Consider the following 72,089-nt stretch of genomic DNA (forward strand, 5'->3'; position numbering starts at 1 on the left):
CTTTTGAGTGGTGGTAGCCGGAGAAAGGGCCGACGGCGGCTAGGGTTTAATGGAGAAGAGAGGGGGACGAGAGAATATGGAAGAGAGAGAGAAAATGAAAGAAAGATAGGGAAAGTAGTGTTGTGTTGGATGGAAAAGTGAAAGCAAGTACAAATTTGCATAAGCTAACGAATGAGCAAACAACACATGGTTGTAGAAAATATTCAATTTGTTAATTACTGAAGTAACCTTTTGTAAGGGTAAAGTTATTTTGTTAGAAGGTTAAATTAGGGAGTTTGGTCAATTTTATAATATTGGGTAGATAGTAGATAACAAGAAGATACATCATCCACCAAACAAATCATTCATATAATTTTATTAATTAATTCATAACAGTTATTTCAATTAATTCATAACAATTAATCCAATTAATTCATATCGATTAATTCAGATATTTATATAAATTAATTCATATCAATTTCTTAATATAATTCTATCAATTAATTTATATAGGCAAATTATAACAATCAAACATTAATTTTCTTTTACGATAAAACTTTACTTTTTTAAAAGGAAAAAGACCTTATTATTGCATTAGATTTATACAACATAACTTCACATATCTACTAAAAAAACTTTTGAAGTTACAAATATACTGGTTACACTTGACTACTGCATTACAAAATATGCATGTTTATAGAAATAACAATATGTAAATGATGCAGTGCAAATACATTAAACACATGGTATTAAACTAATGAAATAACACATGTTATAACCATACTTAAAATTAAATATTGTCATATAAGAATAACACAGAATTAAGTTAATCAAAATAAAATAAAGACATATACAACCAAACAATAAAACATTGAAATAACACAGACATGCTAAAATTATAATTTTCACAATCCATTGAATATAATAAAGTTAACTAAGTCAAATATAACAAAATAATAAAACTCACTTAAAACAATTCTTACATGATCACTCTAAATGATGATATTCAGATCAATTGTTACTTAAAACAATACACACAAATTCTTTCTTCAATTCAGGAGTATCCATAGAGAATAAACAATCACAATGGTTGTTGTCTTTAGTAATAAACATAACAGCCCTCACCACATCTGCAATGGCCAATCCTTCTATTTCTTTTAATATGGAGACAATGAGATTTCTTCTTTCTGCTCTGTATTTGTCATGCAAAAAACAAAAAGATGATTTGTTGTATATTCTCAACATTGCTAGCATAAAATTCACCTAACTTTTTCAACGAAGTTAATGTTAACAAGCCACAAGTTGTTAAAATAATATCCACAAAAATACCATTGTGACACTAACAACTCAATTATTTGTAGTTAAAAGCACAAATTAAGTAAGAAAAGAAATACATTGACTTTTATTACTTTTGTGCAGGTTGAGAAAAGAAAGGAACAAAAAGAGTTAAAATCTAGAAGGCTCTGATAAACACCAGCAAAAGATAGTTCGCTACGCGAAGCCTCGATTCGCTGTAGCGAATCCACCCAGAAACAAAGAAAAGAAGAAAAAGAATATTCGCTATAGCGAACATCAGCGAAGCAGGGCAATCAAGCAGAGTTCGCTACAGCGAAGCCCCGATTCGCTGCAGCGAAAGAACACAAGACACAAACAGATACAAACTCTCATAGTTCGCTTGCAGCAAAGGAAAGTGAAGAGGATATTCGCTACAGCGAAACCCCGATTCGCTGTAGCGAATGGAAACAGAAGCAACCTCTCCCAGTTCGCTCGTAGCGAGGAGCAGCGAAGACAGTTCGCTCTAGCGAAATAACAGCTCGCTATAGCGAATTGTGGCGGTTAACTGAAGGCGGTCAGATTTGAATTCTTAAACCTTAAGCAACCATTCGCTGTAGCGAACGAACTTTCGCGTAGCGAAATCAGGCGGCTGGAACTGGTATAAAAAGAACAGAAGCATGAAGCAGAGGTGGAGCTGAGATTTTTTGCTCTAAGGATAGTTTTGATAAGTTATAAGATTACTTAGGAAGAAGAGAATTGGAGAATCGAGCTGGATTCACATCAACGATTGAGGAATCATCATTGATGTTCATCCATCCCAAATTCTTCCCTTTTGTACAATTTATCATGTCAATGGATAACTAACTCTCTATCTTGTTAGGGATTGGATTACTCTACTGAAAAAGTATGTATATCTTTTGATTATCAGTTTAATACAAGCATGCTATTATAATTATCAATTATATCTTGATCTTAATTTCCATATTTTATGAATTGGATTGATTAATGACAATTGCTTCCAATTCTTTGAACAAAAGATATTTAATTACTCAACTATTAATTGCTAGACATAGAATTATATTTGAGATCCATAGTGAATACTCGTACTTAAATCACCGCCAGTGTATTCAATTCGAGTGAGAGATCATCAATTGAATCAACTGAAGGAACAAGAAAACTTCGTGTAGACATACACGTCGCTTTTGAAAAGTATATGGAGATAAGAATGATAGGATGAGTATAAAAGATATATCAGTTAAAAATATATACTAACAATAGAGGAAACCAATCCCTGCAAGCTTTATAAAGATTCTACAATTTCTGTTACAAAATTTGCATCTTAATTATAGTCTATTCTATTACAAAGAAAATTCTTACTAAATTAAACCAAGCTTTTGCAATCTTAAACTTCTAATGGATTTTCAATACTCGGATTAATAGTAATATCACTCCAGTCTCTGTGGATACGATAAAAATACTTTCTTTTGAGTTACACAACATCAAAATGGCGCCGTTGCCGGGGACTGACGTTTAGATATTACGAACCAAACACGATTATTGTTCTCTTTTAGAAGCATGTATATTTGTTCAAAATACTGCATATATAATTGTACATATACTTAACTTATCCTAACATCTCTTGTTAGAATTGCAAGGCTTTTGTATGCGAGGTACAAACTCAAAGGAAATAGTACCTTTCGATCCCGAGATCGAGAGAACTGTGCGAAAGAACAAAAGACGTGCAAGGAAACTGAAACAAGCTAACAAAAATAGAAAAAAAGAAACCACATCAGCTGCACCAGTCACAAAAATGGCAGAAGAACATCAGAGGGAACCTCCCTGCGAAAGCAGCCCAAGACGGTTCGCCCGTCTCACCAACAATCCAGCTGCACGACGCGCTGAAATGAAAACAGGACTGCTGCAAATCATTTATGCTAACCCTTTTGCAGGTCTTGACCATGAGGATCCATACACACACCTCACAAAGTTTTATGAGATCGCTGGTACGTTAGGAGCTCCTGAGGCGGAAGAGGAAGCCGTGTTTATGAGACTCTTTCCATATTCATTGATCGGAAAAGCGAAAGACTGGTATCTTGACCAATCAACAGAGACAATGACCAACTGGAATGTCTTGGAAAAGCACTTTCTCAACAGGTTCTTCTCTCACAATCGATTTATGGACGCAAAGACAGTAATAGCAACATTCACTCAAGCGACAAATGAAACCTTGTGCGAGGCTTGGGAGCGTTATAAATCCATGTTACGAAAGTGTCCAAATCACAGCTTCGATAGCCTGTCACAAGTCCATATTTTCCGTAATGGACTACTACCTCAACCGAAACTTCTACTCGATGCAACAGCCGGCGGTTCTTTACTCGCAAAAAGTGCAGAGGAAGCAGTCGCAATTATTGATAGGATGGCCCTCACAGACCATCAAGTTCAACATAATCGAGGTGTTGTCCAAAGGAAACCAGGAGTACTGGAATTAGGAACGAACGATGCAATTTTAGCACAAAACAAACTCCTCACTCAAACCGTTGAGGAACTAACAAAACAGCTGTCCAAACTTCCTCAACAACTCAAAGAAATGCATGCTCCGGCAAGCTCTTCACATCAAGTGGCTTATTGCGAATTATGCACTGGAGATCATCAGACTGGTTTTTGCCCTCCACCCAATGAGGAAGTTAATTACATGGGAAATCAGCAAAGGACAACACCGTATCAAAACAGTCAGAATTTCCAACGAGGAAACAACGCCAATTATGGTCAGGGGTGGAGACAAGACACCGGAACTGCAAACAGACCACATCAATACCAAAGTTATCAACAACCACAGAATCCAAATCAACCCGACAGAACTGCCAAACTTGAAGATACACTGCAATAATTCATGCAACTCTCAATTGCGAATCAGAAAAATACCGATGCTTCCATCAAAAATCTCGAAACCCAAGTTGGACAAATTGCAAAACAATTGGCAGACCAACAAAAAGGTACTTTCACAGCTACATCACAAACGAATCCAAAGGAACATTGTAAGTCTATTACAACACGAAGTGGTCGAGTGCTTGGATCGGGAAGTAATGAGATAAACGAAGAGAAAATTTTGGAAGAAAAAGAGAGAGAGCAAGTTAACGAGGGAGAAGAAAAATTACATGAAAGTCATGATGAGATTATTGAAGACAGACAGAAAGAAGAAAATATAATGGAACCAAACAGTGCAAGGAAGAATCAACGAACAAGAGAAGAAAAAGGAAAGCTGATCGGTCCACCGGTGCAAAATCTACCATATCCACATGCTCCAACAAAAAAGGATAAAGAACGGCAATATGCTCGGTTTTTAGACATCTTCAAGCGCTTACAAATCAACATTCCATTCGCCGAAGCACTCGAACAAATGCCAACATATGCTAAATTCATGAAAGAAATCCTCACAAAGAAGAGGCGTATTACTGATGAAGAAACAATCCATCTTGACGCAAGCTGCAGTGCAATCATACAAAGGACCCTTCCCCAAAAAGAAAAAGATCCTGGACGAGTTACCTTACCAGTAACCATCGGAAACATAAATGTTGGAAAGGCATTGATCGATCTTGGATCAAGCATCAACCTTATTCCACTATCCGTGATAAAAAGAATAGGTGATCTGGATATGAAGCATACAATAATGACGTTGCAGCTGGCAGACAAATCAGTCACAAGACCATCTGGCATAGCTGAAGATGTTTTGGTCAAGGTAGATAAATTCCTCTTTCCAATCGATTTTGTTGTTATGGACATCGAAGAGGATGATGATGTACCACTGATCTTGGGGCGTCCTTTCATGAAAACCGCTCGTATGATGATTGATATTGATGATGGATTGATGAAAGTACGGGTTCAAGACGAAGAGGTCAGTTTTAACCTCTTTGACGCAATGAAATATCCAAAAGAAAAGGGAGCCTGTTTCAAGGTAGACGCCATTGAAAAGGAAATTACCAAGGTACAAGAACACGCACATTTAACAACTCCCTTAGAAAGAGCCCTCATGAATGCTTGTGAAGTTCTTAGTATGGACGAAGAAAAGGACATCCAACAATACTTAACCAATTTGGATTCAGCCAAAGAAATACCGCCAAAAGAAACAAGGATTGAAAAGTTAGACAACGAGATCGCGAGAAAAGATACCAAGTTGGAACTAAAAGCGCTGCCAGAACATTTAAAGTATGTATTTCTCGACAAGGAAGGGTCCAAACCAGTCATTATCAGCAAGTTTCTAACCAATTCTGAAGAAACGAAACTGATTCAAGTGTTAAAAGAAAATCAGAACGCAATTGGCTGGGTGTTGTCCGACTTAAAAGGAATTAGTCCTTCGTATTGCATGCATAGCATTATGATGGAAGAAAACTTCAAACCAATCGCCCAACCCCAAAGGCGTTTGAATCCAACAATGAAGGAAGTAGTACGAAAGGAGGTTGTAAAACTTCTCGAGGCAGGTATGATTTATCCTATTTCTGATAGTGCTTGGGTAAGTCCTGTACAAGTCGTACCAAAGAAGGGCGGTATAACAGTGATCACAAATGAGAAAAATGAATTGATTCCAACAAGGACAGTGACGGGATGGCGGATGTGCATTGATTACCGAAGGCTCAATCAAGCAACAAGAAAAGATCATTTTCCGCTTCCCTTCATGGATCAAATGTTAGAGAGATTGTCCGGACAGCAATTCTACTGTTTTCTTGATGGATATTCCGGATATAATCAAATCACCGTCAATCCTGAAGACCATGAGAAAACAGCCTTCACTTGTCCATTTGGTGTCTTTGCATACCGAAGAATGCCTTTCGGATTGTGCAATGCGCCCGCAACATTTCAACAATGTATGCAAGCAATTTTCTCCGACTTAATTGAGAAAAGCATCGAGGTATTCATGGATGACTTCTCGGTCTTTGGAGAATCATTTGATTTGTGCCTGGAAAATTTGGACACCGTGCTGAAACGGTGTGTGGAAACGAATCTAGTACTAAATTGGGAAAAGTGCCATTTCATGGTGACCGAAGGAATAGTGCTTGGCCATAAAATCTCAGCAAAAGGAATTGAAGTAGATAAAGCCAAAATTGATGTTATCAAGAAGCTACCACCACCAACAAACGTTAAAGGGATTCGAAGCTTCCTTGGTCATGCCGGTTTCTACCGAAGATTCATCAAAGACTTCTCGAAAATAGCAAAGTCGTTAAGCAATCTCCTAAACAAAGACAGGTTATTTAAATTTGATAATGATTGCCTTACTGCTTTTGAAAGTTTGAAAGAAAAACTAGTCACGACACCCGTAATCACTGCACCCGACTGGAAAATAAATTTTGAACTCATGTGTGATGCAAGTGATTACGCGGTTGGAGCTGTGTTGGGACAGCGAAAAACAAAAAATTTTCATGCCATACACTATGCGAGTAAAGTGCTAAATGATGCACAAGTTAACTATGCAACCACGGAAAAAGAATTACTCGCAATAGTTTATGCGTTGGAAAATTTTCGGTCATATCTCATAGGATCCAAAATAGTATGCTACACTGACCATGCAGCCATCAAGTATCTAATCAATAAGGCGGATTCCAAACCAAGGATCATCCGTTGGATGCTCCTCTTGCAAGAATTCGATTTAGAAATCCGTGATAAAAAGGGCACCGAAAACCTGGTTGCGGATCACCTGTCCCGTTTGGTAAATCCAGAAATTACAAAGGAAGAGAGATAAGTTCTTGAAGAATTTCCTGACGAAAAGCTACTCATGATTGAGGAGAGGCCATGGTTTGCTGATCTAGCAAATTTTAAGGCATCCGGACTTGTCCCCGAAGATCTTACTTGGCAACAAAAGAAGAAATTTCTACGTGATGCCACTCATTTCGTATGGGATGATCCGTATTTATTCAAAATAGGGGCAGACGGTCTGTTAAGAAGATGTGTAACCAAGGAAGAAGCAAGGAGCATTACGTGGCATTGCCATAATTCACCATATGCCGGTCACTACAGTGGAGAACGAACAGCTGCCAAGGTATTACAATCAGGATTCTATTGGCCCACTTTATTTAAAGATACTCATGAACATGCCAAGAACTGTGACAACTGTCAAAGATCCGGAGGAATCTCGAAAAGGAATGAAATACCGTTACAAAGCATGCTGGAAGTAGAAGTCTTCGACTGTTGGGGAATCGATTTTGTAGGACCCTTTCCATCTTCCTTTAGCAATGAATATATTTTGGTGGCAGTCGACTACGTATCAAAGTGGGTGGAGGCAATAGCTTCCCCAAAAGCTGACGGCAAAACAGTTGTTAAATTCTTAAAGAAGAATATCTTCACAAGGTTTGGAACTCCAAGGATTTTGATAAGTGATGGGGGCTCTCATTTTTGTAACGCACAACTCACAAAGGCTCTCGAACACTATGGTGTCAAGCACAAAGTAGCTTCACCCTACCATCCACAAACAAATGGACAAGCAGAGGTTTCTAATCGCGAAGTGAAGAGAATCTTAGAAAAGACCGTGTCCTCATCATGCAAGGATTGGTCCATCAAACTCGATGAAGCTCTTTGGGCATATCGTACCGCATACAAAGCACCAATTGGCCTTACTCCATTTCAAATGGTATACAGAAAGTCTTGCCACTTGCCGGTTGAGTTAGAACACAAGGCCTTTTGGGCATTGAAAGCTCTTAATTTTGATACGGAACAAGCCGGTGAAAGGAGAAAGTTACAGTTGCATGAACTTGATGAGTTAAGATTACAAGCATATGAATCATCCAAGCTGTACAAAGAAAAGGTAAAAAAGTACCATGACAGCAAGATATTGCCTAAAGATTTCAAGGCGGGCCAAATGGTGTTACTATTCAATTCAAGACTAAGGTTGTTTCCCGAGAAGCTCAAATCAAAGTGGTCCGGACCGTTCCGAATTAAAGAAGTCAAGCCGTATGGAGCCATTGAGTTAGAAGATCCTAACACTAATGCAACATGGATAGTTAACGGTCAAAGGCTAAAAAAGTACTTAGGTGGTGAAATCGATCGCATCACTACCACAATTCCGTTAAACGAACCATAACCATGACGAAGTGTCAAGCTAATGACGATAAACAAGCGCTTTTCAGGAGGCAACCTGACTGTAAGTATTTACTAAGTTTTGAGTGGGGAGAAGTATCACAAAACAGCAGAAAGTTGGAGAATTTCATATTTCGCTGCAGCGAATAAAACCTTCGCTGTAGCGAACGTGCCCAGAAACTTCGCTGTAGCGAACGTGCGGTGGTCAAACAAAACTTTATGACCACAAACCTAACCTCTGCCACACTTTATTGCACTTCCCTTTTATCTAATATATTTTATTATTTTAAATTTTTGTTTATTATTCTCAAACCCTAAAGAAGAAAAAAACCCTCTCTCTTCACTCTTCACACTTCACAACTTCACCTCCACTCTCCCCTCACATCTTCACACTACACACTTCTTCTCTGAAAACTTCCAGATCTGCATCCATCAGGTATGTGTTACTGTTTAAATTTTTCCTTTCTTCTCTTTTCCTTCCCTAAGATTTTTAAAAGTAACTACTTGGTGTTTTCATTGAGAGAAAGAAAAACATGGAAAAATTAGGGCTAGGGTGATTGTAGCAAGAAGTAGAACCTTTATTCAGATTTATTAGCATCAAGAACCTTAGGGTTAGGTTGACAAACATTATGTCTGCAGAAGAAATTTTTTTTAGAAAAAACGCAGAGTTTGCTGCAGCGAACAAAACATTCGCTGTAGCGAAAGTTCCCAGAAATTTCGCTGTAGCGAGCTCAGGTTTCGCATAGCGAACTGAACCCTAAATCAGAAAATTTTCTTGTTTATTAATTGCATGATCTGGTTTACTTGCTGCAGGCATGGCATCAAAACGCACTGTGGCATCCAAGAAACAGAAAACTACTGCTGGAACCTCAAGAACCCAACAATCCTATGATCAAACAAGGTTTCTTGGTCAAGAGAATGAGGAAAGGTATCACGAACTTGCTGACAGAACCATTTGGTACGAGAGGATTTTTGACCTCAACCCTCAAGGAGATTGTGGTGCTTTGACTGAAGTATGGACCGACCGTAAATGGGAAAAACTTTTGGATCCACACCGAAAGATCAACACTGAAGCCCTACGTGAATTCTATGCAAATGCCCTTCCGATAGAGGGGGAGAGATATTCATTCAAAACCAAAGTCGGAGGACGAAGTATTGACTTCAGTCATGACGCAATCAGTGAATTCCTTGGACATCCTCTTGTACTAAGGGAAGGCCAAAGATGCAGATTTCAGGAATCCATCAATGCAATACCGGATGATGAAAAGATTTCTGCTACAATTCTCAAACCAGGTCCAGAAGTTGTAAGAAATCCTAGTGGAGTAGCATTAAGATACAACCGAGAAGATTGTCTTCCGGAAGCTCAGATTCTGTTGCTATTTATCTTGCATAACGTTCGTCCAAGAAGCCATACATCCACCTTCACCATGGATACCGCACAGCTGCTTTACTTAATGATCGAAGGGAAACGAATTGATATCGCACGCATCATTTCAAACGAAATGAGAGCAGTGGCTGAAAGTGGAAAAGAGTATGGTGAAAGAGTCCGAGTTGCACATCCACTTGTCTTCCCGGGGCTGATCATGGGACTGCTTATAGCAGCACGCATACGAATTCCAAGTACTGTGCACTATGAAATCAAGACCAAAGTGGATGATACTTATTTCCGTAGGTACTGCCAGGAGAAGAAGAACAAGAAAAAGAAAGAAGAACAAGAAGGCCAATCCTCACACTCTACAAACTTTTCCGATTGGGATCCACGTCTTCAGCAAGATTTTTCTTATACTTGGGATCAAAATGATTCTAACCATAGAGCTGTGGTGGCCTTACATGACTCTTTTTACAGGATGCATATTGCAGGAATTGCTGGGCAGCCAACTGCAGGACAGCAGTACATGACACCCGAAGAATTCTCCGCACACATCGCGTGGCCTGGGGACAGGCCATTCCAAATGGGGGGAGCTGCCACTGCTGGAGAGGACAACGCAGAAGACAACACAGCTGAAGAAGCGAATCCTGGCGACGATGTGGATGAAGACATAGGAGGAGAGTGAGAATGGAAGAAGAACAAAAGCTGAATGCTGCAAAGCTCACACTAAAACTGAGTGAAACTTTAAAAGCTTTCAGCATAGTTTAATTTCAGCATAGTTTAATTTTCTGTTCAGTACTTTAATTCGAATATTGCAATTTCTGTCTTCATGTTTAAAAAACTCAAGTCTTGTTAACCTTTTGACGGTCTGAATGCCGTAGAACTCGTACGTTATGTTTTCAAAATTCTGTACTTTATATGAAAAAGTGTAGCAAAGTCTTGTTACCTCATCAAGATCAAAGGGGTTTCAAAAATTTCTTCTCATCAAGAGCTTGAGAATTGGAAGGTAATGATAAAAGTTTGGGCAAAATGCACAAAGCAAAGGTACATGTTTTTAAAGCTTTGTAGAATGATAGCATGATCTTGAAATTTGTGATTTTCTCTATTGAAATCAATTTCATGCTTCAAATTTACAAACACATGTTATCTTATCCTGAATCATATAGCCAATACACTAGAAAAGTGAGAAGCCTTCCATTGTGCACAAAGAGAAAAAGTTACAAAAACAACTTTGATTGAAACTCGATCGATTCATGTGAAATCTTACAAATCCTGCGAATACTTTCTGACACGCAAGAAAAGGCTAGGTTACCAAACCAAAACCAGAAGAGTTGTTGTGACCAAAAGGTTGTTTTATCAGAACAAAACCGAACCATTTCGTGATGACATAAGAAATATGAAAAAAAAAGAGAGAGAGAGAGAAACAAAAAGAAGAAGAAAAGAAAGAAACAAGTTGGGGAGAGAATTGTGTCAATCAAAAAGAAGAAAAAGACACATAGTCCTTCCAAAAGGTTATAAAACCAAAAAAGGGAAAGGCTCATCACAATGAAGAAAAAAGAGTCTTAGAATGTAAACCACACTCAAAACCATTAAACTTGCGTGATCACAAAGGAATTCGTGGAAGGTTTGTTAAGATGGAAATATGAATCAATCAAGACGTTGACAAAGTTGTTTTGAGAGTAAAATTTACCATTACAAAATTCTTGAAAAATCTTCATCAATATTATGAAGAAGAGTGATAGGATGATTCAAACGAAAAAGAAACATGATTTTGTCAAATATTGAAGCTTAGAAATTGATTCTTGAAAGACAATCACATGGTGACATAATCATGCTTGAGTTCTATTGAGGCGGCAAAAACAAGAAGACCAAATTGCATGGGGCATAAGTTCATTTGAACCTTGATAACTCAAGCAAATGATGGCATACAAAAAGAGACCTATGTGATCTTGTTTGAGGACAAACAAGAAATCAAGTTGGGGAGAATTTGTTAACAAGCCACAAGTTGTTAAAATAATATCCACAAAAATACCATTGTGACACTAACAACTCAATTATTTGTAGTTAAAAGCACAAATTAAGTAAGAAAAGAAATACATTGACTTTTATTACTTTTGTGCAGGTTGAGAAAAGAAAGGAACAAAAAGAGTCAAAATCTAGAAGGCTCTGATAAACACCATCAAAAGATAGTTCGCTACGCGAAGCCTCGATTCGCTGTAGCGAATCCACCCAGAAACAAAGAAAAGAAGAAAAAGAATATTCGCTATAGCGAACATCAGCGAAGCAGGGCAATCAAGCAGAGTTCGCTACAGCGAAGCCCCGATTCGCTGCAGCGAAAGAACACAAGACACAAACAGATACAAACTCTCATAGTTCGCTTGCAGCAAAGGAAAGCGAAGAGGATATTCGCTACAGCGAAACCCCGATTCGCTGTAGCGAATGGAAACAGAAGCAACCTCTCCCAGTTTGCTCGTAGCGAGGAGCAGTGAAGACAGTTCGCTCTAGCGAAATAACAGCTCGCTATAGCGAATTGTGGCGGTTAACTGAAGGCGGTCAGATTTGAATTCTTAAACCTTAAGCAACCATTCGCTGTAGCGAACGAACTTTCGCGTAGCGAAATCAGGCGGCTGGAACTAGTATAAAAAGAACAGAAGCATGAAGCAGAGGTGGAGCTGAGATTTTTTGCTCTAAGGATAGTTTTGATAAGTTATAAGATTACTTAGGAAGAAGAGAATTGGAGAATCGAGCTGGATTCACATCAACGATTGAGGAATCATCATTGATGTTCATCCATCCCAAATTCTTCCCTTTTGTACAAGTTATCATGTCAATGGATAACTAACTCTCTATCTTGTTAGGGATTGGATTACTCTACTGAAAAAGTATGTATATCTTTTGATTATCAGTTTAATACAAGCATGCTATTATGATTATCAATTATATCTTGATCTTAATTTCCATATTTTATGAATTGGATTGATTAATGACAATTGCTTCCAATTCTTTGAACAAAAGATATTTAATTACTCAACTATTAATTGCTAGACATAGAATTATATTTGAGATCCATAGTGAATACTCGTACTTAAATCACCGTCAGTGTATTCAATTCGAGTGAGAGATCATCAATTGAATCAACTGAAGGAACAAGAAAACTTCGTGTAGACATACACGTCGCTTTTGAAAAGTATATGGAGATAAGAATGATAACATGAGTATAAAAGATATATCAGTTAGAAATATATACTAACAGTAGAGGAAACCAATCCCTGCAAGCTTTATAAAGATTCTACAATTTCTGTTACAAAATTTGCATCTTAATTATAGTCTATTCTATTACAAAGAAAATTCTTACTAAATTAAACCAAGCTTTTGCAATCTTAAACTTCTAATGGATTTTCAATACTCGGATTAATAGTAATATCACTCCAGTCTCTGTGGATACGATAAAAATACTTTCTTTTGAGTTACACAACATCAGTTAACAAGCTATCTGATGCAGCATCATCAGTATACTTCATCCATTTTCCCCACGCTTTCTAGTCCTATAATTAGTAGTTTCTCGTTGTGATTGGATTATTGGAAACGATATCTTCTGCCATATTATCAGATGTTTTATCTTTTTCCATACAAGCAAATTGCAGTAGGGTGAGACTCTGTTGAAGTATAAAAGTGTTTAGAAATATAAATTTAATTCAAAATATATATACTACAAATTGATAAAAGTAAAAAATGTTTAGAATTATAAATTTAATTCAAAATAGTATGACATGTATTACCTTGCACCGTTGACTATAAATCTCCTTCTCTACTACAATCATCTTTCGAGTATCATCCCACCCGAAACCACTTGCACTTGGATCCAACATGTCTTTAATTGCCCAATATTGTGTTTTAAGACGTTTCACTCTTGATTCAATAAGAAATTAGCTTTTAATGTGCAACTTGGAAACTTGTCATGAATATATTTCTCTAGTACTTTAGTATATCCGGGTTTGGATGAGCCTGCATCAGCCTTCCAACCTTCGCCTACCAATTTCAACAATCCTTGCACTAATAATGAATCTTCTTCAGGAGTCCATTGTCATTTCGTGCTTTTGACATTTTGATTTTCAAAGGACCCTCAATAAGTGTGCATGTCAAAATTGATGTAATGATCTAAATAAATTAAATCACATAGATTATACATCTACATAGTTAGAATTTCAAGCAGGGAAGTAGGTTTAGCTTTGTATGCAATAAAAAACAATAATGCAAGTAAAAATACTTACTATGGATACAATTTAAAATAGGATTAGAAACTGCAAGATACAATCTACTAAGACAGAAGGCATTAATCTAGTATTTCTTCTATAATACTTTTCAAATCATTTTAGAACATATAAATGTAGAGTAAAAAAAAATTTGAAAGTAAATATGCGCAAGTTACAAAATTATATAACTTGAATATCAACCACATTATTTTGCAAGAGAAACATACCATTTGTTATTGAGTTAACAAAACAATAAATAGAAAATATGAATTGTATTAAACTGAAACAAGAGAGAACTAAAATACAAATTACAAATAACAAACATTAATTTTTTCATTGATTTCCACCTCTCTACCTAATAAACATTTCAAGTGAAAAATTATCTCTCTATTAACTCTATTGAGTACTTGGCTCCACTGTTGTTAACATGTCACCAACCATGAATTCATCTGAGAACTCATCATATCCGAAATTCCTTTCTAAAGGATCTAAAACCATTTCTTTACGAATATGATTATGTAGAAGACAACAAACAATTATTATTCTTCCTTGAGTTTTTAAAGGATATAATGATTTCTCTCTCAATATAGCCCAACGTCCTTTCAAGAGTTCAAAATATCTTTCTATTACATTTTTAGCTGAAGAATGTTTCATGTTGAAAAATGCTTTAGCAGTAGATAGTTGTAACTCATTCCTCCATTCGCTAAGATGATACCTTTGGCCTCTGTAAGGAGTAAGAAATCCTTCCCCATTCATATAACCAGCATCACATAAATAATAAAACCTTGTCGAAAATAAAATAAATTTAATACTTAAACTACACAAAATATGTTTTTTTATACAAATCTATAGTTTTATACCTTGAGGAACCTTTAAACCATTTGGTCGAGAAATAGCATCTCTAAGGACTCTTGAGTCAGCAGCCGACCCCTCCCAATCGGGAAAAACATATATAAATTGTAAGTCAGGTGAACATACACCTAACACATTTGTAGCTATCCCACACTTCCTTTTTCTGTATCTACTTTTGTCTGCTTCAGGTACATTGACCTTAATGTAAGTTCCATCAAGAGATCCTAAACAATTCTTAAAGTATTTTCATCTTTCATCTGTGTTGCTCTCAAAAATTGACTGAGGTTGTTTTAACAATTCTTTGTGACAGACACCTCAAAATCGCCAATAATACATTTATAAAGTGTCTACTTATCGTTTCACCAAACCTCACAAATTGTCTTCTAATCATTCTATTCTTAACGTGATGTGCCAAAATGTGTAAAAACATGGCCACCAACTCCTCAAGACACATATGTCGAGTAGGAAGTAGCCCATCGGTAGTTGTTAACATGTCACATAATTTATGAAAAGCAACCCTATTCATCCATGTATTCTCAATACAAGCTCAATCACTCATGTAAATTATTCTACGAAAATGAACTTCTCTAATTAGACTTCTTTCGTAACACTTCCATGATCTTTTTTGATTTTTGAGTGTTTACTTAAAGTGAGATAACATAACACAATTGTCATCAATATAAAGTAGTTCAACATCTCCATATAAATGACAAACATGTTATGATCTTTTTTTTCTTTCACGCAATTCCATCAATTATGTCATGATAAAAAAAGAGATTATATTTGGAAATAAAATTAAATTAATTAACCTACTCATAAAAATTATTACATATATAAAATTATTATATGCATATTGTTTGTTTTTACTAATAATAAACAGAGTAACAACAAAGATTTATGGAGTAATGGTATCACAATGTGCAATATAAATCTAACTACTTTGACTATTTCAATTGGATATTTGGTGAAGCTTTTATCAAAAAATTTACAATTTAACTCATGTATTAAGGCTATCACAGTGCAGAAAAAAGTCTAACTACTCTGGCTATTTCAAATTGATTTTTTTCTTCTGAAATTCTTATTAAGTTATAAAATTCTAGTCATACCCTTCTCTTGCCCCATGTGTAGAAACAAAAATAGTGAAATCTGAAATAATATCAGTCAAATAAGATTTGCACACCATCTTATACAGTGCACTAACATCCTTTGTTCTCAAATAGCAGTGTCATAACATGGAGGAATTTTAACAAAACAACTTCAAGGCAATTAAGTACGAAGCATACTGAAAAGCATCCAAGCACAAAAAACTTGATTGGTTGTGAAATATGAAATAAAAATAAAAGATTAAAAAGGATTGAGACAATACCTTGAACAAGATTCAGACATCTAAAGCTCACATGAAGAAAGAAAGCAATTAGTCATGAGCAAAACAACAATTTGTAGAACACTGATAATGATTTAGAGGGGAGATTAGGTGGGTAAATCAAAGGGTGGAAAGGGGTTTTCAAAAGATATAGTGGGTTTTATGGTTCCTGTGAATAAAACTTCCCCACCTCTATCTCACGGGAATAAAAAAGCCGGAATCGTGAAGAGAACGTAAATATTTTTCTTTCTTGGGTATTATTTATTCCTTGGTTTATTTTCCTATTCCCATGTACCAAATATAGGAATAATTCATTCCAGCATTTAATTCAAAGGATTCCTGTTTATATCACCGAAACCAACGCACCCTAAGAGAAGTAACACATTATTACGTTATCTAGCCAACCACCACCCCTTATTCCACCACTCCACACTTTAATTTAAGTTATACCTCAAATCACATAACACAACACTATTTCACTCCAACAATCTTACCTTTTCCTCCATTTTCAACATAGTCTTAACAACAATTTTGCATCTTATCAAACTTAAAAAATTGAGTCTTAAATTTTTTATGGAACAAATCCATTATAGTGGGTATTTCGGTCTAAATAATTTTTTAGTTTTAATAATATTCCATTAGAAAATTGTTTATCTATGGATTTTTTTTATATGAAAGAAGATGCTCTAGATTAATACGAATAAATATTTCAAAAATAATTATTAATTAGTTGGGATGCTCTCGTTTGAACCTATGAATTATGACTTGGCCCCTCAATCTATGAAACTCATCAAGTTCAATTATTTAAATTCTTGAAGTTTTATTTCTGACTACTCAACTAGTTTTGAAAAGTTAGGCAATCAAGTCTTCAGATTATTAAACTAATGCAACTCTTAATTTCTTTGTGGAATGTTATATCTTTTCTTAACCACTTCGTCCTTACAAGGGCCATGCTTCAAGGGACTGTGGGTTGTTATATTATGACCTAAGCCAACATAGTATCAACAACCTTAGCCCATTGCCCTTTCACCTTGTGATATGTACATAGAGGACAATAAATAGGTATGTCGAGGTTAAATACATGTCAAATTCGGTGGTAAACTCGCCACATTCCACTGAATCTTAGGGGATGAGCCATCAATCACACTCCCTAGTCCAACGAGACTCTCCTCATCATAACTGAGAATGTAACCCCAAATCTCATTGAGTTAGCTAACCATGTCATTTGTACTGTAGGATAAGATCCACAAGTTACGCTCCCTAGTGGATCGGGGTCACAAAGCATGTAACATGTATCGTAGGCAGAAAACTCGACACACTTTGTGAAGTGACAAAGGCTATATATTTATCTAAAAGGTTATGTCATCTATCATTTTTCACATATTAGAATCCTAAAGACCCTTTGTTTGGATTATCATAGAGACTAGGCTTCCATTATTATTTTCACCTCAAGTATAGTTAACACCGACTGTGGGATCTAATAAAACTAGTTTGAATCATACCCTTTTTAATAGGTTTCTCTTAACCTAGACTTTGTTTGGAAGTGATGGCGATGAGAGTTATATTCAATAATGGCGACCAAGAGGCCTTACTAGAGACATGTGCTGCTATGAAGGAATTACATCGCCAATATTAAACCCTCCAAATAAAAGTTTGAAACATCTAGAAACAACAATGACATGACGACGAACAATAGAAGAATAGAGGTGTTGGATCCCCAACTCCTCTCTGCCAAGATTTGGAACTCATCAACCCCGGAAAATGTTAAGACACATTTACTAGTAACGTTTGATGGAAAGAACGGTATTCAAGAGCATGTCATTGCCATCAATACATAAATGACTATCTTAGGCACAAAAAGTTCTCTCAAATGAAAACTTATCTCTAAAACCTTGAAGGAGACATCCTTGTGTTTGTATTTGAACCTCCCTAAGTTTTGTGTAACCAACTATCACGATCTTTCTAGAAAACTAATCCACCAATTTTCAACAAGCAAGTACCATAACGTGTCCACCGCAAGCTTGATCAATGTGGGTCAGGTACATTTTGAGTCTTTACGCCAATACCTAGTGTTCTTCAATGAAGCCACCATCAAGATGATAAATCCTAACCAAGAGATGTTCGTGGGAGCCTTTCAGAATAGACTCAAAGTTGAACATTTTAACAAATCCCACACCCAAAACACCTGCAAATTCAATGGAAGAAATAATGGCTAAGGAAAAGTGTTATGTAAAGGGTGAGGAAATAAATACATAAAAGAGAGCCAAAGACGCAAAGGAAAGCAACCATGGAGGATTTGTGTCCTCGATTCATTACAAAAACAACTTCCATTAACCAGTCAAGAACATGGGGGCCTTCAAACCTCCTAGAAGGCATGTGGAGAACTATACGCCATTGAACATCAAGTGGGAACAAATATGGAAATAAGTTTTTCATACCAAAACCATCATAGAATCCTTAAGCCCTAAGTGGGAAATTATGGGGAACGATTCCAACAAGTGGTGCAAATACCAGAAGGCTAAAGGAGTTATAATGCCTCATTCAAGTGGATCATCTTAAGATATACGTTAAGAGTGCATCATATAGGTCTATAATTAGGATGAGAACTTTTAGGAGAGATAGTCTTAGAAACCCCTAGCCAATGAGAGAAAGGGAACTAGAAGAAAAAAGTGAAGAAGAGCTCACTTGCCACACGCTTAATACTATCACTAAAGACTTTTCCAGAGGGGGTGAGTCAATATTTTCACATCAAAAGATGTAACCGTTAGGCCATGCATGTCGTAGATTCACCCTTAAAGCCTCAGTAAACTTATGCATTTAAGGTTAACTTCTGGAATATAGACATTGTTGGAATCCTTCCCCGTGAATATGTCTCTAGGCTCATCAATGTATAAATATTCAAATGGATTTTAAGCGAGTACTCGTAGACCCTGACATCTTACCTGACATCCTCTACAAAGATGCCTTTGAAAGATTTCAGCGACACTAAATCACTAGCAACCCTAAAGGCTATTTGGCGGGTTTCTCAAGAGAACATGTACAATTCTGAAGTTATATTTCCATTATAACTACTTTTAGAGTAAGCGAAAACACAAAGACCATAAAATTAAAATACCTTGTTGTAAGAGCTCCTTCATCTTACAACATAATCATTAGTTTCCATGTGTTCATCTTATCAATGGGGCATGTATATTCTAGAACCATTTCCTCTAGCACCAATATTAAAATTCTTACTTGTAGGCGTGGATTACTTCACCTGGTGGATTAAAGTTAAAGTTGAAGTAGTGTCAAGGATCACGTGGATTACTAAAAATGAATAATTTTTATATTTGTATTGCCAAAGTTCATCATCTCAATCAAAACTCAATTTGCCAGCTCCAATGGATTCTAGGAAGAACACACTCATTTTGCCAACTTCATCATCCCGAATAACAATAATTAGTTCGCTAGCTCAATTAGAGAATTTAGCTATCATTTAGGGATTCAAACCAAGTTTGTCTCAATGGAACACCTATAAGCCAATGTCCAAGCCCAATCTGTCAACAAGTTTATCCTTTACATAATCAAGAAAAAGCTTGATGAGGAAAAAGGATTGTGGCCTAAACATCTATAAAAAGTATTCTATTTTAAGTCCATTAGTAATTTTACTATATTTCAATCAATTCCTTAACAACTTGCTTCTATTTGTTGAACTTTATTTAAAGACATTGCCACTGAGAACTATAGGTATTATGGTCATATCACACGACACCTCATTCCTCTATGAAGGAGACACCACTTGGTGACATGAGCATTTTGTTGAAGAATGTATATTTTCTAACTCCCCTAACCTGCTACTAATATTTATGACTATTGTAACTTATTATATTTGTTGAATTTTTGTGAGTTAATTAAAGAAAACGAGATAAGCCTCAAATGCGCCATATCTAAGAGTTCACATCAAAACAAAGACCTCCCATGAGATACAACTGTGGATTTGTTCCAAGAAAAATGAAGAAGGAGACCTAGTGCTCAAACATGTGGTAGCACCTACTAGGATGGGAAAAATATTTCCAATATTGGAAGAACCTTATAGGGTACGCAAAAAAGCTATAAGGAGACACTTATAAGCTGAAATAATTGAGCAACATTGTTGTCCTCAAGTCTTGGAACTCGGTGAAACTAAGAAATTACTACATTTAATATTTACTTTCAAATCTAATAAGGTGAAGTAATAAACCTCCATCGACTATTTTCTTGTACTTATGATTCAAAACATCAATAAAATGTAGGGTGACATTATTTCCCTCTACAAGGGCATGAAGTTTAATGAGGAATCCTAATTACTAAAATTCGCCTTTTTTGCAACTTAACTAAGGATCACACAAAATATTATAACGCCATACATGGTATCATTGCCCACTACGGGGTATTATTGTGCCCTTTGCGAGATCATTGCACCCTCTAGAGTATCATCACACCCTTTAAAGTATCATTGTATCCTTTGGGAATCATTATGCCTTATGAGGGTACTATTTCATTCCCACATACGAGGTTATGCTTGGAAAATGTCAAACACAAGTTCACATAAAATAATAAAACGAATAAAACTATCAAGAAAATAATCAATGAAGAAGATTAAATACAAAGAGCTTTAAACTAGTAACTTAATAAGAACAAAAGAAGTTTCATTCAATATTACACCCCTACAAGGGAAGAGTTACAAAAGACAAGGACATAGATTACGAAAAAAATAGAAATAAAAATAAAATAACTTCTAATTATCCTGAATGGGTGTGTTTCTTCTAATTATCCTAAATGAGCATGGTTTCTTCCTCTTTGTTCATTTTCTCGTCTTCAACTACCTTATCCACCATATCCAAATCTTTAATCACCTTGAACCAACCAATCACGCATGGAGCTAGATCAACGTATAAAAACAAGACTTGATATTTCGCCTTACCAAAACCCATATCAAAAGCAATGGAAACATCCATTCAATTTTCCTAAGTTGGCTTCCAACAAACTCATAACAACATTGTCAAATATGTCAACCTTCTTCAAAGTCTTCATTTCTTCTTTGAACCACGTCATTTCATCACTCATATTCTTGAAAGCCTCTTCCTTATCCTTCTTTTTTAATCCAGCTTCTCCATGAAATATTGGGACTCTTCATAATTCTATTTCATGGAAGAACGAATTTCGTTCACCAAAGCCACAAAAAATTATGTCAAAACTCACATTCATCTCATTGAGCTAAGACCTCAGTTTCCCTTCACTCTTTTTCACAAAAATCAAATTCCTCGACCATAACCCTCTAAAAAAGGGCGTTTCGAAGTATATAGGTTCTCATCATTTAAAATAGTTGTTTCGAATCCATCTGCATCGCCTTTTAAACATCGATTGACGTGTCAAGGTGACCGTAGATGAATTCAATACTATCAAAACTTTCGTCCTAAAATGAAAACACCTCTTGGCCTCAAGAGGTCGTCATGTGAAGGATACCCTAAGAGGAATCTGCTACACCCTCATCAAAAGTGCCCCTTTTTCAAAGTCTATTAGGCACTTTTCTCCGAGTTCACCTTGTATTTTTTGACAGATAACTTCCATAAGTTCACCTTGTATTTTTTCACAAATAACTTCTATGAAAGTGAGATCTATTAGACTCTTGATCTAATAGGTCTCACTTATAAATTAGGGCTTGACTAGTTAGTTTTAAGGGTCTTGCTAACCAGTGCTCCAAGGACAATGGTTAAATATTCTAAAAAAAGATAGTAATATTTTATAGGAAATTTAATATTTCAATTTTCGAAATATTAAATACGCAGATTACCGAGATAAATTTATTATTTTTAAAGTCTTAACCATTGCCATGAGGGCTCTGATTAGCATTTCCCTAGTTTTAAATATCATATTTACATACTATTTATATATTAATTAATTTCAAATGTGGTGGAATGAAGTGAGTAGTAAAAATGTGGACTCTAGAGAAGCGTGACAACTTATGGCTCTTAACTCTCACCGGCGACGACCAAAACCGCCTCAATCCAACCCTAATTGACTCCCTTCTCTCAACCCTAACAAATCTCGCTTCTCAATCCACTCCTGGTTCCGTCCTCATCACCACCGCCAAAGGCAAATTCTTCTCCAACGGCTTCGACTTACAATATGCTCGCGCCGCCGGCTCCAAATCCGCCGCAATGAACCGCCTTAGTTCCATGGTCCAATCCTTTAAACCCGTGGCCGCGGCGCTGATTTCTCTTCCTATGCCAACCATCGCCGCCGTCAACGGCCACGCCTCCGGCGTCGGATTCCTGCTTGCGATCTGCCATGATTATGTCTTGATGAGGAGTGACCAAGGCGTGTTGTACATGCCGGAGGTGAATCTCGCGCTGCCGATGCCGGATTACTTTGCTGCCGTGATTAGAGATAAGATCAAGAAGCCGGCGGTGCTGCGTGATGTGTTGTTGGCCGGTGTGAAGGTTAAGGGGAAAGAGGCGGTTGAGATGGGGATTGTTGATTCGGCGCATGATAGTGCGGAGAGTACGGTAGAGGCTGCTGTGCGCCTGGGGGAGCAATTGGCACAGAGGAAATGGGTTGGTGAAGTGTATGCTGAGATAAGGAAGAGTTTGTATCCCGATGCGTGTAAGGTTTTGGGTTTGACTCCGAAATCACTCATATCTAAGATTTGAATTGAATTTCAGATTTCAATTTTATGCCATTTTATTAAGGAATTTAATTGAAATCTTTAAGATTATGTTATAATGCATGATGTGAGTTTGAAGATTGTGTTAATGCAATCATTGGATTCAGAATAAGTTTGACCAAATAAATAGAGGTCCTATTTATTTAGGTTTAACGGTGACAAATATTTTATGAGACTTGGTTTAACCGTGATAAGTTCTGGGTCATGTGTGGTAGTCTGCCTCTGCATCCTTGATTTAGGGAAATTCAAAGATGCAATTAGTGGTTGGTTGAAAGAAACTATAGAATAACTATTTATGCAAATTATACCATGTGCAAGTGATAAGGTGAATCATATAAATAATTGTGCATTGAAGTTTCTGAGGATTGCATTCTTGATTTTTACTCAAACTCCATTGCCAACATGCTATGGTTTACAAAGGATTGACTTCTGTTTTCTATTAATGAACATGTAAATTGAAATCAAGGTAATATATTTATTATATACCTTTATCTATAAGATATGCATCACTTTCACTTACAAGTAGTATTATATTTGGGGAACGTTTTCAACAATTTGAACAGATACTCACTCAACTAGGCGTCTCTCTAGAGGAAGAAGAATGCAAGAACTCGATGCAATCTGCTACAGCTTTTGCACGGTGTGAATCAGCGAGGTGATCTGATAATGAATGAGACCTTACCAAAGTGGATGAAGAAACCTTCATAGTGGATCTCCTTCTCAAAGAAACAGTTTTTAGAGAATTTGTTACCTTTGCTCCGAGCCTTATTAGGAATCTGACAGGTAACATAACAGGGTCTCTGCTGTGAAATCTGAAACTCCAAGTTCCAATTATTCTCTTCCTGTTTCTTAGTATTCTGCTGCTGCTTCTATGCTTTTGAATCATGGTTGGTTTCTCGTGAACACCGGGACTAAAACATGCCCTTTTGTTTTTTCTAAACATTTGAATAGCAAAACAAGGCTTCCCAACTGTAAAAGAAGCCAATAGTTTCTGCTTTTATATATAGTGAGAAGGATAGCATAGCAGTAGGAGGGGACCGTTGGAAAGGTCGGAAAATGAATATATATAGTGAATATAGATATATTGATTTTAAGGGAATGCTAGCTATAGGTAGTGAAATGGAAGAAAGGTATAGTAGGTTTAAAGGTAAATCATTAAGAGTGTGATGTTTCAAGAACATTTAAGAATTTAGGTGTATGAGAAGTACAAAAGAGAGCAACTAGATCAGAGAACAAGTAAGCTTCATATACGTGGAAGAGACATGTACACATGAGCTTGTTGTGGAATCATGTTTTGCCATTTATGAGGGAGAGCCCTACCATGATCAAGCCAATTTAGAGGCAAAATATGAAGTAAAACAAATTGTGAAGGATCAAAAAGAGAGAAAAGGGGTTTTTGGTTTGGTCAAAAAGCAAAAAGGGTGGATCCTAAGATCAAAGAACGAGACAATAATGAAAATGTTAATGTTAGTATAAAGATGCAATAGATATTATATACTCTTCTAATCAGCTTTTCTTTTGAGATGGTATTGGAGGGCCTACACATGTTTTTTGGTTCCTCTTTTATATTTGGTTCTGTTTATGAAATCTGTATTTAGAGAGTCTCAAGTTTCTAGAGGCCCTGTGAAATTTAACCGCAGTTTAATCATGACAATAAAAATAGAGGTCTTAGCTCATTATGACAAGTATTTTATGATATCCTATTTAATTATAGTTTAACTGATAAATTTTAAGTCATGTGCGGTAGCTTGTCCTCAATGACGGCCTTGTCTATGATGTGCATTGTTTAGAGAAAGAAAGAGAGGGGGTGGAGGAGATAAATTTGAATATGGAGAATAGGGTTGGGGTGAAAATTAGAGAATCACTTAATCATATTTTTGTAGTTCCTTTTTCTATGTAGGAGAGAAAAATGAACCTCCATTATGGCATCTCTGCAAATTTATTTCTCAAGCCATGACTTTTGACCTGTGTTTGATTGGATGCACTCATTTTTTGTCAGTGTCACATGTTTATTTGGTTGTGTTGTCTTTACAAGCATGTCTTACAAATGAAACAAAATGAATGGTGAGAAGTTGTATAGAATTGTCTGATTACTAAATATTGTAATGTTGATCAGAATGTTTTATGTTATACTACTGATTTGATCATTCTCCTAATCAATACTGAAATCAAATTTTTTTTTGTGGTGTTAAACAACTAAGAGCTACTTTTGCATTCTTAAATAGCTTAGGTGTTTAGAAGGGATTGAATGTATGCATTTTGTTTTTGCTTGTTGATAAAACATTTATAATTGAACTAGTTCTGATGTTGGATAGTTTTTGCATTTTAGTGCAATAATCTATATCCTTTTTATAAATCTCTTTAAAAAACATACAAGTCCCCTACCAATATCAAGAGTTATAGTTTTAATCTTTTGTAAAAATGATTGAGTTGGTCTTTGAAAATATATCATTTTTTGAAATTTAATCATATTTAAATTTGTATTTACAATATGAAAGAACATTTGATTTTAATCCTTTAAAATAATGAGTAAATACATCATTTGTTGAATGAGTTTGAATGAGTAAAAGAAGTCAAATTTATTTATAAGTATCTGCTGGAAGTTTAACAAGCATACAATATGGAGATTAAAAAGTTGAAGTGGAAACAACACAGTTTTTTTTTTTTTTTTTGGTAAGCAAGGAATGTATTATAGAGAGCATTAGGAGTACTAAAAAAACCATTACAAAATCGAGATGAATTCCGAAGCAAAAACCGTCAACCATGATATTTTTTATGTAACTTATTTTTATTATAAATTTACCTTCAACTCAAGGCAATAATTAAAATAAAAATTAAGAACTGAACCATTTTTCTATTTTTCCATTAATTAAGTAGTTATACTTTTTCAAGAGACATGAATAAATAGAGTGAGCACGATCATTGCAAATTGTGAACGATAACGATTTGTTTGAATACAAGTTACAATTCAACTCAACAATATAATTTTTTAGGCGTGAACCATTTTTTTTTTTAAGCAAGATTATATTAATTAAAAAAATAAGGCTATGTTTGGAAGTTTGGAGGAGAGTGGAGGGGAGGACTTTGGAAAATAAGAAGAATTTGGTGAAAATAAGAAAAAGATTTTGGGTAGGAGGGTTTTGGAGGGTTTGGTTTTATTCATAACACCAAAAACCCCCATAAAATAGGGTAACTCAAAATTTGTATTGAATGAGGGTTTTGGAGGGCTTACATAAATTATTCAAATATCTTTTAGGTTGTTATACTATTTTGAAAATTAAGAATTTTGTAATGATAATGACTCTTTTATCATTCTAAACAAAATCATTTTTTCAAAAAATTTCAAATATTTTTCTATATTTTTTTAAAAATTCGTTTTCGAAAGCCTTCTCCTCCCCTCCAAACTATCAAACATAGTCTAAGGGTTCTCAAAACCTGTTTTCACACAAATCGGGGAAAATCTGCCTACAAAAAAAGGAACGAAATTACAAGCCAATTCTCTTACGTAAGAAATAACAAGGGATCCTTGTTGAATTTGTAAAACTACAAATTGGATGTGTAATTTCTCCTATGAAAGATCACTTCTAAATTAAATCTTTAATGTTCCAAACCGTATTATTCACGTTCCAAGCCTTGTTTTAGAAACAAACACAATTCCTAGTTAACCATATAATCCACACTATTGCTAGCCGCACCAATCCTACTTTTTCTTCTTTCACTTTTTTCTTTTTACAAAAAGAGAACCGATCCATACAGCTCAATAAACATTCCTCTTCCAAGTTTCCAAACGATTCTCCCACCCACCTAGAAACCTCCCTCCAAACCAACTCCGCCCTTTTGCACAAGAAAAACGAATGATTCCGACTTTTTGAATGTAACCCACAAATCACACATAAAGTATTTTCCAAAGACAAAGCTATATTCCTAATTGAAAGTAAATTTTTTGTCGGAAGTCTATTCATAAAAAGTCTCTATTCAAAAGCTTTAATTTTGAAAGGAATATCCAACTTCCAAATCAAAGATAACACACCGTCGTTATTATTAAAAGGACCAAACGGGATGCATTTTCTGGTATAATGCCCATAATAAGACACAACGGAGAATACCCCATCCCCCAAAATATTCCGGCGTGAACGATTTGTTTGAATACAAGTTCCAATCCAACTCCATAATATAGTTTTTAGGATTAATTAGTCATGTGATCTCTTCACTTAATTTAAGATTTTACTTTTGGTTCCTTAGTTGATAAAAATTATTTTTTAATTCTTCAAAAATAATTACTCCCTCCGACCTTATTTATAAACAAAGATTCCTTTTTTAGGTTCATTGAGTAATGAATGTATCTAGTCTATTATGTAAACCAGATACATTCATTATTCAATGAACTTAAAAAAGGAATCTTTGCTTATAAATAAGGCCGGAGTAGTATGTTAGTCAACTTATCCTTTCTTACAAATTTTGACTAAAAATATTACATTGTGCTTATGTGACAATTTAGTTGGCAAAATTGCATATAGTGAGTCAAAGCTAAAACATTGTGATAATGGCAGTTACCGTCATACTTAACATCTACAATTCGTTCAATGTGTTTATTCATAAAAATCGACATCTCTTCAATGTGTTTGATATTTGATAAAGGTGGATTTCTGTCGCACCCCAATTTTTGACCTATGCATTTTATTCATTTGAGTGTGTCACATTCATATTTCATGTGCGTTCGTCATTCTTTTCTTATTAACATGGAAAATTCTAAAAAAAATAGTTAGTGTATGTCATTTTATTTATCTTTGCACTTTTATTCGAAAAATGCAAATAAAAATAAACATGACATGAATAAATATTTTTTGGCATTTTCGATTAATAAGCTAAAGGACACAAACAAAACACTAACACTCAAACACGAAACTAACTAAATGGGTCCCATCGAGTACGATGAAGGTGAGGGGTGCTAATACCTTCCCCTTGCTTAACCGACTCCCGAACCCTAATTTGGTTACGAACGACCATCTTATCCTTCTTCTTTTCATTCGTGGGTTTTATCGATATTTTCTCATTCCTTCTTGGAATAAATAAAGTTCGGTGGCAACTCTGTTGTACTTCGAGCGCACGATAAACGCTCGAGTCACATTTTTACCGCTATAGAAAATGGCGACTCTGCTGGGGATATCCTAAGAGGGTCAACCCTAGTTTAGTTTGTTTTATTCTTGAGTGTTTATTTTTGTTCTTATATTCTTTATGCTTATTCTTATGCTCTTTATGTTTACTCTTGTGTTACATTTCTTTACTCTTGCTTTACTGCTTTTATTTATTTCTGTATATACTCATTTGTGGGTATGAGAATGATATTTGAGTGAAGCTCTCAACCCGAGTTTTGAAAAACAAGAGAAAAACATAAGTTAGGAGGTAGTTGTGTAGTGCTAGTCCCCAAGGTGAACACCTTGAATGGCTAATACGAGAACCCCACTTGGAGGAGACTTAGTCATGAAATTTGTCATAAGATGGTTCGCCCATCGCATGGCAGAGATCTGATTTCGTCGCTAACTCCAAGAACCTTTAGAACCCGTTCCATCTAAAGAAGTTATGTATCGATCCCCAGGTGCACTCCTTGTCTGATTGGTACAATAACTTCGCCTAGAGGTTGCATATTCATGAAATTCGTTATAAGATGGTTCACCTGTCGCATGATGGAATTCTGATCATGCTCGGATGCCTCTAGGAACCGTTATATCCAAAAACTCTAGAGCTAACCTTGTGAGGGGATTTTTGGGTAAAGAACTTAGAACTATCCTTACTTAAGGAGCCTCCCGATAAGTTGTTCTGTTACCTTGCTTTGCATCCAACATTGCATGATATATCATTTGCATCATGCATACATCCATGTTGTCTTTGTACCTCATTCCAACTGTCTCTTTCATTCAGTCACCATCAATCGTCAAGCTGATTCCTCGACACATTGACTAGAAGCATGTATCCGAAGATTGTGGAAGAGCTTCAACAAGAACAAAAGTTGTTGAGAGTGGAAATTAGCCAGTTGAGGGAGCAGATGAATCATATCATGGGAATTCTAGAAGCCTTACTGAAAGGAGGAAAAATCTCTCTACCGATCATTGCACTAGAAATACATGCTCTTATAGCCCAAAGGCAGTATCATCCAGTGGTTGCTCAAGTGGAAGCCTATGGCCCGTCTCCCATGGATCTTCATCAACCCTCCTTCTCAAAACTTCCTGATCAACAACCTTTGTTTATCCCTCAACAAAGCCAAGGAAATCAGGGGCAAGGCATGAACCTAAACAAAACATTGAGGAAACAACAAAAGAGGCCTCTCCGCTTTGATCCAACTCCAATGATGCATGTTGAAGCTCCTCAATCTCAAGCTGCCAATCAAAATCTAAATCGCGATAGGACTCGCTTTGATCCTATTCCGATATCGTACACTGAATTGTATCTCGTGTTGGTCCAGAAAGGCTTGATTACAACTAGGGCTCCACCTCCTCTTCGAGATCCTCCTCCAAAAGGATTCCGATCCGACCTTCGCTGTGAATTTCATCAAGGTGTTGTAGGCCATGACTTGGAGGGTTGCTATGCGCTAAAGACTATAGTGAAAGGGTTGATCAATGCAAAAATTCTCTCTTTCGAAGAGACTGATCCCAATGTTGTCAACAATCCTTTGCCCGAGCATGACAAGAGTGGCTGAAGACTGAGAATAACAAGCTACTTCCCTAAAGCCAAGTGTTTCAGACAGGATAGCTCCTCCTCGTCACTGATTAGTCACCAAGCCTTGTTTCGTTCTGTTTGCGATTTCCTTGTTTTATCTTGTGTACCGCATTTGAATATTGTTTGTTCTTGAATGTTAATTTTAATGAAATGAGCATTACATATTTGAGTCAATTCATTTACACCCATTGTGTTTATCTTTACGCTTTATCTTTCAAAAAAAAACAAAAAATGTATCTCTTGTTCATTTTCTTTATCAAACTTGTGTTTTATGCAAAGATTAGAGGGAGGATGATGACAACGAAATACCCAAATTGTTGAATTGTATGCTTTTAAATAAAACTTTGCTGATGATGTACATGCATTGTTTCAATCCCCAAACACTAGAGAAATAAGGAAGTTAATCCCTTGTCAACCCCTCTGAGCCTTCGAAGTTTGAGTTTCTTTTTAAACGAAAAAACCCGCAATTTTAACCTGGGGCGGGGTAGTTCTCATTTAATTTGGTTATGCATTCAATTTCAAGAAAATCATTAAGTACACCTTTCAATAAGGGTTTCAGTCAAAAGTGAACGAGATGACTATCATTAACCATTGTCAAGGCAGTCACTATCTTTCCAATACAAAAAGAATATTCAAAGAAAATGCCCGCTAGGTCAAAACCTACGAAGGAGACTTAGGCAAAATTGGGGCATCCCGCTGACTGTGATCTCAAATGAAACAGTTCAGGCAAAAGTTAGGGATATAAAGCGAAAAAGAGAAGTCAATAAACTCCTTGAACAACCATCAAACGTTGTGACTATCAAATGGAAGGAGTGACTGTCATTCCCTTGGTCTTTAAACCGTCATCATATGAATAGGTGCAATTCCAAATGCCTCTTGGAGCCTGAATGCAAAATTTGAATTAACTGAGCGTAGGATTGGAGATCATCACGAAGAATGGGGTGGGTACAAATATACTTTGAGCCTATATCCTTTGTTTCTAAAAACCGTGAACCAAGCCACGTTACAATCCTCAAAAGACCTAATTGAAGCAAGGTTTATTTTGAAAGCATGCTACAACAAGGTTGCGTTAACCTGACTCCTAAAGATCTTTGTAAATCGTTTGTTTTACCATACCTTTTTCTTTATCCATCAATTTGAATGTCTAGACAACTGCGTTTAGACCTTTGATTCATTTTCTTTACATCAATAGCATCATTCGAATAATGAATTTGATTTCAAAATATGCTTTGAGCATTGCATTAAAATTATCACTTTTGAATGAACATTTTATTTGCAAGCAAGTACTCATCTTTCAAGGAAGTTCAAACAGTCAAGAGACTTGATTAGTGATCCTATCAGGGGCACGTTACTTCAAGATCCTGTTGTTCAAGATTTATGCTAGGGCAAGTATTCCCGACATTCATTTCAAAGACTGAAGCAACGATCAGATAACAATCAGTCAATCAGGGGCAGTTTTCTTCAGCGGTCCCCAAGCGGTTTATTAGTCCTTCCCAAAAGGATCATCAGTGTGACATAACCCGAGTTGGCAATGTGCTTGTGTTGAGGAATCAAAGTTTCGATCTACCCTCACAAAAAGTCTATCTTAGTTGTCATAACCAATTGCATCTCACTAATCATTCATGTAGCATGCACAAAAGATTCATATACCATGCATATTCATGTGTATCTTCCTGAGTCTTGCTGTTTTTTAAAAATCTTACCTTATGGTCTAAATCCAACTTACTTGGCATTTGTCAAACTTATCTTCATTCATGTTTTACCTTGAGTGTCCCTGATACTTTCTTCTCGAAGTTCAACCATGTTTTATCTCGATTACCTTCGTTGGTTCGATCATGTTTTATCTTGATTCCCCTTCAACACTTGAGTCAGTCATGTTTTATCTTGGTTGTCTTCCTTCATGTTTTATCTTGATGTTCTTCAGTCATGTTTTACCTTGATGTTATTCAGTCATGTTTTATCTTGGTTGTCTTCATTCATGTTTTATCTTGATGTTATTCAGTCATGTTTTATCTTGGTTGTTTTCATTCATGTTTTATCTTGATGTTCTTCAGTCATGTTTTATATTGGTTGTCTTCGATCATGTTTTATCTTGGTTGCTACCTAACACTCGAGTCAGTCATGTTTTATCTTGGTTGTCTTCGATCATGTTTTATCTTGATTCCCATATAATACCTGAGTCGATCATGTTTTACCTTGGTTGTCTTTGATCATGTTTTATGTTGATATTCTTCAGTCATGTTTTATCTTGGTTTTCTTCGATCATGTTTTATCTTGATGTTCTTCAATCATGTTTTATCTTGATATTCTTCGATCATGTTTTATCTTGATGATCTTCAGTCATGTTTTATTTTGGTTGTCTTTGGTCATGTTTTATCTTGATGTTCTTTAATCATGTTTTATCTTGATATTTTACCTTGATTGTCCTTCGATGATGTCTCTTCTATGATTTATCTTGGTTGTCTTCAATCATGTTTTATCTTGAATCCCATTCGATGTCGTTCAATCACGTTTTACCTTGATTGTCCTTTGATATTCTTCAATCATGTTTTATCTTAATTCTCTTTGATGTACTTCAATCATGTTTTACCTTGATTCTCTTTGATGCTCTTCAATCATGTTTTAACTTGATTCTCTTTGATGTTATTCAATCATGTTTTACCTTGATTGTCCTTTGATGTTGTCCAATTATGTTTTACCTTGATTGTCACTTAATACAGCCTTGTTCATGTTTTATCCTGGGCATCTCATGTATCATTTTCCCGAAGTTCAAACAGGCTTTACCCTGATTACCTTTGTTGTTTATCCTTCCATCATTAATCTATCTCTCGTGGCGCCGAATTCCCACAGAGAATCGAGTCTATCTCATATCATATTGCATTAAAAATATATAAAAAAAGTGTCAATTGCATTCATGACATAAGAAAACCTACAACGATCTTAGGACAAAAATTATGTACTTTGTATTTAAGTCTCTTCACATCTTCGATGGAAGAAACCTAAATAGGGGCATCTATCGCACCCCAATTTTTGACCTATGCATTTTATTCATTTGAGTGTGTCACATTCATATTTCATGTGCGTTCGTCATTCTTTTCTTATTAACATGGAAAATTCTAAAAAAAATAGTTAGTGTATGTCATTTTATTTATCTTTGCACTTTTATTCGAAAAAAACGGAGAGATGAAGTTTGAGTTTGAGAAAATGGAGCGCATTGGACGAGTTTGGTGAGGAAAATGGCGTCTTGGAATGAATAGAGAGAGGATGTGATGATGATGGATTGAATCTGCTTCCATTGCTTCAAGTTCTGGTGTTTGTTTGATGAAAGTCCTGAAAAGGATGTTGTTGCTTGGACTGCATTGATTAATGGGTATGTAAAAAATGGTCTTCCTGGTGAGGCGTTAAAGTGTTTTGTGGAGATGAGATCAAGTGGTGATATGATTGATGGTGTCACCGTTGCTAGCATTTTGCGTGCTGCTGCGATGGTCTGTGATGATTATTTTGGAAAGTGTGTTCATGGGTTTTATGTGGCAACAAGAAGAGTGAGTTTAGATGGTTCGGTTTATTGTGCGCTTGTGGATATGTACTTCAAGTGCGGTCACTGTGAAGATGCGTGCAAAGTGTTTGATGAGATGCCTTACAGGGATGTGGTTGCTTGGACAGTGCTGGTGGCTGGTTTTGTGCAATGTAACAAGTATCAAGATGCACTCTGTGTCTTCCAGAGTATGTTGTTAGATAATGTTGTACCGAATGAATTTATATTGACTAGTGTTCTTAGTGCTTGTGCTCATGTAGGGGCATTAGACCAAGGACGGTCAGTGCATCGATACATAGAGTGTAAGAAGGTGAAGCTGAATGTAGTTCTAGGGACGGCATTGATAAATATGTATGCAAAATGTGGGTGCATCGATGAAGCTTTAAGGGTATTTAAAAACTTGCAAGTCAAGAATGTGCACACTTGGACGACAATGATTAATGGGTTAGCTGTGCATGGGGACGCCTTAGGAGCATTGAATGTCTTTTCACGCATGTTGTAAGGTGGTATTCAACCTAATGAAGTTACCTTCCTTGGTGTTCTTGGTGCGTGTTCTCATGGAGGCTTTGTAGAGGAGGGCAAACAGTTATTTGAATCGATGAGGCATACTTATCTTTTGAAGCCAAACATGGAGCACTATGGATGCATGGTTGATCTCCTTGGTCGAGCGGGATACTTGGAAGAAGCAAAACAAATTATTGATAACATGCCTATGAAGCCTAGTCCTGGGGTCTTGATAGCTTTATTAGGTGCCTGCGTGAGCCACAAAGATTTCCTAATGGGTAAACATATAGGGAACATTTTGGTTAATCTACAGCTGAACCACAGCTCTGGATATGCACTCCTGACAAATTTGTATTCAATGTGTCAAAACTGGGAAGCAGCGGCGCAGGTCAGGAAGCTCATGAAAGGAATGCAGGTGGAAAAGACTCCAGGATATAGTTGGATAGAAGTGGCGACTCTGTTGTACTTCGAGCGCGCAAATACGCTCGAGTCACATTTTTTCCGCTACAATTTCCTTACGCGAACACCTTTCAAAAATACTTTTTTTTTGAGATTTTGAAGTTGGAGAATCTGGGAAATGTGTGTTGACATGTTCGAAATATGAAGGAGAACGCTTTGTTGCATTGTCACTCTGTGTTGGTTTTACCTTATTATGAGCATTTTTTCAAACCAAGCTTTGAAAACCCCATTTTACTTTCAATAACAAGTGAATCTCTTTGTTAAGATAAAACAATTCATGTGCATACAAACTTAGATTTTTATTACTTTGATATGTTTAATACACTTGTAAATTGTCATCAATAATATTCATCATCCAAAAGCTTCAACAATTGTTATATTTAAGTTCTTTGACCTTTTATCCCCTTGTTGTTTCAAGCACAAACATTGTTGGCTTATATTTAAGACATTATGAGGTATTTTCCGTTTCAAAGTTGCAAGTATATTTTGGGTTGCACCATGTTCAATGTCATGTTAGAAAGAAGATCATTATTTTCACAATTAAAGCGACATACAATGGAATGACCGACTAACTTATAACAAAAACTATGCTCATGTATACCACAAACCACATTAAATGTCCATTTAATATTTTTCCTTTAGATACCTGTATAATTTAAAAGGACACTCACAAGTTCTCAAACTGGTGTCATCCCATTTCAACTTTCAAATAGGTTATATGTACTTGCCAGTTCTTTCACATCTTATTGTCACAAATGTTGATCTTCTATCGGGACCAATATTTGACCTCTTGATTACAGTGATAAATCACAATTTTGTAGCCTCCATGTAGATCAATTGGAGCATATGTTCACGAAAACAAATTCCTATTTATCTGTAAATTGTTTACCAGTATCTTACTCGACATCAACCAATTTAACATGCATAGACACAATAACTTTGGGTACATCTTCAGACTCAACATTAACAGATTTAAAATCTATAGACACAATAACTTTGAGTATAACATCAGGGTAAACTATTGCTGCAACCAATCCTAACTTAAACAAATTTAAATTCAACCTAAAAGATAGTCCAGAATTCAACTTTCGAAAAAACATGCAACATAATACGAAAGTTAACTTTGGGATGCAACGTTCACTTTTAAACAACTTAACTAGATTCTTACAAGTAATGAGGAAGGAAATACATGTACATTACCTTAAATACCAACTTCTTTTGCTCATTTTAATGTAAAAAAAATATAACAATATGGTTTTGATGTATAAAAATTGATTGACAATGAAATAAGATTTTTGTAGGATTTTGGAAGTCTTGGTGAAGTATTGTGGTATGATCATGACATGAAGAGTACATGTAATATGGTGTTTTATTCATTTTCCTGCTTGTTAATTATGGAAGTTAACTTCCATATTATCCATTGATAATGAGGAAATAAACACAAAAACGTGAACTCTATATGGAGGTTAACTTCCGTACTATCTTTTGGTAAAATGGGAGTGTCTCTTATGAAATATTTTGGTGTGTAAGAAGGGATGTCCGAAATTAATTTATGTATTATTTCAAGAAAATTTACGAGTTTACTAAGGGTGGCTCTTCACTTCTTCTAAGGGTGGGAAGAGCAACCCCCTAATAAGCTACCCCTAGAGTAATTCAAACAAGCCCAAATAAGAAGCCAAGATTGGACCGAGAAGCCCACACATATAGAACTTTCAAAAAAAGAGAATTTCTTAGAGCACCCTTATGCCTTCTTAGAGGCCCTTGACAAAAACTCCAAAATACCTCAAGAATTCAGATATGCATTTTCAAACTCACCACATTACATATTTTTATAGGGGTTTTCAGGTATGAGTCTCTAAAACAACTTTTTTTCAAAATCAGGGGGGTTTACATATGCATCTCTGAATCAACCTCATTATTTAAGTTCAGGAGTTTTCAGAGATGCATATTCGAACATATTTTAAGTATATATTTGGCGCAGACAAAACCCCTCATACTTCATGTTCTTTAAACTCTTTCTATTACATTCACAAAATCTCTGAATCCTTCATTTTGAGCAAGTTACTGAAGTAAGTTTTTTCGATACTTTGACGGAGTAAGTCTTACCGGAGCAAGTGTTTCTTTTACTCATTTTAACAAGTTTCCAAAAGCTCATATTTTGAGTAAGTTTCTTTGAATCATTTGTTGTACACTGCATGTATATAATATGTAAATTATTATCATTTAAAATCATTAGATAGAAGTTTAATTTAGAAAATTTGGTTGTTTAGGTCATTATTTGAAGTATATTGGGGCATTTAGGGAAATAACACACACATGTTCATCCATGGCTGTTCGTATGGGTGTTCAAATGTGCATTTCTGAAATATCCTCTGAGGAATTTTTGGATATGCCAATCCAAAATGTTGTCTTAGTTCTTCATATTTGTTTCATTGTTTCATTGCCTTAGTTTTTTTCATATTTGTTTCATTGTTTCATTGCCTGAGTTTTTTTCGTATTTGTTTTATTGTTTCATTGCCTAAGTATTTTTTTCATATTTGTTTCATTGTTTCATTGCCTGAGTGTTTTTTAATTAATGTTATGTTTTTCAAAATTATGGCTGAAAACCCTTGATTGAGACTTGCCAGGGCAAGCCAGACAACATATGCTCAGCGTGAGAGAGCTGAGCAATCTTGAAGGGTGCCGAGGAATCGTCTGGCTGATGCGTCCTTGTGTCAGGATCATGTGGATAATGAGCAGGAAACCAAAGAGGAACATGTTCCGACACATGTTGCTCTTGATACACAGGCTGCACAGCTACGTGCAGAAATGAGGCAAGTTGCCAAGAGGTGTGTCCAAGAGTACCCAGGAGGGCCCTATGACACCTTCCTTTTGATATATTACGACACTCATGCCGCTACACATGTTTGGGCAAGAAAGATATTTTTGTTTACAATTTTTCATCCAACACAAATATGTTAACGACTAACATTGATATTAATTTTTATTTTTACAGGAAAGGCTAGCCTTAAATTTTGTGAACCACGAACAGAAAATACTTGATCTTGTTTAGCCCCGGGAGGATTTGTTCAGGGAGGACATTCTTGGCTCTGGACTTGCCGGACTGTGTTGTTCTGGTTATGGGACTATCAGCTACGACATGCAGGGGAATTTTTGCGAGAGATTGCATAAGGAAATCTCATCTTTCCACTTTTCTGTTGAGGAGATGATGAACAAATTAGATGACGTCGCGTGCTTGCTTCAATTTCCTATTAGAAGGAGGTTACGTAACCACTCTCGGATATAACAATGTGATTGAATGGATGGTCGAATATCTAGGAGCTCAACCAGAACACGCTTTTAACTAGTGTGCCTTAACTAATGGAGCTCATGCAGAGTTCTCCTTCCTGGAGGCATTATATGAAGAACACCTGAATGCGGCATAAGCATCTGCGAGCGAGGGAAATGTTTTTTTTTTGTTCAGTACCTCTGTGTTTATGTTTTGCGATGTTACTTCATGTTCTTGGTTCACACATGTATTTTTGCGAACAAAAGTACAACCTACATGGATGTTGCATATCTCTAATACTTTTTTTTGATTTGAATACAGTTAGCGAGTGGAACTGGGGGCAACTAATTGGAGGATAAAGCACTTGACGGGTTCTTGCACACTGTTGATGGTACTTTTCTTTCCAACTATTAATTTTAATTTGGTTTTAATATTTTTTTCTTACATAGCTCTTATTCATTTTTCAGGGATGAATCATTTCTCACTTTCACCGTATTCATGGTTTCTACTTTGATGAGGAGTAACTTGTAGAGTTACCACAGGCTTCCATGTACCTCTTACAAATATGGAAAAATGTTATGCCTCTGTTCTGGGTGTATCTTGATCGGACCGTTCACGATGACATCAACTAGATGTCTTACAAGGATCACAGGGAGATGGTCCCTTTTGACCCCATCTGATTATACTTAGGGTGGTTGGCATGTGAGAGTAACATGATGATCATGCATCTTCCTGAGCGATGCATGCGATAGGTTTAACTATATGCAGACCATTCCCAGATCTCCCTCTCAAGATGCTCCTGACACCATTGTCCTATGGAATCTCGATGGCATCTTTCAAGATTGGCAGCATCATATGGTGCCAGAGGAGTATCGGATGATGTCAACATCGAGCAGTTGGCCTTTATGTGGAGGGAAACGTGACATGGTTCTATAGAGTGCACACCCTATCATAACACCGAATGCTCCTGGTCGTCCACCTTGATCAGCTCATGAGAAGATCTTGGAGAACAAGCAGGCCCAAGATGACCATGCCACTGATGTCTTGCCGTTTTGTCAGCATGTACAATTTCTTGGGCAAGAAGCTTTGGACTTAGGCGTGATTGAAAGAGGCGGTCCTGAAGCGACGACCATCGTAGAAAGGATGATTAAGGAGGCATCGAGTGCTGTGAGATACAGGAGGCAGAGGAGGGGGTCAGGGGGTTATGATAAGGCATATGCAATGCAATACGTTATGCCATTTTTTTGTCGATGTATTAATTTTACATTACGTATTTTCTAAACAACATTTGTATTATTTTTTGCTATATCAAAATAATATTATCTACCTAAATATTATTTGTTTTATTGTTTTCCATTTAGGTGTTTATTAATGATTTAACTACATTATGGATCAAACCTACATTGATTCTTTTCATAAAAAAATTCAAAAATAATTATGTTTCTGCCAACCATTCAACCATTCTATTCAGCAATATTTTTGAATATGCATAACAAAAACATCTTAATATTTTTGAAGATAAATATCCGAATCAATTTTTCTAAAATTCATTGTGGTTCAGTTTAAGGTTTTCGGAAGTGTAGTTCACCCCACACGGGTGTATTAAGAAATTCTCCCCAAAAAAAATTTCGGCCCGAGACTGAGGCATCACCGAGATTCAATTTCATCCCCATCTTCCACCATTTCTGCAACTTCTTACCACCCAACAGAAACATAAACCCTACCAACCGTAACCATAACCATGAACTGGAAGCTCCTTCGCACCATTGCAATGAACATCAGAACCAGAAACAGATCATACTACACCAGCAGGAGCAAGAAACCAAGCCTCTACTCCAAAATCAGCCCACTCGGAAACCCAACCACAAGCGTCATCCCTCAGCTCGACGATTGGGTCTTCAATGGAAAGAAAATCACTGTCGGCGAGCTTCAGCGCATCGTTCGTGACCTCCGCAAACGCAGCAGGTTCACTCAAGCTCTCCAGGTTTTCAAATTCCCCCTTCTAAATAATGAAACCCTAAAAATGCTTTTTTTTATGGTTTTGATTCTCATTCTTAACTATGTTTGCTTAATGGGTATGCAGGTATCTGAGTGGATGAATAAGAATGGTGTGTGCATATTTTCCCCAGTTGAACATGCTGTGCATTTGGATCTTATTGGGAAGGTTCATGGGTTTGTTTGTGCTGAAACATATTTTAATAGCTTGAAGGAACAAGACAGGAATGAGAAGACATATGGTGCTCTTTTGAATTGCTATGTACGTCAGCGCGACGTCGATAAGTCTCTATCTCATTTGAAGAAAATGAAGGAGTTGGGGTTCGCTACGTCGTCTTTAACATACAATAATATTATGTGTTTATACACGAATATCGGACAGCATGAGAATATTGCTGGTGTGCTGTCTGAGATGAAGGAAAATCGTGTTTTACCAGATAATTTTAGTTATAGGATTTGTATAAATTCTTATGGGGTGAGGTCTGATATTGAGGGGATGAAGATGATATTGAAAGAGATGGAGAATCAAGTGCACATTGTGATGGATTGGAACACGTATTCTGTTGTGGCGAATTTCTATATAAAAGCTGACCTTTCAGGTGAGGCGATTGATGCGTTAAGGAAATGTGAGGCGAGGTTAGAGGATAAAGATGGAGAGGGTTACAACCATCTTATCTCTCTTTATGCTCGTCTAGGTAAAAAGAATGAGGTTTTAAGGTTATGGGAGATGGAGAAAAATGCTTGCAAGAGGTGTATAAACAGGGATTTTATAACCATGTTAGAATCTCTGGTAAAGCTCGAGGAGTTTGATGAAGCTGAGAAGATACTCAAGGAATGGGAATCCTCTGGTAACTGTTATGATTTGGGAGTTCCTAATGTAGTAATCGTCGGGTACTCTGAAAAAGATTTTCCTGAGAGAGCAGAAGCCATACTTGAAGGTTTACATGACAAGGGAAAGGCCACTAACCCAAACTCTTGGACTCTAGTCGCAAGTCGATACTTGCATAAGGGTGAGATGGAGAAAGCATTTGGGTGCTTGAAAATTGCAATCTCTTTGTATTTGGATAATAAGAAATGGAAGCCTAACCCTAGGGTGATTGCGGATCTATATAGTTGGATTGGTGATAATGCTTGTGTTGAAGATGCAGAAGCTTTGGTGAGCTTATTGCAAAATGTCCAAAAGAATACACACTTGTATCATGCCCTGATGAAGGCTTATGTACGAGCTGATAAAGAAGTGGATGGGGTCTTGGACCGCATGAAAAAAGATAACATTAAGGAAACCAAAAAGACTAGAGAAATTATCAACATGAGGAAGGCTGGAAATTTGTAAACATACTTTCACTTGATATTCTTGGGCAGTTTCTAGTGTTCAAGACTCGTTCATGTCTCGCATGGTGCATGGCTAATTTTAGTCCTCAGATTTATGGTTTTCCATGATATTAGGTGCACCTTCTACACCTGATAACTCATTTCTCAACCAAACCCAAGTTCAGTACTGCAACTTCTCTCATTGTGAAACCCATATTTGTTAATAGTACTGCAATCTGCAGCAAATCTTACAAACCCAAAAAACTAAAGCGAAAACATATCCCAAGAATAGAAAATCAAAGTTAAAAAAGAAGCAAGGAAAAGGCAGAGAAAGGGGTCGAGCCCCATTGCTTCCACAGGGGCGACTCACTCGTCAGCATCACAGCGTCATTGTAGCCAACACCTATAGCAGCTCCCAGCACTACTGCTCCCGACCTAAGCTGACCTAGAGAATAGGGAGTATTTGTGCAGAGAAGAATTAGGTATTGGACAAGCACAAGTTGTGATAGTTTCTCTTGAAGTTGTGATAGTTTATATAATTCTTAGATTATATAAAATCATATCCCATACTCAATCTACAAACAAATCTTCACAGGTTTAGGTTACAGAGCATTGTGCGCATTAGGGTGGGTTACACATCTTAGCCATATTCTTGTGAGACTGAATCTTCATGTATAGTAGTGATTTGAGCTTTTGAGTATGTAGATCAACTATGCTAATGCATTGCATGGAATTATAGGTCTTCTTGATTCGGATTCATATTGTAAACGTATAATTTAAACACAAGATTTGGAACACCTTATACTATTTCCTCTATTTATTTATGTTTTTTTGCAACTTAAATATCATATACTACAAGTTTTGAAAGGAATACAAATTCCGAAACACAATGGCCATCAAACTATCCATATAGAGCCATTCTACTAGGTCAGTCCATTCAGAATCCTATTAGGTTAGTCCATACAAAGTTCTGCTTTGCCTTTATATGGGAGGCCTGCTAGCGGGGTAGGAGACCCCACTAGTGAACGGTGAGATTAATCATGAGTGTCCCCGAAGCCAATCAATTAAAACTTTCTATTTGTTTTGGGGGGCGGTTCAAATATCAGTATACTCCATAAGGAATCTTCAATTTTCCTCACATTAAACAAAACATCATTTCGGTATCATAGACTTTGATAGTAATAAAAAACCAAAGCAATAAGATTTTTAAATGTAAATTTTTATAGATCATGATTCCCATATCCACACCAGAAACTGAAAACAAGTTTTCTTTCTAATAACTAGAAAGTTAAAATAAAACCAAACATACAAATTACACAATCCAACAATCTAACGCAAACGAAACCATCCTTCAAGCAAACACCTTAGCAATCTTCTCAGTAGGAACCAACGGAAGATAAGCAGAAACTCTATAACCTTTCTCCGCACCCAAAACCACAGCCTCATTATACTTCTCACTACAATAAGCCGCTTTCGGCAACACCGCATTCGCCACCTGAGGAAAAAGCGGAAGCTGATTCAACCTCCTCCACGCCGAGACAGCGCACTCTTCCGCCTTTGGCTCATACTTAGAGTAAACAGTTTTCGCCAATCCAGACGCCGATTCAACAACTCCAGCGCGGCGGACTTCGGTCACAACAGATCTAGCTTGAGTTGAAACCTTCTTGACGTTTGTAGGAACATGACGATCTAGTTCAGAAACGGATTCATCGACCTTGCGATCGACGTACTTGAGAAGCTCCACGGGGACTAGGTGGAATTTGTCGTAGACTGGACCGACGACGGTCTTGACGGCTTCTTCGACGGTGTCGACGCCGGTTTTGAGTGGACCGGAGCGTTCTTTCGCGTAGGAATAGAGGATCGCGCATCGCATCAAGGCGTGGATTGTTGCGAATTGCACGAATTGAAGATACTTCAGTTGTTGCACATCTTGATTATTGTTAACGTTCTCTTCAACCTAAAATCAAATCAAATTGAACAAAAAAAACTTAGAACCCTAAATTAACATGCATAAAACGACGATTGTATCATAAAACGACGATCGACGATGATTGAAGAGAGAAGAGAGAGACTTACCAGTTGTTGTTGAGGTTGAGATTCGGATTGAGCTTCGGCAGCCATGATCGGAAAATTGATCGGTGAAGATTTGGTTTAGGTTTCAGGGGAAATTTTGGGAATGAAGAAAAAGGTGAGGTTGGGTTGGGTTTTATAGGAATGGGAAAACGACGTCGTGGGAATAGGCGCAAATTTAGGGTAGAGAGGAAAATGAAGGGTTGTGCTAAGAAAGCGAGAGGAAAAACGCGTATATCTTTTCTTACTATGTGCTAAACAAAAGGGCTTTTGTATTTCTTCGGCGTTAAGTTATTAGAATTGGAATATTATTCAATAGCTTCTTCGGTTTTTCTTGATGGAATTTATTTAGACTACATTTTCTAGATGTTTTCTTTTTCTATTAATAATGACCTTACAATATTTCTCAATAAAAATTGTTGACTAGAAAAGAAACAATATATAGTCAACCGGAATAATAATTTCAATTTTGAATTTTACAATAATGCAAAATATTCAAAATTAGAATTAGAAGTTCTTATACATCTATAAATGGACATTTTGAGATTTTATGATATTGATTTATGTTATATAATTTTAAAATCATTTTTTTTAAAGCGTATTACATTCTACGTATTATATTCTATGATAATTCTTCCAAAATAAAATTATTATTTTCAACATAAAAATTAATTTTGATTATTTCTTTGGAATATTATGTTTTTAGGTATATGGAGTTAAAGATGTTAGAAGAGTTGGATTTATAAACTATTGGAATATTGATGCCGACTTTCTGAAACTTTTTCCATGGAGCAAAGATTTTAACCCTCGTCGACTAAAGCAAACCTATGTTTATGTTTGGGTGAGAATACATGAATTATCTCAAGAATATTGGAGACTAAGAATAGTTTTTGTCATTGCATGTAGCATTTGGACCCCTATGTGCACTGACTCTGCAATGAGTAAAGATGGTTTCAATAGACCTTTTAGCCATTTTGTGAGGGTTTTGGTGGACTTGGACCTAACCATAGAGTTAAGATACAAGGTACTAGTAGAAAGACAATGTTAAGTTTTCTTTGTTGAACTTGAATATGAAAATATACATATTTTTTTTACATTGTGTAATACTATTGGACATATCTATGAAGTTTGCAAAAGAAGAGAGTTAGATGGTCAACAATCTGAAAATGAGAAGAAGATGAAAGAGATTAAGAAAGTTTATAAGCAATTGGATAACGCCACTCATCATGATGTAGTGCAATGTGTAACGCCCCGAATTTTAGTCCAAGGCATTAGTTAAAAAACTATATTTACTTTAAAATATGCTACAATTTATTTCTATTATAAAATTATAATTACAAGTTTGGAAATAGGGTTAAATACACAACTCCCCCCTGTAATATTAGCGATATTCGCTTTAAGCCCCTGTAAAAGATTTTTTTTTAAAAGCCCCCTTACAATTTCAAGATTCTCTCAAATACACCCCTAACTGCAATGTGGCAGTAAAGATTCTCTCTAATTGCCCAGGTGGCAGTGCACGTGGTATTTTTGTGTTCCACGTGTAATTTTTAATTTAACTTTCTTTATTATTTTGTTCCACATGGATTTTTAACTTTTTTTTATTAATAGTTTTTTAGGTTTTTTTAAATAATTTTTATTAATATTAGTAATGAATTGTTTTTTTAATTTCTAAATTTTAAAAATGTAACATTTGGGCCATAGCCCAACGTATGTGACAAGCAGCCCAGTTACTAAACTTATTTTCAATTCGTAAATTCTAATGCATCACTTCTTTTATAAACACTAATGTTTATTCAGTGGAAATCGATGTGGGACTCAAAACATGTTGTTCACAACACATGCATGCACCAGGTTCATAACTCTTCTAAAACCGATTCTCTCTCTTAACTTCAAACCTTCCAAACTTCCATCATTGTGTTACTGCTTCACATACCTTGAAATCACCGTACATTCAACAACAACATTAAACTGATTTCACGCATCAGCAACACCGACACGGAGGGGCGCTGGATAATACTCATAATACTCTCTTAACACCACTTCCATAAAATTTGCTTTCACTATGAGCAACTATTACAGGTTACAGGTTTCTTAAATTCATCCATAAATATCTCTTGAGAAACTGGCTTACTCAAATAAGTTCCATGTTTAGAAAGCAGTGCTAGTGCTAATTCTACAATGTTGTTAATAACCTACACAAAGAATCATAAGCCACAATGTTCCAAACATTATAGTGATATTAATGGCTATATAATTTTGCTGAGAGCTTGAATTGGCTACCCAAGGATTAGAAGTAGGAGGAATCCCTTGATCAACATTGAGTTTACTAAGAGCTTGGATCATAATTACTATTTTAACTAATTAACATCTTTGTAAACTACATTCTAACTATGATGTACTTTCACGCACGTAGCTTATCATTGCTTGAAGTGCATACATCTTCATTGTCTTGATGTAATATCTTCTCACAAATTAAAAGTTAGTAAATATTATAAAGTGATTTAAGATGGTGAAAAAACCTTAGTATTACTAGAAGAATGATAAGCATCCATGTCATCATTACTAGAAGCATATACGGTTTACTTTTGTTGAATTTCAAATGACCATTCTTTTGGTAGTAGAAATCTTTTATGGTTTGTCTTGATGTAAGATGAAGAGGAAAAGGAAGGGTAAAGAGACCTAGACAGTAAAGAGACAGTGTAAGTCTTTTTTCAAGACTTTAAACAGAAACAAGAAAACTCCACAAGGTTTTTTCACTCTTTCATCATTGTCCTAATTTTAGAATACTGATTGAGTTGTTAGCAGGTGTTGGTTTTAGAGTAACAGGATGATTAATGGTGTAATTGTATGGAAGAGGGTATTCTGAGAGTCCCACATCAAAATTTTAGTAAAAAATGAAAGAGGTTATAAATGATTGTATCACATATTGTGTTAATTCAGTATTAATTGGGCCTCGTGTATAATAACATGGGTTTAGGCCCAAATTCTAAAATTTTAATATTTAATAATTAAAAAATAATTATTATTAAACGAAATAATAAAAGTAAGAATTAACGAAACATTAAAAAATACATAATTTAAAAAATACAAATAAATAATACACGTGGATTTTTACAAGTAATTAAAAAATAAAAAATTCCACCTAGACTGCCATGTCACAAGCAAAATGGAATCTGAAGTCAAATAGTGTGCACGGGGGACTATAGTGAGGGAATCTGGATATTACGAGGAAAATTTTACAAAAAAAACTTTACCAGGGGCTAAAAACAAATCTTGCAAAAGAAGAGAGTTAGATGGTCAACAATCTGAAAATGAGAAGAAGATGAAAGAGATTAAGAAAGTTTATAAGCAATTGGATAACGCCACTCATCATGATGTAGTGCAATGTGTAACGCCCCAAATTTTAGTCCAAGGCATTAGTTAAAAAACTATATTTACTTTAAAATATGCTACAATTTATTTCTATTATAAAATTATAATTACAAGTTTGGAAATATATGTAATTTAAAATAAAACAAATGAGTTTGATAAAAACCCAATTTTCTTCATGTGATCACATGAAACATCTCACCATATCCACTTCATATCTTCAAGTTTATTGGTACCTAAAATATTGGTTGTAAGGGGTCATTCTTCCATCACCCATATCAAATCAAACAAAACATACAGTACGATATTATAAAACAGATCATACAAAACATAATATCTTAAGAGAAATCAAATTTGCTAGACTTATTATTTTAGGATTATCTTTAGGTATGAATATGCATGCTCTTAGAATTATATGATCCAAATATAATCAGCCCGCTACTAAGACACCACACAGAATTCATCCCATATCAATGAAGAAAATAACTCACCACTAAGGCAATCCGCCACTAAGGTAGTCCACCACAATGGCAACCCGTCACTAAGGCAAACAATGCATATGTCATGAAATAATGATGCAAATCCGACCACTTAGGCTATGTTTGGGAGTTCGGAGGGGAAGGGAGGTGAGGGCTTTAGAAAATAGGAAGAATTGAGTGAAAAGAATAAAAAGATTTTGGGTATGAGGGTTTTGGATGATTTGATTTTATTCATAACACCAAAAACCCCATAAAATGGGGGAACTCAAAAATTGTATTGAAGGAGGGTTTTGGAGGGTTTCCATAAATTTTGCAAATATCGTTTAGGTTGTTATACTATTTTGAAAATTAAAATTTTTGTAACGATAATGAGTCTTTTATCATTCTAAACAAAATCATTTTTTCAAAAAATATCAAATATTTTTCTTTATTATTTTAAAAATTCGATTTCGGAAGCCTTCCCCTCCCCTCCCCTCCAAACTCCCAAACATAGCCTTAGGCAATCATACAGTCCAAATAACAACACATCATGATGCACATGACTAAAATCACAACTTCTTAATAATCAATCTTACCACTTAGGCAAACACAACTCAAGCAATATGCAAACACTTACATACATTTATAATGTACAATCAAATCAGCACGATTCATCGGATTCACATCGCGCCCACACATAATAATAACAAACCACAAACAACACAATACTTCATCCACATCACATCAGCACACTCAAAAGAACAATATATAAAATTAGTATTCCTATTTCTAAATTACTGAATAACTATATTTCAATTATCCTTTTCTCTTTAGAACAATTATACATTATATCATTCCATTCTATAATACCTAACTATTAGTTTCATTATAATCAATATGGGGAAGTGCTCTTACCTTAGACGTTTTTCTTTCCAGCCGCATTTAAAGATCAACCCGAGCAAGATTATGTCTTTATCATGCTTCCACATATTGATTCACGTCCATATGCATAATTTTTACCCATCCTCTAATCGTTTCGTTTTCGATAATTTATGAATAAATATTTAAAAAAACGATATTAAAATACACTAAAAATACCAATTTCAAAATTAGATAAAAGAAAATTACCCCCAAAAAAATTCAAACTTGATAAAAATATTGCTTATGTTCTTCCGATCGTTTTGGCGTTGGTTTCGTGCAAATCAGAGTTACTGTGAGGAAGATACGAACAAAACACCGATACTAATCAAATTGAGAAAACGATAATTTAAACGAGGTACAAGAAAGTCTAAAAAATATAACAAATAGAAATATTTAACCTAGTAATCGATATAAATAACATACTGAAGTTTGAGATGAATTGGAGAAACTTTTTTGCACAGCTGATTTGACACCGAAACAGGAGAATTTTTAATTAAAATTTTATTTTGTTCACAAGAGGAGGGGAGAGATTTTAAAACTAATTTACCTTTTAACACTTGAAATATTATAACACTCATTCTAAATAAAATAAAACCAAAGTGATATTCACATAAAAAATTGTCAATTCTTAAACAACATAGATAATCAAACACAAAATATTTAATATTTCAAATAATCTAAAATATATTAAAGTGTAAATAAAATATTGATAACTTTTTTACAATAATTATATGATCTATGATCAAATGAATCATTTTAGTATCTTGATGATCCATCTAATATTATTAAATATTTATAAAATTAAATTATAGATTATATATATATATATATATATATATATATATATATATATATATGTAATACAACACAACAACTTATTAAACAATTAAATTCTTAAAACAAAATAATGAATGAAAATGAACAAAATAAACCACATGAAAAAATAAAGAAAGTTGAGTCAGTATATTAATAAAAATAATGGAGTTTGTAAAAAAAAAAAAGGAATTCTAATAAGGGGACAAAAATTGATGTATAATATTTATTAAGAACAATTTAAGATTTTAATAAAAAGGTGAGGGTAATTTTTGTCACTATGACAAAAATATATTTTATCATAGCACTTCTCCCTCCCATCCCTTTGAAATTTATACGCTTTAGGGGGAATGAAAAACTACTCTAGTAGAAAATATGATTACCTCTTATCTCCTCCCCCTTCCCTCATAAAAAACTGAATCAAACATACTCAACTTAACATATTTCCTCCCTTTCTCTCCAAAATCTTCCAAACGGATCCACCATTATAAATTTATGATAAGACAAAATATTTAATTTTTTTCCGATAAAATAATAGTATCCATGTGATCCTTTTCGCATATGGATTTTATGCATTTGTTATATTACATACAAAATTATTTAATAAATAGTTAAGATATAAATCACTAAATTATTTTAAAACTTTTATAATACCACACTTGAAAATTTAATGTAATTTAATTTTATATGTTGTTCATAACTCTTATCCATTTTTTCTTGATAATATGAATGACCCAATTTTTTTTAAAAAAATGTTATACTAATTTCGAAAAAAATAATATGTCATTAATGAATATGTTATCATTGATTTTCAATAAATTAAAAACATATTTAAGTTTTTACACTCCATACTCAATAAATTCATATATTAATAGACATAATAATGTGCACACACTTGAATTTTTAAATATGATTAGTGCTTGTGCAACAAAACTCAGTCAATCATCGCAAAAATGGAAAATATGTACTTGAAGAAGGATAATATATGTAAAAATTATTGGTAATAAGGTGTATATACTTAGGTTATTGTCGACACTTTATGATACAATAATTTTGTACTAATCAAAAAGTACGGATGTGTGTGTCCCTCCTACAAAGGCATTAAGACTCAGAGACCTTTTTAGGTATATAACACGTTTAGGTAGTGAGGGCATGCTCGGAGAAATTTCTAGAGCAACATGTACACTTTTAGGAATTTCTACACTAGACAATTTTGACGTGAAGACTGACAAAGATGAAGACAAATTTGAATATGATATAAAATTGGACATAAGGTGTTTACTGCAAGATCTAACAGGTCTTCTAATGGCAACATGATCATCTATATCAGGATACAAAATACGAATCTCATAAATAGAGATTGACTTACCTTTCCTTTTCTTAAGAGGTTGATCATTCCCTAGTTCAAATTCTTAACAGTGTTGAGATTAGGGGTGGCAAAACGGGCCGTGGCCCGCGGGGCCGGCCCGCCACCCGCCAAAAAATAGCGGGTTGATGTTTGGATTATAGGCCCGCCGCTCGCCAAAGCTCGCCCCGCAAAAACCCGCCGCCCGCCATACCCGCCCCGCCAAAGCCCGCCGCCCGCCAAAACCCGCCTCTCCTCCAAAATTCACTCTTTTTTTAGTTAATTCTAGTAATTTTAATTCTTAATGGTTTATTTTATACATTTATTTATAAATATATGTAATATTTTTTTAAGTAAATTAGTTAAAAAGTTGCTTTTATAAAAAATTGTTTTAAAAAATAAGTGAAAATTTTTATTAAAAGGTAAAAAAAACCTATTAATCTATTAAAAAAATATAAATAAAAATAGGCGGGTAAGCCCGCCGCCCGCCAACCCGCCATCTTGGCGGGGCGGGCATGACTTTTATGCCCATTTTACTTGGCGGGCATGCCCGCCCCGCTCGTTTTTTGGCGGGCATAAAGCGGGGCGGGCGGCGGGCGGGGCGGGCGGCCCGTTTTGCCACCCCTAGTTGAGATGTTGACTCATTCCTTTCTTTGTGGTGCTTTTTTACATAAAACTTCTTTTTCCAAGTCTTGTTTCATACTTCAAATTTGTTCTCTTTAAGTGACTCATTATTTTGTGAAATTTAAATTAGATCATCATTATCATCGTTTTCAAGATTCTCATTCTTTTCTACATGAGAAGATGTACGCTCAAATTCACCAAATTCCTTACTAATAACATGAGTATGGTCAAATGAAGAATCATGACCAATTTATGTTGGTGCATAAGTGTTAGTCTTAGAACTTTATGGTACAGGAAAAGATAAATTATTTAAAAAAATCCATGTCCTCGATTTGAAACGAGTTTTCCTTTATATTATCCCTTGAAGACGAGTGTCATAAAAAAATGTTTATTTTCAAAGAATGTAACATCCATAGTGATAAATATTTTCTTATTTTTTGGATCAAAACACTTATATCCCTTATGGGTTGGGGAGTATCCAACAAAAACACATTTTATATCACGTGGTTCAAGTTTTCCAATATTTTTATGTTCATGAACAAAGAATGTGCAACCAAATATTTTTAATGTCAAATCAATTGAAACATGAGTACTAGAAAAATATTCTTTGAAAGTATTAATTGGAGTTTAAAAATTGAGAACATTGGAGGGAATTATGTTAATTAAATATGCAGCTGTTAAAACAGCTTTGCCCCCTCACCCCACAAATAGTTTAGTACTTTACTTGAGAAAAGTAAAGCTCTAGCAATCTCTACTAAATGTCTAATTTTTCTTTCGCCAACTCCATTTTATTGAGGAGTATAAGGACATGAACTCTCATGTATAATCTCATTTTTAAGGAAAAAGTCACCCAAAATAATGTTAAAATATCCCTTGACATTATCACTTCTAAAGACTTGAATATTTGTTTAAAATTGGGTCTACACCATTGTAACAAAATCCTTTACAACCTGACAAACATTTGAGAAATGAGAACACTTGGTTATTATGAGAAATGAGAACAATGAATCACAACCATTAAATTTTGATTTGTTGATTTTAATGAACTGGATTGGTTTCTCTTTCTATGTTGATTTAAAATAAATATTAAGGATCATAGAAAGAGAAACTAATCCAGTTCATTAAAATCTACAAATCAAAATTTAATGGTTGTGATTCATTGTTCTCATTTCTCATAATAACCAAGTGTTCTCACTTGAGTCGTCCCCTGTGTGTGAGAGAGAGAGAGAGAGGGAGAGAGAGAAAGTGTACTTGTACAGTTATGACCCCAAACATCATTGTGAATAATAGAAAAAGATTTTAATGGTTTATAAGGTTGTATTAGAAGTTAGGAACAATGATATTTTGCAAACTCACATGCTTCACATTTAAACAAAGAAAAATTCTTATTATGAAATAACTTAGGAAACAAGAGTTTTAAGTAATGAAAACTAGAATGACCTAATCGTAAATGCCATAACATAACGTTGTCATCATTATTATTTAAAAAAACTCAAAGTAGTAACTTATTGTTTTTAAAGGTAGTCGTGATGCAGATCCCGTGTCAAAGTAGTAGCGTTATCCACTCTCCTTATCATTACCAATCATCTTCCCCGAGTTTAAATACTGAAAGACACAGGGAGATCAAAAAAAATTAGTTTGACAATTTATATCTTAGGCTAATTTAGTGACGAACATTATATTACATGATAAGTTTGGAACATGAAAAACATCTTTAAGAGTTAACACTGGAGACAACACAACTAACCATTTACCTCCAATGGTTGAACAAAAGTCATTTATGATTTTTATTTCTTGATTACATGCACATGGACTACATGAACAGAACAACGTGGATTCATCTGTCATGTGATCAGAGACACCTGGATCTACTATTCAAGTATGACTGATACTAACACTAAGAAATGCATAATTACCTTTTGTTGTTATATAGTAAGAAAAAGTTGGAGACTCGAGGATTTTGAACAATTTTTTAGTTGTTCTATAGTAAGTGGAAGCTGAGTCGAAGAGGATTGATGCCCTTGATCAGAATCACTAGCCTGAAATGCACGACCACATTTCTTCTTCCAATTAGGAGGCTTGCCTTTGAGCTTCCAACAAGTTTCACATGTATGACATTTGCACCTGCAGTGATAACACCAAGGAACTTTGTCTGACCTTTTTCCCTCGTTGAAGTTCCTAGTAGCCAAAGCTTGGCCTTCAAATTTAGAGCTTCGTGGTGTCTTACCCATCATAATTTCTTGTCATGCTCCCTCACTTCTTAATTCTGCAAAAATTTCACAAAGAGTTGGCAATGGCATTTTCGTAAAACTCGACCTCTTACCTCATCAAGATCTTTACTCAGCTCAGCGAGAAACATGAAGACGCGATCATTTTCTTGCCTCTTAAAAAACACAACACTATCTTCTGCACATCTCCAATTGTTATCATAATAGAGATCTAACTCATGCCATATGGTAAACTACTTATTGTAATAAACAGTTACTCTTCTGTCACCTTGTCTAGCATGCCATAAATTTGATTTTAAACCAAAAATTTGAGAGGAGTTTTGAATATCAGAGTATGTTTCTTTATTAGCTTCTCACACATCCTGGCAAAAACATGTAAGGCTTATCTATTCTACTTTTCAAAGAGCTTACCAACCAAGCAATAATCAAGGAGTTTTCAGACTTCCAGTGTTTGTAAAGAGTGTCTTCTCTCGCGGATAAAGTTACTACTCCTAGGAGATAAGGGGCACCCATCTCACCACAAGGGGCCCCTACCCCACTTCTATAACTGCATGGGGCGCCCACCCCTTAATGGTGTGGCCCCCGCCCCAACTTTTTTTTATTTCTTTGCTGCGTTATTTTCTTCGTGGTTTTTCCAGCCATTTTTCTCTTCTTTCTCAGATTAATTTCAACCAATTTAATCAACTCCATAATAATTCCATCAACAATTAATCGTTCACAGAACATCAACTTAATTTCCACCAACAATCAACAGAGGACAACAATTACCAGCACAACAAAATCAACATAACCACACATGTATAAACCACTTTTTCAACACATAGGCAATAATTCGTACAACCCAACCCACATACAGTTCATCATAAACCCGATTATAGAGATTGAACCCCACCCTTACCTCGGAATGATGGTCTCTCCATAATTCTCCGGTCGAATCCGCTTTACCGCCGCTTCCAATATTCGTGCTCTGCAACTTCTGTATTCTTCTTCTCTACAATCCCTTGTTCCTCTTTTTCACTGCGTACCGTACAAAAACCTATTTCCTCCTTTCTTTTTAATTTCAACCACCCAAAAATAATACTCTTAATGAGCCTATTATTTACACCTCCTTATATGCTATTTAACACACAACAACTAAATGCAATTAAATAAAATAATATTCTCATAAAACTAATATTATTTCTAATATTAATTCTCCAACTAATCCGACCATCCACTTAACAGCTCTAGTCAACATTTCAATCCAATTACGCCTTTAGAATAATACCCATAATTCCCAACTTCAACTAATTCCAACAAATAAACCCTTAATTAATTTGATTAAACAATTAATTAAATTCGGGGCGTTACACCTCTCACTTTCAATCACCGCAATGATGTCTCACAATAACAATCTCAGTTATTGATATTGATAGCCATTTACCTTAATCTTCAATTACAAGAAATATTAGATTAAGAACCTCTTAATCAAGAATACTTGATCTTGCTTAAAAGCTTCGATCAAGAACAATAGCTTGAAATACAAGCAACGCACACTTAGAACAATGTATCAACGATACCTAAGTGACATACATACATTCAATACTTAACAACTTATGAATGCATGACAGAGCTTACAACTCAAAAGCAGGCCTACTCTTTTATCAGGATGATATTAGAGAGGCTCACAATTTACACACAAACCCTAACTTATTCCCTGTATGTTCTGCCTTTCAAATAGGTTTGTAGTCTTCTATTTAAAGCACACATCTGGACTGGATTTAGGCTTCAAAACGCATCAAGGAGACAACTAGAAATCTACAATATCTTTTCCATAAAAATAGGTCTTCAACCATTAGTTTCCTAAATATTCTCCATATTTAGAAACTATGAATACATCTTCAAAACAAATAAAATATTTTATCCTCAAATTTAGTGTCACATTAGATTGCATAATATTCTCTAAATATTCTGCATATGTAACATCAAAAACAGAATCCAAAAGCCCAATTTAACACTTAGTCATGATGTCAGATGATCCAGCATAAGTCATCTTGTTCGACATGTTATACCAGTTGCAGCTGATAGAACATCTTGTTCAACATAATTTTCAGCATATATTTTCTACAAGTTAGATCAACTTATTTAATCTGTTGCTGTCTAATTTATTTTACTAAAATTAATGTCAATTATAGAATCTGAGAATTCACAAATGCTTTTATAATTTATTCCTTAGCCAAAGACTTATTTTTATAATGAGAATACAATTTTCTCCATGCATGAAGGAAAAATTTATGGGCTAAATATGATTGTGATCCTCTTAAATATCTCATATTTTATTTTTAATCTCTTAAAAAAATTTCTTTACAGAATAGTCCTCCTAAAACTTTTCACCCACACTTTTGGCCTCTCCTGCAACTTAGCGATAGAATTAACGACAACTTACTATTTAGCGACTAAATTAGCGACAGTTTTAACAAGAGAGACAAAAAATGTGGATGAAAATTTTAAGGACTATTCTTTAAAGAAATCTTTTGAGGGACTAAAATTGAAATATAAGATATTTAAGAAGACCACAAACATATTTAATCCAAAAATTATTACATTAAAAATAAAAGGACATAATTGAATTCTCTAGAATTACCTAGAAAAACAATAAAAAAAGGAAAATAAATATGAAAAATAAATATTGATGTATTTTCCAACAATAAATATTATAAATAGAGTACCAACAATTGATACTTACGCATGACACTTAATAGAATATAAAGTCCATTTTATAATTCAGCTGGGTAAGTTTGACATATTTCATCCATCTAGAAGTGTTTATAGTCATGCCTAGAGAATGAAGCCATAATCACCACATGTTCTAATTCTTAAACCGTTAGCTCCCCCAACAACAACATATTTTGACCAATACTATTATCGTGACTGACTCCAACCAAACTTAAGTACTTTTCAACATGCAAATTATAATCTTGAAGAATATATCATTCATATGAACTCAACAGAGTCAAAGCTTCATATGCCTTACATGCAAGTGAAACAACTTTTGCATTTCACAAGCATGGACAATCAATGTTCAATGTTTACAGAATCACAAGTGCCAAACAAAAGACAAAACAATGCTCATTGATTTGGATCTTTATACTCATGAAAACTATATGGAACCAAACAACCAACTCACTCCCACAACCTCAAAATTCCAAAATTGACCAACTGTTAACTGCTAACACATCACGGAAGTTAGGCGGCCATTCATTGTTAGCTAGTAAGTAATCAGGCTTTCGCATAATAAACCGCTATTCTTAGTTCAAAACAAAATTGCTATGCTTTGAAAAAACTCAGCTGTTTTCGGTCAATGTTATCTAAGCGGATCAATATTGTTCCAGCCGTTTCTCCTTCGACCCACTTTATAGACTCTTGCTCTAATAGTTTCAATACCTGTCCAAAATCAAAGACCATATTCATCAGTAATTTTCTAGTGATTTTGAAATACAAAAATATCATTGGCACATTGAAAATAAACATAAACCGTAAAGTTAAGCTTCTAAAAATCACTCATTCTTACCAGTCGTCTGCAAGACCTTTTTTTGTTAGCTTGGTCATTTGCATCAAAGATAATCTTGAGGTGGTCGAATGCTAATGAAGATACAGGATTGTTAAAATAAAACCGTGTAAAATTAACAGGAGGAAATTTAACAAGGTTCAATAGTTATAAACTTATTAGTAGATCAGTATCATAACTTACATGAAAAACCAGAAAGAGAAGAAAGATGACACTTCAGTAACCTAACAGCTTCCTTAGGGTCATGCTCATGCAAGTCGAGTTCTAGGGGGGGTTCTGAATCCCTGCCGACAAATATAATAAAAGCAATATTGTCAACTATCATACAAAATTTTCAGGTTAACCCCCTTGAAAAGAAGAAAAAAGAAAGTAAAATGAAAAGTAAGCACGATTAGATCACCTAGTTTGAAGAATCATTTTGCTAGATTCTTCGTCAGCTTCACGTGCCTTATTCTTGTAAAATTGTCCCTGGGAAACACCATAGCATACAGCAGTGAAATGGCAACATTTGAGTAACACGGGTAATTATATGTTAAAACTGGACACATATCTGCTGTGGTTAAGGCATATATAATCATTGAGAAGAAATTGTGATATTATAAATTAAATGTAGTAACCTCTTTCTCATTTCAAACACATGCTTTCTAAAATATCGGTGTCTAATCACAAATGCTCAAAGGAGCCCTTTACAATATAATATTAGTAAGAAAGAACTGAATGTAAGATGAGCACGCCGATCGGAAGACAAAAGAAAGCAGCACTAACAGAAGTGCAGAACAAAAGAACAGACATAGCAACGAACCAGAGGTTCAGATGTCATGAACAAATTCTATGTTTATCATATCATCAAGCAAATTATGGCCAGGCACATTTCAATTAAAACCTTACCTTTTCAAGAAGTTTTTCAGCTTTGATTTGCTCTCCCTTCGCAAATGCTTCAACAGCCTAAAGTGACAAGTGAACCATGAGTATATGTGTACTTTACAGGGTCCAAACCAAAGATCAGAACACCGAGTTAACTGTATTTAACAATCAAATATGGGACAACAGTATAATCTCCATAAGTTGGAAAGAGTAATGCAACATACAGCTTTATAGTATTCCTTCATTGTCACCCGATATTCCTTCACAGCTTTTCGCACGCATTGGTAATCTGCTTCATCCTCAGCATCTGCCACACACAACACTCAAGCTTATAAAACATAATAATATATTTCGAAGGAAGAGAGACAGAAATATCCATATTATGCGCCAAGAAGTACAAGGGAAAAATAAAAGAATAGTGAACAGATTTTGCTTCTAAGAATGTATTGAGCAATTCTTCTACTTAGAAAAACCAAAACTTCCGATACTGCCACGGTGAGTGCAGCATAAAAATTAAATAATTGCAAGGCTCAATTCTCACCCTTAGGAAGCACAAACAAGTTTAAGCATCACAAGATACTTTTAAAAATTGAAGAAAATTCATACTCTCACAAGAGATAGATTAGTAATCAATATCAATATTTCCAAGATTGAGAATTAGGTTTGCCAGGACAATAGATAGGACTTACCATCTTCATTATCTCGTCTCCTGAAGTCCATGTTGATCTTGTATTCCTCCGCTGAATCTTTGGGAGGTTCAAACACCACGTGTCCATCTCCATAGGGTAAATTCGTATTCTCACGCCTTACATACCTCTTAGGAGGCTTCTCAACATACTCCCGGTAACTAAACAAATTAGACCAGACTTCTTTCTGAATGTCATGTCTCTCTTTTTGCCGCTGATGTACTTCCGCTTCTTTGACTGAATCTATGTTTCCATTACTGTATGGAAAAAAGAAAACACATTACCCAAAGTATGCTCTGAAGTTTGTTGAGTATGCAAGAACATAATAATAATTAAAGCAAAAGATAAACAAGAACCTCATTAATCTTTAAAAGAGAATAGGGTGATGACAGAAGTAGTGGATACTGACACAAACAAAAAAACAAAGGAGGAAAAAGAGAAAAATATACCCTCTAGTACAATTTAAATCGTTAGACTGTTTTTCAAATCCCGGTGCTTCAGATTTTCTTTTCATATCTGCAACCTATAAAAGAACATTGATTGAATATGAGGTGAGAGGCCTACTTCTAATCTTTGATGATAATCAAGTGCAAGAATAACATAACATACACAGCCATACAAAATAAGATAACATAAAATTTGAGGGGAAAAGGTAGCATATAAATATACATTTCACAACACATTATGCGCTCCATGTAAACAATTGGTAACATAAACATTCAAGTATATCACTAAACAACTGTCAATGAAAAGGCTGGTCCGTAACAAAGAACTTTCATTACAGAAAGTAATCTCTCTTCCTTAGTGAAGGTGGGATTTAATCCAAATCCTCACACGTATTTAAAATTATAAAGTAAAATAAGAATAAGTCTATGTAATCCAAGTGCAGCTTCAATTATAAATAATCATGTCCATACTCACCTTCCCAGGTACATCACGGACATCAGCTGGCCTTTTGTCCAAAGCCATCGCCGATCGATCTAGCAGGTTTTCCAAGCTCTGAATGATTTCAATTTATATATAAATTTAGTAAAGATAAAGCACCACAATGATGTCATACAAGTTAGAATGTCATTAGAAATTGGACATCGGAATGTCGTCAAATTAAATTATGTATATGTCAAACTAAGAAGAAAATTAGAAAAATTGAGGTTTACCGTGAATAAAGCAGAAAAAATAAATAAGTGAAAGATGATATCCTCTACAATTTACATTGATTAAATTCGATCCCTAAATGAAATTTTACATGTGAAAAAATGAAAACTTGTAGGTTGTGTTATGAGCACTGGACAAGAGGAGAAAAAGTAAGAAAAATTATCTGTGGAAGAATAACATGTTTGTGTACCTTTTTCATGTCATACCCGCAAGTTTCTGCATGTTTGCAATAAAATCAGGCAGCTGTTAATACAAACTAAAGATATAATATCACAATAATATAGTTCGGCTAACAAGTTACTTGTCTCCGACTCAGTCATGAAACTTATAATTAATAAAGGTAGATTGAATCGTCGATTTGATAACTAGTTAGCGTGGATTACTGCAAAGTAAAACCAAATTCATTTCCACTACGAAATAATGGCACATAATATAAAATCGAATGTTAAATTGGTTTAGTTAAGTCCAAGCAGAGAGCATTCTAGACTCGCATTACACCAACCCACATACAATTTTACTCTCAAAGCATATCGTAATTAAGTAAAATCGAGAGTGTTACAATATTAAAAACAACGGCAGAGTTAGAGTGATATGTACCTAGAACTTCACGTATGACATTTCTTTCCAGCTTAAACCCATCTCCAAGCATCTTGAACAAAAATTCCTCCATGTCCTCTTGAAGCTGATCGCGCTTTGAAGAATCAGCCTTTGGCTTACTCTTCTCACGCCAGATTCCAGTCACTGGCATCGTCCTCGCGTCCAACTTAGGTGGTTTAGTCGTACCGTTAAACCCATTAACCGATGGCGCGGGTTTAACATAACTCTTACCAATAACACTCGAAACAGTGCCCGCTGAAACAGGCCGAATTTTCGGCTTGAATCCTTTCCTCCCATTGAAGGAACTCTCAAAGGAACGTCCGTCCGATGACTCTGACGACACCTCCACTTTCGCATCCGAGTTACACGACTGATTCCCCGAGGTCGAGGATCCCTCCTTCATATCATACAAAATCTCCCCAGCCAAATCTATATTTCGATTCGCCTTGCAATACGCATGAGCTATATTTTCAAGAGTACACGAAGCTCCAAACACATCATACAACCGTCTTAACGCCTCGTCTTCGTCGTATACGCCACCATTCTGGCCAGCAATTTCCATCCTAATTTCACTCAAACCACTGCCAAATAAATTGATATAAAATTATAAAGAAGAATCAATCAGTAAGGGTTTGTTCCCAAACTTAAAATAGGGTTTATTTTTCTTAATACTATTACCTCTACACAATGTTGTTATAAAACTCTCAAAATCAATTTTCAGATTCCCTATAAAAGCACTTTCTTAAGTAAGTGAAAATTTCTCTCCCTAAAAACCTCCCAAACAAAGCCTAAACAAAATAAATATCCGAATCACAAAATCAGAAAACCAAACCGTTTCTCAAAACAACGCGAATAACAAAAACTGAAAATCAATAGCGAAACGCATTTCAAATTTTCAATCAAATGATAATCAGAATCTAGACGGAAATGGATTAACGAAAAAGCGAAAGCGAAATGCGTTTTCCCCGTAAATGTGAATTGCGAGAATTGCGAGAATCAAAGATGGATTGAATAGCGAAGAAAACGAGTATTGAAATTCAACAAACTCATTGATTGATTTCACTACGAAATGAACGAAATGCAATAATGGTGGAATTGAACTGAAGAGTGAAGAGAAGAGAAAGAACATTAATAAAGTAATTAATTCATTAGTTAATTAATTAGTTGATTAATTAGTTGATTGATTAATTAATTACCTGAATTGAGTTATGTTGTGTGTGCTTAGAGAATGAGAGTAGAGAGTTGATAACAATTGCTCTCAGTTTTGTTTTGAATGATATGTTATATAGGGAAGTGAAAGTGAGAATTGAATGAACAATTTTGATATAAAAAAATAATTTAAAATGTACGAAATTAGAATCTTATTAAAGAAGCAGCTTCTTTGGTAAGTTTCTTATTTTTGTTCGATTTTGTATTTGATTTTAATAAATTAATCAAAACTAAAGCAATGTAATCCAATTCTATTTATGATGAGTACATTCATTCATCTATTAATATTAGATTTATTAAAGTTAATCTTATTCTCTTTGAATTAATATTAATGTATGAATTAAAGTGAAGAAAATCACATTCATTGGATTTGTGGGGACACAACACGTTTAGATATGAGTTTATGAGAGTGTTGAGGATTTTTTTTAATAAGAGGGAGGGTTAAAGCCCAAAAAAAGGAAACAACTACACAAACTCAACAATGGGGGAAACAATTCCCTTAGCATCTAACTCTACAAAATCCTTTAAGAATTGTGGAATCTCCTTGTAGATAACAAACTTCCGCTGCAAGCAACCACGCTTAGCCAAACAATCAGCACAAGAATTTGAGTTCCTGTAAACATGAGATATCACTACGACTTCAAAAGTGGACAGAACATCCATGATTCGCCGAAGGATAGTAACACACTCGACTGTTCCCACCTTTCCGTCTTCAATGGCTTGGACGACTATCAAGGAATCAACAATGATTTCCAACTGGTTAAAGCCTAGATTTTTTTAATAGTTTTATCCCTTCTAAAACACCCCAAGATTCAACCATAAGTGCACTACAACTACCCACAAACTTGGAGAATCCTCCTTTCCATTTGTCATTATGATCATGCAAGATACCTCCACACCCAACAACTTTTTCAGTATTGCAAGCTCCATCAGTGTTGAGGAATTTAGTTACTCCCTTTTAGGGCCTTGCATGTTAAAGGTTAATCAAGAGGATTTGTGGTATAAAGTCTTATGTCATTAATATGGCTTGGAACACATGTTTATCAGTCTTGGTGGTATGACAATTTTTAGATGTTGGAAGAATTTAAACCTTGTCAAAGAAGACTTTGTAACTTTTTAAGAATATTAGTTTGATGATAATCTTAGGAGAGTAATTAGCAATGGAGATATTACTTACTTTGTGAGAGATTTAATGGGATTTTAGGGCTATTAGAGCTGTTAAAATGAGCTAGTTTATATGGGTCGGTCCACCAGGTCCAAAAAATTATAAGGTTTGGACTTTAAAATTAGAGTCCATATTTTTCAAGACTTTTTTAATCCAGTCTTGAAAACTCTGGTACCCATTTGGACCAGTCCATATGAGTCGTGGGTAGTGTAGCAGTGAAATTTGTGAGACTAGAGCATTGATTGACTTAGCTCATATGTTTTAACAGAGTCGTCATCTACGGTACGGGGGGTTTGTTATGTAAGGGGAATGTATTAGCATCCCTCACATCTACGGTACTCCGTATGTACCTTTTTGAAATATATATTATCATTGTTTATTGTTATAAAATTGTTTTTTTGTGTTTTTGTTTAAATAGAGTGAGAGGATGAGAAAAGAAGGTCTTAAAAGTGAGATTGATAAGACATCGCATCTTAGGCCTACATACCCCTTAAGGGCAATAGGGAAGTCAGAGCTTTTGTAGTTCCTCTTAAAAGGAAAATAAAAGTCAAGTGGCAAAATCTTTGGGTGTTGAGCTTTAACAATACTCAATGGTTTTTTAAAATGTTAAGCTTTAACAATACTTAACAAGTTTTTAAATGGAGCCAAGCTTTAACAATACAAGGCTAGGGTTTAATAAAAGAGGTTGGTTGAGCTTTAACAATACAAAACCAACGGTTGATTTTAAAAAAGGTTAAGCTTTAACAATACAAAACCAGTAGTTGATTTTAAAAAAGGTTGAGTGATAGGAAGTTTCCTATCAAAGCTATGAAATTAGGGTTTTCTACACTAAAAGGGAAGAACACTAAAAGCTAAGAGAATTAAAATAAAAGATAAGATAAACTTCATTGATTTGATTGATAATTTTCCCATATCTCAATGAGTACATATATAGTAGTAGAGGATAGTAACTAAAGGCCCAATAACTAATTAAAGGCCCAAATACAACTAGAATCCAATAACAATGCTAATAATATAAGTTCTATTATTACCCCATATCAATAACAATACTAATAACTATTAATATAAATTCTATAATACCCTTCTATCATTCCCGCGCGGTTCACCTGAACCTTGTCCTCAAGGTTCTAAAATTATTCCTGAATTCCATTGCTTAAACTGAACAATCATAAAAACACCTAAATTATCCACCACTGTTGCTCCTCTTTCTCTCAACACATTGAAATGGTCTTTAAATATGGAGGTGACATTTGATCCAACCAAAAATTGATTCCTCAAAACACCTATAATCTTTCCTTTAAGCCCTTGTTTGTTGACATATTGTTCATAACTACATAAAAGTATAAATCTTGTTGTTTACTTTGTAGCATCATAATCTCTTCGGCCAAACCCAACAATTACATCAAGCATGTGAATTGCATCTGAAATTGTTTTGTATATTGGCTTTGAGTGAAGAATTATTCCCATAAAGCTATGTAGAATAGAGAAAACAATAATTTATTTCCTTGTAGCATGAAAGTAAATAATGGAAACAACTATCATTGAAAAAAATAAGAGTATATCCACCGAGTGATCCAAACAACTCATCAACACCATACTGGATGGCCATAACCAAACTAGTTAGCATAGTTACCCCAAAGTATTTGTCACATGTAATTGAGAACCAGTAGACTTTGTATGCTGTCATACTAGTTTGTGGTTAACCACTTAACACCCTATGTACCATGTTCCAACTAGTTGTTTGACTTGAGCAAGTGACAATATATGAACTTTCAACTTCAGAACCAGGAGCAAAGAAGGATCGACGAACATATTCAAATAACCTGCATGGATACTACTAAGGATTGGGACGAGAAACCCACATCGAGGCAGATGAAAGATTCAAAGCAGGAGGATTTAAAGCAGTACGTGATGAAGAAGCAACACTTCCAGGAACACTTAAATTTGCAGTACTCAAAGGTCTAGATGCATTTCAAACAGAGTTTCTTAAATTTGCAGGTATAAACACCGAATGATCTAAAACTGAATTTGACGAATGGTTGTTAGTTGAGCTAGAACCACCATTCCACCTGGCAGATTGCAAACTCCTCGATAAAGCAGGAACATGACTTAAACACGGATGGCTTTGAAGAAGAAGGGCATCTACCGGTGGTACTGACCTCAAGTCCAAAGAATTATCAATAGGGTGGAACCTTGGCAACATTGGAGAATAGGAAGGAAAAAATGTATGGTAATCACCCAAGAGACAATGAACCCTTAGCAAGCCAACTGTACTGAAATACCCTAAAATAACACGTTATTATCACTTTGAGAAAGCAATAACTGACCATAAGTACTAGAAGCAACTTTAATTACAGTCGGTGCATAACTAAGTGAAACAAGTGTACCAGAACATTGATAAACAACATCAGTAGAATTTGCACTCAACAAAGATATAATAATCTTAATATATTTCCCCTTTTCACCCTTATCATTCCTACAAACTTTCTTAATCAATTCCAAAACAATCATCTGAAGCTGTTCACCCTAATCAATAGTCTTATCTATATTCGAAAACGATAATTGACAGCGCGATCCTGAAAACAATAATACAGCATAAGAAAAGCATTACGCTTACTAGATGGATCATGTTCTGATGCGAGAAACTTCTCAACGATCTCTAACGCACTGTCAAGAAATTGCTCCCCCTGAGGCGGCTTGTAAATAAACATAACTGCAGAATAGCATTCCTCCGAACAAAAGGATGACGGTGTTCGAGATTCGACAAAATCGAAGGAAGCAACGACTCAACGATCTCATATTTATTAATACGACAAAGGAACCAAAGAGTAACACCACGAAAGAACTCGTTAGGCGATTGAAGATTGTTACAGAGATTCTAAAAAGTGAGGATCGTCTCAGGGAGAACCTTACCGCGCAAATCAGTTTTGTTGGTGATTTCGAGATACAGAAGTAGAAGTTTCTGAACGGTGTGGTCGTCGCAGGTGAGAACGTAATAGATGACAGTGGTGAATAGCTGAGGAATGGTTTCACTGTTGAGGATAATCATGATTGCTTTCTTGCAAAGATCCCTAACGAGATCTTTATCTTCCGAATCTGATTCACAATATTCCTTTGGATTAACAGCTTCATCACCTACAATGTTATTAGTTAACTCCACAACTTCAACCATGTCTCTTTCTGATTTTACCTCATCCTTTCCTTTCAAATTAGACTCGTTTTCACCAGGAGTCAAATGAGAACCTGTTATATCTTCACCATCATATTTATTTATGTCTGGAGAAATATCACATACAATTTCATTTGCTGAGACTTGAGTCACTTGACAAACCAGAAAAACCATCACCATAACGGTCATCACCACCAACACCGTAATCGGATTTCACCGGATACTCGTATTGCCTTTCGTAATTCGGAATCGGCAGAATTGAAGAAGCAGTATGAATGTGAGAATACGGAGCTGTATTATACAATGATTGATTGGGATTAGGGTTAGGATGGCCATTAAGGGGGTTTCATTGTTTCTGATTGTTCCATCGATTGGGACTGTCGGTTGGTTGAAAGTTGGGGTTTCGAGGAAGTTGAAAGGGTTAGTTGCAATCAGAGGGTTGTTGTTGGAATCGAACATAGTCGTTTGGAAGAGCAGAGGTACTAAAGGTTTGGTCGCCATAGACGGTTCGCAGCTTGAAGGAAAAAAGGAAGAGGTTCTCAAAACAAGGATAATCATTTTTTTGTTGAGTTTTTCTTAAAAGAGGAATGACTCACTTGGAGATACTTACCAAAATCTCTTCTATTTTTAGAATGAGTTTGATATTGATGACAAATTGTGGAAGAGGTGTTTGTTGGTTGGAGTTGTTGATGATAATTATTGTAGTCATATGAATAAGGAGATGATGAATATGAGTTAGGATTAGGTGGATGTGGTGAATACCCATGATTTAGATACAAACTTGGTGATGATGATCGAACATGAGTGTAACAAGGTATAAAAAATTCCCATGGAAAAGATGGAAATGAAGATGTGGTAGGAGATGTAAAAGTGGGGTTTGTGGGATAGGTAGGAGGAATACTCCATGGATGATATGAAGGTGTATGATAAGGATAATCCATAGGAGAATTTGAGTACATGGATGAAAGCACCAATTGATAGGAAGTTTCCTATCAAAGCTATGAAATTAGGGTTTTCTACACTAAAGGGGAAGAACACTAAAAGCTATGAGAATTAAAATAAAAGATAAGATAAACTTCATTGATTTGATTGATAATTTTCCCATATCTCAATGAGTACATATATAGTAGTAGAGGATAGTAACTAAAAGCCCAATAACTAATTAAAGACCCAAATACAACTAGAATCCAATAACAATGCTAATAATATAAGTTCTATTATTACCCAACATCAATAACAATACTAATAACTATTAATATAAATTCTATAATACCCTTCTATCATTGAGCTTTAACAATACAAAACCATTTTCAAAACAAGTAGGGTGCAAAGCTTTAACAATACTAAACACAAAGTAAAAGAGTTTGGAAAAGAGAGTGAGTACCTTGACAATTTTAGTCAATGCCATTCTCATTCCTTTGTAGTTTTAGGCGACATCTCAAGCAATCATTCATAATGAATATCTCAAGTGTGTGTGTGTGTGATATAACATTGTGTATCATGGATACAATCAAGGGGTGAGTTCAACAATATCAAGATTGAAACTCAAAGATAAAAGTTTGATGAATAAAAGGGTGACATACCTCAATATCATTTCATGTATGTATGAATATAATGTGAAGATGGGTGGATAAATATCTCATGCATGTGGGTTAGTAGACAATGTATGTATATACAAAGACAATAATATAACCAAGGTTAAATGTACAAGGCTTTATATCAACAAGTATTTGTACAAGTGTATCAACAAGTGTATAAGTGTATGAGGATCAAAGCAACAAGTTATATTAACATGGTGAAGCTTGAAGATCACAAATCAAAATTAGGGTTTTAGGGTTTTACCTAAATCTAATTGATTTTAGAAATTGATCAAGACTAAACCCTAAAAGAGGATTCATTTAAGGGAGCATATTATCATTAAGGTTGATTTTAACCTAGACCTAATTGATTCACACAAGATATATACAAGTTACTTGGTGAAAGTCTTAAAAGGAAATTGATTTTAAAGGGTTTTAGAAGCATTAAAAACTTGTTTTTTATTTAATTTTTAAGTGACCAAAAAATAAATATTTTTGGGATTTTAAATTACATTATCAAAATAGATAAGATAAATGAGAAGTGTGCAAAAAAGTAGGTTAAAATAAATATTTTTTCTATTTTTAATGATTTATCAAAGTTTAATAAAAAAGTGAAGTGTTAAATACATTTTACCCCCTGTCATATGAGCGTGTTTTGGTTTTCCCCCCTTTAAAATTTTTTTTGTTCGCAGCCCTCACCAAATAAAGATTCCAACCAATATGACCTGATTGCAAAGATTCTATTATTTTGTTAACATGGCAGTCCACATGGATTTTTTTTAATTATTAAAGTATTTTTTAAAATCCAAGTGGCATTATTTTTAATTATGATTTTTTTTTTATTTTTTCTAAATATTATATATTTTTTGCATAATTTTTTTAAATTTCTAAATTGTTTTTTTAATAATTTTTATAAATTATTTTTACATAATATTTATTAGTTTTTATGGATTCTAAAAAATCAATATTTGGGCCTAAGCCCACACATGTTGCAACAGAAGCCCATTCATATGTGTCTGTTTTTAATTCATTAGTGAGTGTGTGTGTTTGCTTTATAAAGACTCATTTTGTCTTTGTAAAAAACGATGTGGGACTTGGTAATATACATACAGCAACAACACTAAACAGAAAACAACAACACCAGCATTTCAATCACTATGGTTTCTGTCATGATTGTTGGTTAAAGATGATGAAAAACAAGGTGATCATGATTCATTAGCAGTCATAGATGATGAACAAAAAGGTGATGATGATGCATTTGCGGCCAAAGATGAACTAAAAGATGATGAACAAAAAGGTGACGAAGATGCATTAGCAGCCAAAGTTGAACAGAAAGATGACGAACAACAAGGTGATGACGATGCATTAGTGGTCGAAGATGAACATAATGATGAACAACAAGGTGACTACGATGCATTAATGGTCGAAGATGAACAACAAGGTGATGGGGATGCGTTAGCAGTCAATGATGATCAAAAAAATGATGAACGACAAGGTGACTATGATGCATTAATGGCCGAAGATGAACAACAAGGTGATGGGGATGCGTTAGCAGTCAATGATGATCAAAAAAATGATGAACGACAAGGTGATGACAATGCCTTAGCAGTCAAATATGATCATAAAAATGATGAACATCAAGCTGATAATGCTGCATTAGCAGTCAAAGAGGAACAAAAAGATGATGAACATCAAGGTGATGATGATGCATTAGCAGTCAAAGATGAAGAACAAGTTTGATTAAAATCATGTGAGTTGAAATCCAGAGGTTGTATCAAATAAGTTCTTCAACATAGTAATGTTCAAGTTGCATTATATGTTAATTACAAGTAAACTGTAAACTTCTGCAGAATGCTAATTCTTTCAGCTAGTACATAGAATAGTATCAATTGATATTCACAACACAACTCGTTTTTTATTCATGAAAGTTGCTTAGCTTTAAAATTCCATCTTTTTGTCTTACGTAATACAAAAAAGATGCTTCTCATTTTTTCTATAAGAACTATATATATAATCACATTCAATAGTTGTTAAAAAGTTGATATGATTAGTGAATTTATATTCATTTAAGAACTAGAATAAGGCAAAGAAAGTAGAGTTTAATATTTTGACAACATTTACTTCGGATAAACATCTTAATTAAGTGTTTATACTTTATAACACAAGTGTGTTTTGTGTTCATTGCTACAGACATGTTAAAATAACTTGGCCAGTTTTATTGTAGGAGCAGTCATATTCAGTTGAAGGCATTTCGAAAGTAGATTTTCTGAAAATTCTTATTCTAGACCGGTTTTAGATGGGGTTGATCTTGTCACTTTATCACCGGATGATGGTTCTTGTCTTGAGAGGGTGTTCTCGGAGGAGGAGGTGAAGGATGTGGTTTGGAGTTCCGATGGTGATAAAAGTCCGGGGCCGGATGGGTTCAACATGGGCTTTTTCAAGGTTTGTTGGCCGATTTTAAAAAGTGATATTTTGGATTGTGTCAATGAGTTCTTTGAATTTGCAACACTTCCTAAAGCAATTACCGCCTCCTTTCTTGTTCTTATTCCAAAAGTGGATAATCCGAGTTGCTTGGATGAGTTTAGGCCAATTTGTCTTATTGGTAGTTTGTATCGGATTTTTGCTAAGTTGCTTGCTAATAGATTGAAATTGGTGATTGGAAAGCTCGTTTCGAATTGTCAATCGGCTTTTGTGGCGAGTAGGAATATGTTGGATGGAGTGGTGATTGTTAACGAAATTTTGGATATGGCAAAAAGACAAAATTTGGAATGCATGATGGTGAAAGTTGATTTTGAGAAGGCATATGATTGTGTGTCTTGAGATTATTTGAGATATTTGATGCGGAGGATGGGTTTTGGTTTGAGATGGATGAGTTGGATGGAAGCGTTGGTGTTTAATAGCACAATGTCAATCCTTGTTAATGGTAGTCCGACGAGAGATTTTATTGTTTCTAGGGGTCTTCGGCAAGGGGATCCTCTTTCCCCTTTTCTCTTTCTTTTAGTGGCGGAAGGTTTGTCGGCTTTGATGAGGAAAGCGTCGGTTTTGGGTGATTATGGTGGATTCAAAGTTGGTCATCATTTGCATTTTGAGATTCTTCAATTTGCGGATGATACGCTTTTAATTGGGGACGGTTCGAGGAATAACCTTTGGTGCATTAAGGCCATTCTAAGGGGGTTTGAGTTGGTTTCCGGTCTTCGGGTAAATTTATCCAAGAGCCGGTTGGTGGGGGTTAATTTGGAAGCGAACTTGATCCAAGCGGCTTCAACTTTTCTCAATTGCGAGGTGGGTTCCTCTTCCTTTTCTTTTCTTGGAATACCGGTAGGTGTTAATCATAGAAGGAAGGAGATGTGGAGACCGATTGTTTCTAAGATGCGTAGAAGATTGGAGTCGTGGAGATATAGGCATCTTTCTATTGGTGGAAGGGTCACTCTCCTAAATTCGGTTTTATCTAGTATGCCTATCTATCTTTTCTCTTTTTACAAAGCTCCTAAAGTGGTCATAAAGGAAATTATCAAGATTCAAAGGACTTTTCTTTGGGGTGGGGTGGAAGGGGAGAATAAGGTGTGTTGGATTGGGTGGAATACGGTTTGTCGTCCTAAGAAGGAGGGAGGTTTAGGAGTGAAACATTGTGGGAGGTTCAATGTGGCGTTACTAAGTAAATGGAGATGGAGGATTTTGGGTGACAAAATGTGTTTATGGACTAACCTTCTTTATTGCAGGTACGGTGACATTACAAGGACTATGCTATCAAACTCGGTCATTCACAAAAGAAATAAGGTTTCGCTTTGGTGGAAGGATATTTGCAAGATTGGCTCGGGAGAAGTGGGTCCGTTGGAAAATTGGTTCTCTTCTTCCATTATTTGTAAACTTGGTAATGGAGACATTATTGATTTTTGGCTTGATAGGTGGACGGGGGGGTATTCCTTTTTGTGAGCGCTTTCCTTCTCTCTTTAGTGTTGCCGATCCTTTGTGTTCTAAAGTGAGTGATAATGGCTTTTGGATTTCCGGTTCTTGGGTTTGGCGGATTAATTTCATTGAGTCCTTTGGAGGGGATGTGGATGGTGAGAATGTGGAGTTGCTTCTACCATTTTTAGTTGGAATTGAACCAAAAATTGGTGTGGATGATTCTTTTGTGTGGTGGAAAAATTCAACGGGATTTTCGGTAAAGAATGCTTACCTTATGGTTTCGGAAGGGATTGTTCGGGGGCCGCCACTTCATGATGATCTTTTGAAGGCTTTGAGTGGTCTTTGGAAATCTAAGATTCCAAGTAAGGTTTTAATTTTTGGTTGGAGACTTTTGTTAAATAGACTCCCGACGAAGGATAATTTGGCAAAACGGAAGATTTTGGTGGATCTGTCGCTTTTGTTGTGCCCGCTTTGTGGTTTGGAGGAGGAAAATGTCGAGCATATCTTTGTTACGTGTCCGGTTTCTCTTCAATGGTGGCATTTGTTTTGCGATTGGATTCGGATTGATATTGCTAACTTTTCGGGTAATCTTTTTAATCGCCTTTGTTCTTTAGAGTCTTTTTGTAGAATCAATTATAAGATCAATAGTAGTTGGCTTTTTGGACTGGCTTTTTGTTGGGGGGTTTGAAATTGTAGAAATGAAATTACTTTCAATAATGTTTTGTTGCGTAATTTTAATGCGCTAGGGATGATGAAAGTATTATCATGGGAATGGTTTTTATGTTCATTCAATTCTAGAGATCCTATTTATTGGGTGGATTGGTGTGTCAATCCAACTATTTATTTCTCTTTGTAGGTGGTGGTTGGGGTTTCTTTTTGTTTTGAGAATGGTTTAGGATTCTCCTCTTTGTAATTGTGGGTTAGCACCCCTTGTGCTTTTAATATACCTTTGATTATCAAAAAAAAAAGTTGAAATGCTAAAGAATTAAATGTTATTTTTGTTTTTCCAAACTAGTTGAGTCCCACGTCGAAAATTGTATACTAAAGGGAAGTGTTTATAAACCACTTTCACACAATACTTTTTAAAACTTTAAGTAATGGGCTTTCAATAAATGTATTGGGCTTCAATCCTTGTAGATTATTTTAATAATTAAATTATAAATATATATAATTTCTTAAAAACGTAAAAAGATTAATAAAAAAACAGTTAATATAAAAATGTTAAAAAAATTATAGAGTTAAATCATTAATTAAAAATGCCACTTGGATTTAAAAAATACTTTAATAATTAAAAAAAAAGCCACGTGGACTGCCACGTTGACAAAATAATAGAATCTTTGCAATCAGGGTCATATTGGCTAGAATCTTTATTTGGCGAGGGCTGCGAACTAAATTTTTTTTTAAAGGGGGGAAAACCAAAACACGCTCATATAATAGGGTGGGTAAAATGTATTTAACCCAAAAGTGAATAAAACTAGTGATAAAAAGATAGGTTTTGGTCCTAGGGGACTTGAACCCACGCCCTCAAGCTTGCAAGTCAAAAGCTTAGCCACTGAGGCAAACACTTCCATTTGATCATAAGGCACAAACAGTTAATAAAATATTGAAAACAAGTGCTAAATGATTAAAAATGAAAATAATTCTCAAAAGTTGCAAAAGGGAGGGTCGAACTCACGCCTTTGGGGAGAAGAGAGAGTTAAAGGCAAGCGCGCAACCATTGGAGCACATAATGTAGTCAATTTTAAAAATACAAACCAACAAA

The 72,089-nt window shown here is 35.2% G+C and overlaps 5 protein-coding genes and 1 pseudogene across 6 annotated transcripts; 4 read left to right on the forward strand and 2 right to left on the reverse strand.

The window, feature by feature from the left end:
* The first annotated feature begins 3,064 nt into the window (after positions 1 to 3,064).
* Positions 3,065 to 4,141, forward strand: LOC131596564 (uncharacterized). The gene has a single exon (XM_058869250.1). It carries the CDS (start codon positions 3,065 to 3,067, stop codon positions 4,139 to 4,141), a length of 1,077 nt encoding a protein of 358 aa, XP_058725233.1.
* A 17,945-nt stretch (positions 4,142 to 22,086) lies between these two features.
* LOC131644966 (enoyl-CoA delta isomerase 2, peroxisomal-like) lies at positions 22,087 to 22,866 on the forward strand. The gene has a single exon (XM_058915601.1). It carries the CDS (start codon positions 22,108 to 22,110, stop codon positions 22,822 to 22,824), a length of 717 nt encoding a protein of 238 aa, XP_058771584.1. The 5' UTR covers positions 22,087 to 22,107; the 3' UTR covers positions 22,825 to 22,866.
* A 9,869-nt stretch (positions 22,867 to 32,735) lies between these two features.
* Positions 32,736 to 37,849, forward strand: LOC131596576 (pentatricopeptide repeat-containing protein At1g50270-like; annotated as a pseudogene).
* Positions 37,850 to 38,875: 1,026 nt separating this feature from the next.
* On the forward strand, positions 38,876 to 41,724 carry LOC131644967 (pentatricopeptide repeat-containing protein At4g21705, mitochondrial-like). Its single transcript, XM_058915602.1, has 2 exons — positions 38,876 to 39,302; positions 39,402 to 41,724. Exons 1-2 carry the CDS (start codon positions 39,060 to 39,062, stop codon positions 40,644 to 40,646), a joined length of 1,488 nt encoding a protein of 495 aa, XP_058771585.1. The 5' UTR covers positions 38,876 to 39,059; the 3' UTR covers positions 40,647 to 41,724.
* Positions 41,725 to 41,822: 98 nt separating this feature from the next.
* Positions 41,823 to 42,948, reverse strand: LOC131644968 (stress-related protein-like). Its single transcript, XM_058915603.1, has 2 exons — positions 42,701 to 42,948; positions 41,823 to 42,581 (listed from the first exon to the last, which is right to left on the reverse strand). The coding sequence occupies exons 1-2, from the start codon at positions 42,743 to 42,745 to the stop codon at positions 41,976 to 41,978; spliced, it is 651 nt and encodes a 216-aa protein (XP_058771586.1). The 5' UTR covers positions 42,746 to 42,948; the 3' UTR covers positions 41,823 to 41,975.
* Positions 42,949 to 55,195: 12,247 nt separating this feature from the next.
* On the reverse strand, positions 55,196 to 60,615 carry LOC131623708 (putative nuclear RNA export factor SDE5). Of its 2 annotated transcripts, none has more exons than XM_058894735.1 (12): positions 60,498 to 60,615; positions 59,302 to 59,882; positions 58,895 to 58,920; positions 58,471 to 58,548; positions 57,999 to 58,072; positions 57,553 to 57,806; positions 57,088 to 57,170; positions 56,888 to 56,944; positions 56,400 to 56,467; positions 56,183 to 56,283; positions 56,003 to 56,073; positions 55,196 to 55,875 (listed from the first exon to the last, which is right to left on the reverse strand). In XM_058894735.1, exons 2-12 carry the CDS (start codon positions 59,861 to 59,863, stop codon positions 55,759 to 55,761), a joined length of 1,491 nt encoding a protein of 496 aa, XP_058750718.1. In that variant the 5' UTR covers positions 59,864 to 59,882; positions 60,498 to 60,615; the 3' UTR covers positions 55,196 to 55,758. The 2 variants fall into 2 exon arrangements, with proteins under 2 accessions (XP_058750718.1, XP_058750710.1); XM_058894727.1 differs by lacking the exon at positions 60,498 to 60,615 and adding an exon at positions 59,980 to 60,422.
* Between the last annotated feature and the right edge of the window lie 11,474 nt (positions 60,616 to 72,089).

Source organism: Vicia villosa, linkage group LG1, assembly GCF_029867415.1.
Source record: "Vicia villosa cultivar HV-30 ecotype Madison, WI linkage group LG1, Vvil1.0, whole genome shotgun sequence".
In the NCBI taxonomy this organism is placed as follows: domain Eukaryota; kingdom Viridiplantae; phylum Streptophyta; class Magnoliopsida; order Fabales; family Fabaceae; genus Vicia; species Vicia villosa.

Coding starts and splice junctions, on each gene's coding strand:
- LOC131596564 (XM_058869250.1), top strand. CDS start 3,065: ATGGCAGAAGAACATCAGAGGGAACCTCCCTGCGAAAGCAGCCCAAGA.
- LOC131644966 (XM_058915601.1), top strand. CDS start 22,108: ATGTGGACTCTAGAGAAGCGTGACAACTTATGGCTCTTAACTCTCACC.
- LOC131644967 (XM_058915602.1), top strand. CDS start 39,060: ATGAACTGGAAGCTCCTTCGCACCATTGCAATGAACATCAGAACCAGA. Junction 39,303..39,401: donor GGTTCACTCAAGCTCTCCAG/GTTTTCAAATTC, acceptor ATGGGTATGCAG/GTATCTGAGTGGATGAATAA.
- LOC131644968 (XM_058915603.1), bottom strand. CDS start 42,745: ATGGCTGCCGAAGCTCAATCCGAATCTCAACCTCAACAACAACTG. Junction 42,582..42,700: donor CTCAACCTCAACAACAACTG/GTAAGTCTCTCT, acceptor ATTTGATTTTAG/GTTGAAGAGAACGTTAACAA.
- LOC131623708 (XM_058894735.1), bottom strand. CDS start 59,863: ATGGAAATTGCTGGCCAGAATGGTGGCGTATACGACGAAGACGAGGCG. Junction 58,549..58,894: donor GCGGGTATGACATGAAAAAG/GTACACAAACAT, acceptor GAAATCATTCAG/AGCTTGGAAAACCTGCTAGA. Junction 57,807..57,998: donor GATTTAAATTGTACTAGAGG/GTATATTTTTCT, acceptor TTTTCCATACAG/TAATGGAAACATAGATTCAG.